This window comes from Oryza sativa, chromosome 9 (genome assembly GCF_034140825.1).
Source record: "Oryza sativa Japonica Group chromosome 9, ASM3414082v1".
Taxonomy (NCBI): Eukaryota; Viridiplantae; Streptophyta; class Magnoliopsida; order Poales; family Poaceae; genus Oryza; species Oryza sativa.
The window spans coordinates 8,718,868-8,781,577 of record NC_089043.1 but is presented as its reverse complement, the minus strand read 5'-3'; the positions used below and the strand labels follow the sequence as shown (position 1 = coordinate 8,781,577).

At 40.0% G+C, this 62,710-nt stretch overlaps 3 protein-coding genes, 4 non-coding genes and 2 pseudogenes across 10 annotated transcripts; 6 read left to right on the top strand and 3 right to left on the bottom strand.

Moving 5' to 3' along the window:
* Positions 1–1,820: 1,820 nt before the first annotated feature.
* Positions 1,821–2,877, bottom strand: LOC107278439 (putative bidirectional sugar transporter SWEET7d; annotated as a pseudogene).
* A 17,530-nt stretch (positions 2,878–20,407) lies between these two features.
* Positions 20,408–28,188, bottom strand: LOC112936402 (uncharacterized). 4 transcript variants are annotated; one of them, XM_066304053.1, is made up of 14 exons: positions 28,117–28,188; positions 26,246–26,298; positions 25,137–25,580; positions 24,922–25,029; positions 24,733–24,828; positions 24,496–24,603; positions 23,303–23,439; positions 22,736–22,834; positions 22,296–22,600; positions 21,614–21,791; positions 21,411–21,524; positions 21,218–21,292; positions 21,008–21,108; positions 20,408–20,877 (listed from the first exon to the last, which is right to left on the bottom strand). In XM_066304053.1, the coding sequence occupies exons 7-14, from the start codon at positions 23,420–23,422 to the stop codon at positions 20,664–20,666; spliced, it is 1,206 nt and encodes a 401-aa protein (XP_066160150.1). In that variant the 5' UTR covers positions 23,423–23,439; positions 24,496–24,603; positions 24,733–24,828; positions 24,922–25,029; positions 25,137–25,580; positions 26,246–26,298; positions 28,117–28,188; the 3' UTR covers positions 20,408–20,663. The 4 variants fall into 4 exon arrangements, with proteins under 4 accessions (XP_066160150.1, XP_066160151.1, XP_066160152.1 ...); XM_066304054.1 differs by lacking the exon at positions 24,496–24,603; XM_066304055.1 differs by lacking the exons at positions 24,496–24,603; positions 24,733–24,828; positions 24,922–25,029; ... (1 more) ...; positions 26,246–26,298; positions 28,117–28,188 and having other exon boundaries at positions 22,296–22,353; positions 22,456–22,600; positions 23,303–23,968.
* A 1,881-nt stretch (positions 28,189–30,069) lies between these two features.
* On the bottom strand, positions 30,070–30,868 carry LOC4346541 (bidirectional sugar transporter SWEET7b-like; annotated as a pseudogene).
* Positions 30,869–38,152: 7,284 nt separating this feature from the next.
* On the top strand, positions 38,153–41,069 carry LOC4346540 (large ribosomal subunit protein uL22). Its single transcript, XM_015756770.3, has 7 exons — positions 38,153–38,289; positions 38,419–38,455; positions 38,545–38,585; positions 40,155–40,385; positions 40,467–40,569; positions 40,650–40,717; positions 40,813–41,069. Exons 1-7 carry the CDS (start codon positions 38,287–38,289, stop codon positions 40,843–40,845), a joined length of 516 nt encoding a protein of 171 aa, XP_015612256.1. The 5' UTR covers positions 38,153–38,286; the 3' UTR covers positions 40,846–41,069.
* LOC112936509 (small nucleolar RNA snoR74) lies at positions 38,934–39,063 on the top strand. Its single transcript, XR_003238814.1, has one exon. It is a non-coding gene; the product is annotated as a small nucleolar RNA snoR74 (small nucleolar RNA).
* On the top strand, positions 39,298–39,401 carry LOC112936512 (small nucleolar RNA snoR74). Its single transcript, XR_003238817.1, has one exon. It is a non-coding gene; the product is annotated as a small nucleolar RNA snoR74 (small nucleolar RNA).
* Positions 39,464–39,597, top strand: LOC112936510 (small nucleolar RNA snoR74). Its single transcript, XR_003238815.1, has one exon. It is a non-coding gene; the product is annotated as a small nucleolar RNA snoR74 (small nucleolar RNA).
* Positions 39,882–40,007, top strand: LOC112936511 (small nucleolar RNA snoR74). Its single transcript, XR_003238816.1, has one exon. It is a non-coding gene; the product is annotated as a small nucleolar RNA snoR74 (small nucleolar RNA).
* A 4,405-nt stretch (positions 41,070–45,474) lies between the features above and the next one.
* Positions 45,475–49,085, top strand: LOC4346539 (serine/threonine-protein kinase D6PK). Its single transcript, XM_015757069.3, has 3 exons — positions 45,475–45,777; positions 45,982–46,925; positions 47,966–49,085. Exons 2-3 carry the CDS (start codon positions 46,081–46,083, stop codon positions 48,822–48,824), a joined length of 1,704 nt encoding a protein of 567 aa, XP_015612555.1. The 5' UTR covers positions 45,475–45,777; positions 45,982–46,080; the 3' UTR covers positions 48,825–49,085.
* The last annotated feature ends 13,625 nt before the right edge of the window (positions 49,086–62,710 follow it).

Below are 62,710 nucleotides of genomic sequence, written 5' to 3'. Positions count from 1 at the left end.
TTATACTATAGAAAATCCTATTTTAAAAAGACCCTCTATTTTTTCCTACTGTAGTACATATATATATTTTTAGGTCTTATAGCTTTTCCTTTTTACTCGTGCATCCGTAAGTGTTTTTTTAAGGTAACAGTATCTAAAGGTTTATTTTGTTTATAGTTTTTTTTTATCGTAGTGCATACTCTGATATATACTTTTTGGGCTTTATAGCTTTATTATCGTATCTATCTATGTGTATTTGTATTTTTTTCAATCAAATATCGGGTAAATAGTTTCTCTTGTATACACAGGAAAGAGGAAGCGGAAGGGGGCTAATCTAATAATTTAAAATAATAGGTCCATTATTTTAAATGAAAGTTGATAGCAAAATTGTAGAGTGCCATGTATGTGGCGGTCTAAAAATACTTGTAAAAAGCCACATAATTTTGTTTTTATAGTATAGAAAATCCAATTTTAGAAACGTCTATTTATTTTTTTCTACCGACATAGATATATATATTTTTTTAAGGTCTTGGAGCTTTTCTTTTTACTCGTGCCTACATAAGTATTTTTTTTCATGTGAACAATATCTATCTTAATAGTTATTTATCGTACATATACATGTACTTCATTTTAAATGAACAGTACTGTACGTACGATCACGATGCCATCGACCATCGTACGTATGCGTATAGGTGTAGGTTAGGTTTAGTTTTTTCTATCGTACGTAAGTACGTAAGTATGTTTTTCCAGTATAAATGGTTTCACTCATATCCACATATTATGTGATCTAATCTAATGGACTAATGGACTAAATTAACAGGTTCATCAATTTAAATAAAAATCGATGGTGAGATTGTAAACTGCCACGTGGCTACCTTGGAGCATACGTAGAAGCGCTATATGGCGGCTTAGAAATATTTATAGGAAGATTAATAGTCCTTTAGTATATAATAGATAGATGAGACGGAAGTAAACGGCAGTGGTAGAGTAGCAGTGAAAATGTTTCAATGGTATTAATGTGCACCCCTCGATGGTGCAAAGCTAAACTTGAAAACTTTCCATGATATGAAATGAATTTTCCCGAAATATAAAGGAGAGGGAGGATTAGAGGAAGGAAGAAACGTATGTACATCGTATGTACGTACGTCCCTGAGGTTTGGGCTGGTGGGACAGAAGGGACGGAGGTGGGTTGTGGTAATTTTTTTTAAAGATAAATTTAAAAAATAAAAATTATGGGTCCACTGATTTATTAGAATGTCAGGAGTGTTTATAGGATTATCACGTGATGGGTTAGGAGTGTTTATAGGAAGTTTAATGATCTTTTAGTATATATAATAATAGATATTATAGAGTATAAAACTAAAAATAGTTTGAAAATAATTGTCTATAAGCAATGATGGCGAAGAAAGTTTTTGGAGAAATCGTACTTTTGAAACATGGCATGTGTTATTAGGTTGATATTAAATCTTTATAAGTTTGTCAAATACAGCCCACAGTGCATACCACACACATTCCTTAAGGTTGCGTTTCTTGTTACTGTTAATAAGATAATGGCAGAGGTGATTATTGATATAATCTTGCAATCTTAGGTCCCACGGATTTAGAGCTTTTTTTTTGTTAAGAATTGCCTTTCTCTGTGTTTCTCTACTGAGATTTTGCACAATGGTATGAACTAGACGGTACGGACTTGGTTGCTGGTGCTGATCAAATATTGATCATATGGTGCTGTACACCGGGACATGTTTGGCTGCTGGTCCTTTTGCATAGTTATTAACAACCCTGAAGAGGATGATAGACAACATTTTTTTAAAAAATATTCATTAGGAAATTATGGAATCCATTTGACAAATCAAAATAATATAATATATATAATAACAACTTAACAAAGAGAAAAAAAACACAATTTATATTGGTTACTGAAAAAGTACTATGACTTGAATGTAAAAGTTGATAACACCTAACTAGCTTAGAGTTAGACACTCAGTATATTCGATCACTAAGCTAGCTTATGGCTCAACCGTGATATTGATGGTGACATGGCTGCCATTGATGTCGTCGTCCTTGCTGACAGGGGCGACGATGCTGGTGCCCTTGGCGACGGGGGCGACGGTTGGTAGCTTGAGGTTCTTATCCTGCTTCTTGGGTGTGGTCCGGTAGTAGATGGCTTCTTGGGTGTGGTCTAGTAGTAGATGGCATAGAGTATGAGTTGCATGAGAGCAAAAAGCACACCAAGACCATTGGGTATGGTGATGAAGATGTCGAAGCGGATGAGCGCGTATGACGTCCAGCAGAGGCCGTTGAGGAAGCTCACCACCGACAATAGCAATGGCATGTACTCCACGCTCTTAGTCTTCACAACTTGACTCATGATGGTGAGTGGTGAGGAGTACATGATGGTGCCAAAAATAACGCAGAGGATGCCGACGATCAAGGAGCGCTTGATCGTCTCTGATGGGTGTGCGCGTCTAAAAGCACGCCGAGCGCCACCGCCGCCATGAAGAGAGCCTCCGTAGCGAGCACCACTCCCATCTTCTTCTTGTTCTTCTTGTCGGAGAAGAGGAAGAAGATGGTGAGGTAGACGGCCTCGATGACGAGGCCAATACCGTTGATGGTGACGACGAGAATGCTGTTGGGGTGAACGATGGGAAGACCATAGAAAACCTAGAGCATGCAATTGAGCAGCGTGGCTAGGTACTGGTCCGCCTTGAAGTCCCGCACGTCCTTATTCTTGATGATCCGCCAGAAGGTGGGCACCGGCGAGAGGAAGAGGCCAAAGGAGATGACATTGCCGACGATGCCCACCACGTTGCGGATCAAGTCCGGGACACCATCTCGCCGGCTGGTGGCGGCGGACGTCGATCGCCTTCCTGTTTGCTTGGTTCGCGCACTGAAAATATTTTAGGCTGAAATTGCTCGCTGGATCGTAGACGTAGCGGTTGGTGTTGGTTTGGTAGCTCGTTGAAGCGGCGGAGGGCTGGATTTATACTCTCCGGAATCTGGATAGAGTCGGTATCAGAGTCTACTAGGATTAGGTTCCGTGTCGGCCACCATTTAATTCCCGAGTCCGAGCAGCGTACGGCCCATGGCCAAACGGACAGACCAAGGCCCCTGGGCTGACTATTGCGTGGGATGGAGGGAGTTCATGTTTCGTTCTTGTTTGTGTACGCCATTTGTTTCAGTAAACAATTAGGGCCTCATTGAATAGCAGGAACGAGAAAACATAGGAATAGGAAAAACGCAGAATTTTGATAGGAATGTAAGTATAAAACAGAGAATTGCAAAACACAGAAAAAACACAGGAATGGTCGTTTGATTGGATCACAGGAAAAACGCAAGAATTAGAGGAGATAAAACTCAAAAGAAAGTTTCCAAGAGATTTTACCTCATGTTAGAATTCCTCCAAAAAATTATATAGCATTAGGCAATCTATAGAAATTTCATAGGATTCCATAAGATCCATTCCTTTGATTCAAAAAAATTCCTATAGAAATAAAATCCTCTAAAATTTATATGAATTTCCTTTGAATCAAAGGAGGACTTAACCTGTGATGCGAGAAGGGTTAGTATTTTTTCGTTCGTCACATTATTTTTTGTCCGTGCGTCCGATCCACCGATGGCCTTCGTCACAGCAAACCTCACGCGCGTGGAAGCCTTTCCTTTCATCCGATTCCTATTTCCAATACTACGGTTGGGAATCACCACCAGTCCACCACCGCTACCCATGCTGCATTCGCCTCCCGCCACCGGCCACCGCCATGCGGCCACGCCACCTCGGCTTCGTCGTCGGCACCTTCTTCCTCCCTTTCCCTCTCGGCATCTCCCAGCGTAGCGAAAAAAAATCCTCCGAGTATTGCCCCAAATGCAAATTAATTCCCATCCCCAAATCACAACTCACAACATACGATCCACAAATCCCAAAATCAAAGTATGTTCATCCAAATCAAAAATCCAAGACACAATTCACAAATCCCCAAATCAAAATCTGTTCATCCAAATCAAAAATCCCCAAATTGCCAAATCACCGCGCATGCGCCTGCAACTCATCCACTTCCCCCACCTTATCAGCTCCGCGCCGAGACAGCCGCGCCCTCGGCCGCATGCTCACGGCAGCTCCCCCGCCACCTCCCGCCCCCTCTCCCCCACCTCCTCCAGCCGCGGCCGCAGCGGCCTCTCCGCCCCACCGTGGAGCCAACGGGTGAAGAAGTTGAGGAGGAAGCCCTCCCGGCCGTCACCGGCCCTGGCGCCGGCAGCGAGGCACCTCCTCGCCTCTCCCGGCCACGGTGGCCGCCTCGAGAGGAGGAGGAGGTGCATGCAGACGGAGAGGAGAGCGAGGAGGAGGACGGATGTAGGGGGAGGAAAGGGAGGGGGAGGGATCGACGGGAGGGGATGGAGACCTGATCGACAAGAGAAGGAAGGTGCGAGAGAGAGCGAGCGCGCGGTGGGGAGAGGATAAGGTAATGCGAGCGCGATGGGGCGATGGCATGGATCGTTATTTTCCTTTAATTTCTCCGTTTGACACCTGCCTACCTACGTGGTTAAAAAAAAATGCCGGGGATGAAACACCAAAAACTAAAATAATACATACATACGTAAATGTATATCTCCAGAGCTGCATATCTACCATTAAAAAATACATAAGGATTCTTGGGATTTCTTTTCATCCGTATCAATTTTTTTGTTCGTCCGTCCGACCGCCCATGAGATCGCATCTCGGGTACACAGATGGTTGAACTAGATATCAAATTCGATTCGATTCATCTGAGCCCAGAAACGAGAAAAACTGGATCACAAAATCACAAATCCACTAAATTATAAAATCACAAATCTAACAACAATGAATCAAAATCATCCCAGAAAATTAAATCACCAAAGTCACTGCTTATTGCAGGCCAAGTACGCCACCATCCCGAGTCTGTGGTGGCTTGGTGGGCGCACTGTTGTGCGCCGCAAGGAGGGTGCTGCTGCCGTGAAGAGGCTGCCACCACTGTGTTGGAGAAGAGGGTGATGCCCCTGAGAGGGCGCCACCCGCTGGGGAAGGGCACCGCTGGCCGGAGAAGGGCGTCGTGCGAGGTCGCCGAAAGAAGGATGTCGTCGCCTAGGGCGAAGGCACTGTACGAAGGGCACCGTGGGCCGTGGCTGACGGGGGGTGAGGGCAATGGGCTCCGCCGGCGGCGGCGGCTGGCGCGGGTTATGGTGGCGGTAGGCGCGGGCTCTGGTGGCAGCAAGGATCCGTCGGCGACAGCGACGGGAGGGGTGGATCCGGCCTCCACGCGTGCGGTGCGCCGACGGTGACGACGGGAAGGGCAGATCCGGACTCCCCATATCCCGCCGCCTCTCCACCTCCCACGCATGCGGAGCCGCCTGCGGCGGCGGCAAACCTTTGTGATTAAAAAAATCATTCAATTAAACTTTATCCAACATTAGCCGGTGCAACGCACGGGCATTTTGCTAGTAGCAAATAAAAAATATACCACTACTATTCGCGTTATCGGCTAGACGCCACTCAAAATTTTTAAAATTGGATCCATGCTACTCCCGTCACTTTTTCCATCCTCCTCGCTCACGTCGCCATCCTAGTACTAATCGCGTTAGCGGCGAGGACGACCCCGCCGACGAGGGCCGCCGCAGCCGCTGCTCCTCCCGATCCCCGTCTCCTCCTCCAGCTCCGGCCCCTCCGACGAGGGCCGCCGTTGTCGCTGCTCCTCCTTCTCCTCCTCTAGCTCCGGCGCCGCCGACCCCGCCGACGAGGGCCGCCGCCGACGCCGCTCCTCCCGATCCCCGTCTCCTCCTCCAGCTCCGATGGCGCCGACCCTGCCGACGAGGGCCGCCACAGCCGCCGCTCCTCCCGATCCCCGTCTCCTCCTCCAGCTCCGGCGGCGCCGACCCTGTCGACGAGGGCCGCCGCAGCCGCCGCTCCTCCCGATCCCCGTCTCCTCCAGCTCTGGCTCCTCTGACCCCGCCGCTCCTCCCGACGACAGCATCCCACGCATGCTCTACTGGATCTAGCCGGTGACCATGCTCACCCGCCATGTACTACCACTACCTCCACGGGTTCGAGGAGCTTGTGATGGAGCACACCGGCGAGCCGGAGTTCACGGTGGCCATGCCGGGCCTCCCGCCGATGGCGATCCGCGACCTCCCTAGCTTCTTCACCGACCTCGACGACACTAGGCTCTCCGCCGCATTCCATGGCGTCCAGACGACGATCGAACAGCTGGACATCGATCGCCAGAGCGGCAGCAGCAGCGGCATCGCCGGAGCGAAGAAGCCTTGGTGCTCGTCAACACCGTCGAGGAACTAGAGCTCGATGTCCTCGCCTCCTCCTTCCCATTGGCCCGGCCGCCACCTCACTCGACGGTAGTGCAGCCGCCAAAGTGTCGCACAACCTGTACAAAGCACGACGAGAAGGGCTACATGAAGTGGCTCGACGCAAAGATTGTTGGGGGGATTTGTTCTTCTTTCTGATTTGGTTTTTGTGGTTTCTTGATCGTTGGGGGTAATGGTGTGTCAGTATCATGGAGGAGGATGGGCGTGTAGACCAGTCATGCGACAAGGAGGAGGATGGCGTACAGGAAGAAGGCGTAAACCAAGAAGGCGTAGCCTTGAAGCAGAAGCGGACACGGAAGCGTAATCCTAAATATGAGGGCGGCGTATGGGCCGCGTGAGTTGTGTGGTGTGTCCGAGAGTTTGGGCCCATTAGCCCGTGTAAAGGCGGGTTGGTAAGAGAGTGAGACGAGAAGGGAATACTCTGTATAAGTGATGTATCGGATACTCTGTTTCGAATTGGCTTGTAACTAATCGGTGGCGAGAGGCGGCGGCGGCTCCGTCCGGTTGGACGTGAGAGGAAGGAGAAGAGTTCCACCTATCCCTTGTTCTGTTCTTGCGTGACTGCTGAGATCGAGTTGAGTTCTAGTTAGGGTTCTAACAAATCTGGTATCAGAGCTTTTGCAACCAATAGCCTCTTGATTCGGCCGTAGAATTACGAGTTTGGGGATTGGAATCTGTTCTTCGGAATAGAGTTCCGCGAAAAGGCAACTTGCCCCAAACGAGGTTGGCTGAATTCGGAGCGGTTGCGAGTTCGTGAAACTGGAAAAGCCACGCTACATCACAAAGCAGGCGGCGCAAATCATGGCGCAAGAGGGCAAGCTCGATCTGCTTCTGAAGACCCTGGAGGAGAATGAGAAGAAGAGGGAGCAAGCGGAGACGAGGGCACGGGCGGATCTGGCGGATTTCAAGAAGGCAATGGAGGCAAGGCTACCGCAAGTGGAGCAGAAGGTTAACGACATCAACTCGGTGGTCGCGACTCTGAGCACCAAGGTGGAACAGCTGGAGGGTTCGATGCTCCGCCAAGGAAGACAGGAAAAGGGAGCGGTCGATGCCAAGGAAGATCCATTCTCTCCATCGCCATCACCAGCATTGATACATGGTATGAGGGAATCTCTCTTTACTGCCGCGAGTCCTTTTGGGGGAGAAGCTGGGGATACAGTGGCGGTCACTGGAGGGGGAAATTTGGGAAGTAGTTTGCCTCCGATGTCCTGTCCGCAGTTTAGTGGCGACAATCCGCAGATGTGGAGAGCTAACTGCGAAGTTTATTTTGATGTGTATGGGATACCCCCTAGCAGCTGGGTGAAGGTGGCCACGCTGAATTTCACTGGGAATGCTGCATTCTGGTTACAATCTGTGCGCAATCAGCTAATAGGAGTCACTTGGTATGATTTCTGTGAGAGGGTTTGCGCTCGCTTCACAAGGGACAGACAACAAACTTTAATTTGGCAGTGGATACATGCGAAACAGACTGCCGTGTAGCAGAGTATGTGGAGCTCTTTGACAGTATAATGCATCAGTTGAATGCCTACGAGAGTACTGCCCCTATTCTTTACTTTGTGACCAAATTTGTGGATGGTCTCAAGGATGAGGTGAGATCTGGAGTTATCATGCAGAGACCTCAGGATTTGGATACTGCTTGCACTCTGGCATTATTACAGGAAGAAGCCTTGGAGGGAGTTAAAACTGCAGGAAGTAAGAAGATGGAAGTTGGGGTGAACTATATTAAACAGCCTCCCAGAATCATGAATCCTATGGTGGGTTCTACACCACAGAGGAACAGTGGAATGGGAACTGAAGAAAGGAGATCGGCAGAAGTATCTAAACCACGGGAAGACAGGTTCTCTGCTCTTAAATCTTATAGGAAAGCTAAGGGACTGTGTTTTACTTGTGGAGAAAGGTGGGGAAGGGATCACAAATGTGCTACAACAGTTCAACTGCATGTAGTACAGGAGTTGTTGGAAACACTGAGTATTGAGACTGATGAGCAACCTGAATCCGAAGCAGTTAGTGCAGAAGAGGAAGTTAAACTAATGGCCATATCTCAACAAGCTTTGAATGGCACTGAGTCCAGTAAATCTATAAGGTTAAGGGGGTGGATTCAAGGCACGGAGTTATTGATGTTGGTTGATTCGGGAAGTTCTCATTCATTTATCGATGAAGAAGTGGGAAGGAAATTAACAGGAGTGGAACCATTACAACAACCTCTGAAGGTGCAGGTGGCAGATGGGGGATAGATCAGTTGCTCTGGAATCTTACCTGAATGTCATTGGTGGATGCAGGGACATTGTTTTAAGAGTAACTTCAGGCTGCTAGCATTGGGGGGATATGACATTATACTTGGGATGGACTGGTTGCAGCAGCATAGCCCCATGAAAATAGATTGGAATCAAAAATGGCTGGAGTTTAATTATAATCAGCAATTGATTAGATTGATGGGGGTCGCTCAGCAGACTAATCACTGTTTTGAGATTTCAGGAGAGCAGTTACTTGGGATGGCTAAAATAGGTGCCATCATGTACATGGTACAGCTGAATGAAAATCGGCAAGGGGAGCCAACAAATATACAGCCTGAAGTGCAAGAATTGATTTAGGAGTTCCAATCAGTATTTGCAGAACCTAAGGGGTTGCCTCCCAAAAGGAGATGTGATCACAAAATTCCATTGGTGGAAGGGGCCCAACCTGTTAATTTGCGACCTTACAGGTATAACCCTGAATTAAAGGATGAAATTGAAAGGCAAATCGCTGAAATGTTGGATTCGGGAGTGATTCAGCATAGCCAAAGTGCTTGGTCATCGCCAGCACTTCTGGTAAGGAAGAAGGACGGTACTTGGCGACTATGTGTGGATTACAGGCAGTTAAACAATGTCACGGTTAAAAGTAAATATCCTGTTCCTATTATTGAAGAGTTACTAGATGAGTTAACTGGTGCCAAGTGGTTCTCTAAGCTGGACTTACGAGCGGGTTATCACCAAATTAGAATGGTACCTGGAGAAGAACATAAAACAGCGTTTCAAACACATTCTGGCCATTATGAGTATAGAGTCATGTCATTTGGTCTGACAGGGGCACCAGCCACCTTCCAGGGAGCAATGAATGCCACATTAGCCCCAGTTCTCAGGAGATGTGCACTGGTATTCTTTGATGACATATTAATATACAGTCCTAATTTGCAGTCTCATCTTCAGCATCTCAGAGAAGTGTTACAATTGTTAAAGCTGGATCAGTGGCAAGTGAAATTGAGCAAATGTTCCTTTGCTCAGCAGGAGGTGTCCTATTTGGGACATGTGATTGGGGTCCATGGGGTGTCAACTGATCCTACAAAAGTTCAGGATGTATTGAACTGGGCAGTTCCCAAAAACATTAAGAAATTAAGGGGCTTCTTGGGTTTAGCTGGATATTATAGAAAGTTTGTTAAGGGGTTTGGAGTCATCAGCAAACCCTTAACTTACTTGCTAAGGAAGGGAGTGACATTCCAGTGGACAGAAGAGACCAATGAGGCATTCAACCAACTCAAACAGTCTCTAGTCTCGGCTCCAGTGCTGGCCTTGCCAGACTTTTCCAAGCAGTTTGTAGTTGAGACAGATGCAAGTGATACTGGAATTGGAGCAGTACTTTCACAGGAGGGTCATCCAGTAGCATTCCTTAGTAAGGCTCTGGGACCCAGATCAAGGGGGCTGTCAACTTATGAGAAAGAATGTATGGCAGTGTTATTGGCAGTAGAACATTGGAGATCCTATTTACAACATCAAGAGTTTCTCATTCTGACTGACCATCATAGCTTGGTACACTTGGCAGATCAGAGGATGCATACTCCTTGGCAGCAAAGGGCATTCACTAAACTGTTGGGTTTGTAGTATAGAATTGGGTATAGAAAGGGAAGTACAAATTCAGCTGCAGATGCACTGTCAAGGAAAGAAAAATCAGACGACTCACAGATAGTGGCCATTTCTGCTTGTACACCAACCTGGCTGCAAGCAGTAACTGAAGGATACATCAAGGACTCTTTTTCTTCCCAGCTTTTGGCTGAACTAGCAGTTAGTCCTTCTGCCAGACCACACTTTTCTCTCCAACAAGGAATTATTAGATACAAGGGAAGAATTTGGATTGGTGATAACCCCAGCTTGCAACAGCAATTGATCAATGAAATGCATAGCAAACCTATTGGTGGTCATTCAGGTTTTCCTGTTACTTATAGGAGAATGAAGCAGTTGTTTGCTTGGAAGGGAATGAAAGAAGCTGTTAAGACTCAATTAAAACAATGTCAGATATGTTTACAGGCTAAACCTGAAAGGGTAAAATATCCAGGTCTGCTGCAACCTCTCCCAGTGCCTGTTGGAGCTTGGCAAGTAATTTCCATGGACTTTATTGAAGGACTTCCCATTTCTGAGAGGTACAGTTGCATCTTGGTAATTGTTGATAAGTTTTCCAAATATGCTCACTTCCTACCTCTCATACATCCTTACACTGCTCAATCAGTTGCTACCACATTCATGAAAAATTTTTATAAACTACATGGTATGCCTAAGGTCATTATCTCAGACAGAGATAGGATATTCACTAGTCTCTTTTGGGAACATCTTTTCACCAAGTCAGGCACAGAGCTGCACATGAGTTCTTCATACCATCCCCAGTCAGATGGCCAGACTGAAAGAGTTAATCAATGCCTAGAAATATTCCTCCGTTGTTTTGTGCATTCTACCCCTTCTAAATGGGCAGCTTGGCTTCATCTAGCAGAATTTTGGTACAACAGCTCTTATCACTCGGCTGTGCAGAGAACTCCATTTGAGATCATTTATGGGTTTCCTCCTAACCACTTTGGCATCAGTAGTGAAGACTGTATCAATCCTGACCTGGATGAATGGCTGGCTGATCGAAAACTAATGCATCAGTTAATTCAACAACACGTTCATAGAGCCCAGCAACAAATGAAGGCGTATGCGGACAAGAATCGCAGCTTCAGGGAATTCAAGGAAGGAGATTGGGTGTATTTGAAACTTCAGCCCTATGTGCAGTCGTCGGTGGCTAGAAGAGCTAATCACAAGCTGTCGTTCAGATATTATGGGCCTTATCAGGTGCTGGAGAAGGTTGGAACTGTAGCATATAAGCTAAAGTTACCTAGCGATTGCCACATTCATCCTGTGGTACATGTTTCACAACTGAGAGCTGCAGTGGGTTTCTGTCCGCCAGTGCAACAACAGCTACCGTCACCTTTGGATACTTTACAAGTGCCGTTGCAATTCCTAGACAGTCGAGTAACCAAGAAAGGTAACAAAGTTCTAACACAGTTGCTTACTCAGTGGTCAGGAATGTCTCCTGCTGATGCTTCTTGGGAGGATAAGGAGGAGCTTCGTGCTCGTTTTCCACTGGCACCGGCTTGGGGGCAAGCCATTTCTCAAGGAAGGGAGAATGTCAGTATCATGGAGGAGGATGGGCGTGTGGACCAGTCATGCGACAAGGAGGAGGATGGCGTACAAGAAGAAGGCGTAAACCAAGAAGGCATAGCCTTGAAGCAGAAGCGGACACGGAAGCGTAATCCTAAATATGAGGGCGGCGTATGGGCCGCGTGAGTTGTGTGGTGTGTCCGAGAGTTTGGGCCCATTAGCCCGTGTAAAGGCGGGTTGGTAAGAGAGTGAGACGAGAAGGGAATACTCTGTATAAGTGCTGTATCGGATACTCTGTTTCGAATTGGCTTGTAACTAATCGGTGGCGAGAGGCGGCGGCGGCTCCGTCCGGTTGGACGTGAGAGGAAGGAGAAGAGTTCCACCTATCCCTTGTTTTGTTCTTGCGTGACTGCTGAGATCGAGTTGAGTTCTAGTTAGGGTTCTAACATGGTGCACCGGGTCGGCCAGTTCTTGGAGGTCGTCGGGGTGCTGGCGGTGGTGTTGGGGGTGGCGGTGCGGCCGGCCTTGGGCCCGTGGCACTATTCACGGACGGGAAAGCACTGTTGTCACTGCTGTCGGCGGCAGCGCCGCCGTCGTGGGACCATAGATGGGAACGGAGATGGCTCGAGAGATTAGATGGAAAAAGTGACGGGAGTAGCATGGTTTCAATTTTAGAAAATTTCAGTGGCATATAGCCGATATAATGAATAGTAGTGGTATTTTTTTAATTTGGCAAAGTTGCAGTGGCATGGATCCAATTAATTCTAACGAAAATGGTATTTTGCGCGTGCGTTGTGGGATAATGCTCCCCAGATCGACCCCAGTCCAGCCCTGCACGAGGTCTTTTTGGCTGTCACCATTCTTGTAGTGCTTATTGTTGCTATTATTTGAATGTGATTCTTAATAATAAGTTGTGCAAAAGATGTATTTGGAAAGTTGTCAAGAATTTGACATTGAAACCATTGGAAGTTCAAATTTTTCTATTGAAAGTTATCAGCAATTCCTGTTGAAAAATATGCAAAAAAAAAGAGGCTAAGGACTTCGCAAGCTTTTGCATTTTCGTGGAAAGAATCAGTCATACTTCCTTCCCTAAAAGAAAATTTAATTTAACGGCTCTTTCTAAAAAGCGTGAATGCAAATAAAAACATCCCTTAGGAAAGCTTCGTGGCTGGGGGGTCTTCTTAATAGAAGGGACATTTGGTGATAAACTTGTGCCTGTTTGGAGAGAGATCATCATAAATTAAAGTATGCCATTCGCGGTACATAAAATACTCAGCCAGGGGTGTTCCCGTATAAGGAGCGAGGTATCGTAATATAGCAGGGGAATCCGCCATTTCAGCTACTATAATAGTGTATTCCATGGTCCCTTCTTCATGGAAAGTAGTTACTACTTGAGCTACGGAGGATTCTCTTTGACCGATAGCTACATAAATACATATTACATCTTTGCCCTTTTTGATTGAGAATTGTATCTGTAGCTACTGCTGTTTTATCGGTTTGTCTGTCCCTAATAATTAACTCTAGCTGACTGTGCCCAATAGGAATCATCGAATAAGCCCCATTTGAAGGGGTTCATATACAGAACGCCTGGAAATTATACCCGGAGCAGGAGATTCAATTAGGCGAGATTTTTAAGCTACAATTTCGCCTCTCCCATCAATAGGTTTAGCCAGAGCATTTATAACACGACCCAAGTAAGCCTCACTCACGGGTATCTGAGCAATTCTTCATGTTGCTTTTACAAAACTGCCCTCTTGTATCATCAACCCATTGCCCATTAATACAATCCCAACATTTTTGGATTCCAAATTCAGAGCAATACCCCTAGTCCCTTCTGCAAATTCGACTAATTCGCCTGACATTATTTCACTAAGATCTATAATACGAGCAATCCCATCCCCCACTTGAACTACACGACTGATATTCTCAATCCCTACTTTTCTATTACATTGTTCAATACGTTCGCGTAGAATTTTATGAATTACGTTGACTCGAAGGGTTGCCATTACTGTTTCTTTACTATTTTTTTCGGAAGCAAGAGGAAAAATAATGCCTAAATTCTAAAGGAAAGAAGAAGTTCAAGGCCTAATTAATTTAACTCTTCCATTCCATGGCCCCGAGAATGCTAATATTAGCACGAATCGTACGGAAATGTAACTCGGTATTCAAACAACTATTCAGAGTTCCTAGAGCTCCTTGTACAGCTTGTTGGAAAACCCGTTGTCGGACTTGATTCATCGCCCTTTGTCTTTCAAAATAAAGGGTTTCGTTTTTAGACTTTTCTAATTGTTCCAAACTAATAGAAGTGGCATTAATCAAATTTGCCTTTTCTCGTTCTATCTCAGAGTATCCATTCATTTGATACTTATTCGCTTCTCGTTTGACTTTCTGCAATCAAATTCGAGCTTTTTCGAGCTGCTCAATGGTTCCTCTACGCAATTCTTCCGAATTTCAAAAAGTACTCAAGATTATATGTTTTCGATTATCTAATAAATCTTTTAATGAAAGTAGATTACCTTGCTATTAAGTTTATAACTTTTATGATCTCTTCCCGAACCAAACATGAATCTTTCGATTCATTTGGCTCTCACGCTCCCTTTTTTTCTTTTTTTTGCTATGGCTACTTCCATATTTTTTTAATGCAATGAGCCTATCCTCTATCCTCTCTTTTCTGTTTATATTTCAATATACCGAAACCCATATAAGACTAGATAAATATTAAGAGGACTCTTCTGCCTAGATAAAAATCTGTCATGGGCAGCAAAGTTGTTTTTTTATTTGTATTTGCCCTTTAGTTAAAATTTTCAATTTCATTAAGAAAAACTAAATAGAAAAATGGAAAATGAAAATGGATAGAATTCCTACTTTTTTTTTCTTCAAATCCAAAAACTCTCTAGTCGATTCGGCATTGGATTAAAAAAGGGCAGGGTGCCCCTTCTAGTAGCGCTTTTCTTTTTCACCGACCAGAGTGCTGGCTCAAGATTAAACCGATTGATCTGAGCTAAGCACACAACATTTTTGTAATCTTTATTTGAAACAACACACAACATTGGAACATAAGGTAAAAAAAAAAGAGATACTCTTCTTTTGCCTATTTATTATTATTGCTAGCTTGTAACAAAATACTACGACAATTAAGCCAACAAAAATTAAAACAATCATACATCAGTCAAAAGAAAACTCGTAGCAAAGGCACACGTGAAAGCACCTTCACGTTGATTCACTCGTCGGCACCGTCCGTCTCCGCGCGCACACACCGGAAGTGCCCGGCCGGCTGGCCGGCGGCGGAGCAGACGCAGCGGCGCCGCCTGGTGTCCGCGGACCCATCGTCCTCGCCGTTCATGACGGTGACGACCACCTTCTTCTCCGTCTCGGGCTCCTTCTCGGCGCGCTTCTCACGCTTCGGCGGCGGCGGGCGTGTCGCCGCCGCCGTGGATCGCACGCCGGCTCGTCCTTGGACGACGGCGGCATCTGCTTCTTCTGCTGGTGAGTTGCCACTGGTTTCATGCTTGTGATGAAACGTCCAATTGGTAATTGCTAGTTGCAATGAAGCTAGGCGTGGGTGTGGCTGAATATCTTTATGTTTACCTATTATAAAAAGGGACCGCCTATTCTGCAGTCGATTGCAATTTTTACGTTTGATCAGTCAACTTTGTGCACCATTAGATATGTATCTAATGGTAAAGCTCAAAAAAATTAAAACGTGACGTGCAAAAAAGATCACAATCTGGTGCAGATGTTTGGGCCCAAAAACTAACAAAAAGCCCAAAGCCCAAAGTTGGTTAAAACACACTTTTGGGTCCAAAAACTTACAAAAGCCCAATATTTGGGCCCCAGTTTTTTGTGCTGTGTTATGGGCCAGCGAAGGTATGGGCCGGAGTCTTTTTGGGTTGTAATTCAGTGAGTCTGGATTTTCAGTTTTTTAGCTGTGATTTGGGCTTTTTTCAACAAAACAATTGGGCTCTCACATGATACCCGTTTTGGGCTTTTTAGCTCCGATTTGGGTTCTGTCACAAAAATGGTCCACTCCCTGGTTCCTTAAAAAAATGTCTTGTGCTCCAAGATAGAAACTCAGATCAAAACTTAGATCCAAAAGAAAAACGAGAGGAGAGATCAAAACTCAGATTGGAAAAGCAAAAAGGAGAAAGGGAGAGAAAGAACACGAAGAAGAAGAAATAACGTGTGCTCGGGGGGGACAGTAAGAACCTGAGAAATTTTTACTTCACGGAGGTTTTTCTCTTTGTTCTTTGTTCCCACCTCCCTCCTTTTCACCTCTTCCTCCCATCTTTTGATTTTTATTTGCTTTCTCTTCCCTTTCCACCACTCCCTTCCTCTGAAGAACAACGTGTGTTGAGGAAAGAACAGGAAGAACTTGGAGGAAATTTACTTGATGGAGGTTTTTTTTTCTGTGTTCCCTCTCTCTAGTTTAACCTCTTCTTCCTTTCTCTCTCTTTTTTTTTTTGCTTTTCTTCCCTTTCCATTGTCCCTGCGTTTTCTGCTGCTTCCCTACGCAAAACTTTATTATATAAAAACTCATAAGCAACACAATATTGATCTGGTCTATTTTTTCATGTGGTTGTAATGCAATACTGCAATCAACTATAGCAAATCTTGTGCAGAGTGTCTGCTTTTCCTTATGCACAATAGGGTGACTGAATTTCTAATAGTGCACAACTCAGAATATCTTGATTCACTAACTGTTAAAACTGCTCTGGTTCAAGTAGTTGTTCTCTTGTGGTCATTCTTTGAATTATGGGAGCTCTCTGTCCATGCAATGCCATTACATTGTACAAAGGATGTAATGTCATTTTTTTTCATCTATCCAAATGTACAGGGCACAGAGACAGAATCAAATGAAGACTATGGGATGTTATTCAGGTTATCACAGGAGGGAGGCATCACCTATACAAATTTATTCCAGCAAGTCTCTGTCTTACCTAATGCAATTCTTCCTGGTGCTCAGGTGGCAGTGAGTAGAAATAAAACACATATTAAATGAAAATGTTTAAACTAAAACTTTATGTGCACAGTCATAACCCCCACTGTATTTTTTTTTGCAAAACAGGGTGGTCTTCCCTTGCTCCAAAACACTTGTGGCAGTTTCATGCAGCTATTGCAAGCTCCTATTGAATCAGAGGTGTGTTCCCTCTTGTTTATTTGATTTGTGCTGTGCCATCCCATTATTTGATTAAAAACATATTCATGATTGATGTGGATATAGCTAATATGGATAAAAGTTCAAATCAAAATAGAATTATAAAAAGGTCTCTTTATTAGAATTTTTTTTTCTTACCATTGCAGACTGCTCTATATTTGACATCCAATAGATTTGAGTATGACAACACCTTTTGGAGTTTCGATTCTCACAATGGTTATCAACAAAATGACCTGCAAAATGCACAAACAGATACCTCTCAGATGTGCAACTCTTTGCCACAAAGTGTAGCTGTGCATCCTCCTGTGGCATCACTGGACATGCTATATGATGAAATGCAGAAATCAAGTGCTGATGTTAATAATCAAGCTGAGATGTGCAGGTCAATAGTACAATTGAAAGCATCATCTGTAGAAGTGATTTATAATGAAATGCAGACTCAAACCATTGAGGCTGATGCCTGTTTTGACCAGCACTTTGAGCAAGCAACAGAAGAGGATTTATTGTCTAATCATGCAATAGTTACATTTCAGCAAGTTGAGGAAATAGAACAAGATAAAAGTGCAGAAAATCCAGATCAAAATTTTAGTGAGGAAGATATAAACATATTTATGGAGAATGAAAGTGTAACAGCTGTTCAGAGAGGTGGTCAGGAAGCTAACAGTGCACATGTGCCGTCAATCAACAAAGTTTTTGCTGATGAGAATGAAGCTTTTGACTTCTACAATGGTTATGTTTATATGGTTGGTTTCTCTACATGCAAAGCTAGCAATTACCATAGCAGGAAAACCGATATTGTGACAAGGCACACATTCAAATGCAACAGGTGGAGGAAACCAAGTGATCCAAAGGAGAAGGACCTGCCTGAGGTTGATGAAGTTGAGAATTGTCTGCAAATAAACACAACAAATCCATTAGGAAAAAAAAAGAAAACAGAACAAAGTGGTTTACACAAATTGCAAAGCTGAGATGGTGATAACATTGAAGAGGGGCTTTTGGTACATTACAAGGCTTAATCTAGAGCACAATCATCCACTATCTCCACCAGAAGAAAGAAAATTCCTAAGGTCTCACAAACATATGACAGATCAGGAGAAACTTTTGATAAGAACTCTGAACAAAATCAATGTGCCCACAAGGATGATTATGTCTGTTTTGTCATATGTTAGGGGTGGCTTGTCTGCAGTTCCTTACACAAAAAAGGCTGTGAGCAATTATAGAGATTGTACTAGAAGAGAAAGTGGGAAAAATGACATGATGCAGTGTTTGGATTTTTTTGAGAAGAAAAGATCAGAGGATCCATTGTTTTATTTCAGATTCAGAACTGATGAGAACAATGTTGTGAAGAGTCTATTTTGGTCCGATGGGAACATCAGAAAATTTTATGAGATGTTTGGTGACATAATTAGTTTTGACACGACGTACAAGACCAATAGGTGTGATTTGCCCTTTGCTCCATTTGTAGGGATAACTAGTCATGGTGACAATTGCCTATTTGGTTATGCATTCCTACAAGACGAAACAAGTGAGACTTTTCAGTGGTTGTTCAATACGTTCCTTGATTGTATGGGTGGCAAGGCTCCTGCTACTATTATAACTGATCAAGACTTGGCAATGAAAGCTGCTATTGCCATAGTTTTTCCAGACACTGTTCATAGGAATTGCCTGTTCCATATGTTATCAAATGCAAGGGACAAAACAGGAAGGACATTCAATTCAGAGGATGAAGAAGTTTACAAGGATTTCCATGATATTGTTACAAAATCCCAGACAGAGGCTGAATTTGAATATTTGTGGAAAGATTTCATAAGAAGAAAGAATCTGTATAATGTTAGGTATTTTTAGCTTGTGGGTCACTAGAAAGAGATGGGCACCAGTTTACTTCAAAAGCAATTGGTGCCCTTTGATTCAGACAACAGCAAGGAGTGAGGGGATGAATTCAAGGTACAAAGCTGACATTTGTTCATCTCATAGTGTTTCTGCATTCCTAGCACAGTATGAAAGGATTGCAGAAACAATTTATGAGTGCTTCAAAGAACAGGAATCGCTGACTAGGAATACTGTTCTAGATACTTGGTCAGAATATCAATTTGAGAAGCAAGCTGCAAAACTGTATACTAGGAAGATATTTTGGGCATTTCAGCGTATCTTGCAAAGCTATACCAAGTATGATGTGACCGTGAAAGTGCGCGATTCTATTTTTGAGGTGTACAAATCAGAGATTCATGCACTGCAGGATTTTAGAAAAAGGAAGTATATTGTGGTTGTTGATACTATAGCTGAAGAATATGAATGTATCTGTTCAAGATTTAAGAAGGATGGTATTTTGTGTGTTCATGTGCTCAAAGTACTCATTCACTTGAACATAACAAAACTACCTGATAAAATAATATTTTATTGAAAGATGGAGGCTGAAAGACAAGAACCAAGAATTATTTGTGCCAAACACATTGATGCCTGCTGCTGTTCTTGAAAGCAACCCTTTACTCAGGTTCAACATCTTGTCACAGAAAATGATTAAGTTGGCTTCAGATGCATCAAAAACAAAAGAAAAGTTTGTATATGTGATGAATGAAAGTGACAAGATTGAAGATGGGTTGAAGGCAATGAGTGACACAGCTCCTAATGATGCTACTGTTCATGTTCAGGATGCGGCGGCGACAACTTGTGGTGTAGCTTCTGTTGGTGCTCAAACTGGTATACCGATGGGTCCTAGTGGTGTTGGTATTGATGCTGAGAGCACAAAGGGTGCGGTTGCTGAAACTGAAACAACAGATATGGTTGGAATTGCTTCTACTTCTGTTTTGCTGGATCCAAAATGCTCTAATAGCAAAGGCAGGTACAAGAGTGAGCCAAGAAAAAAGAGGCTGATAGATGTGATTAGAAGCAAGGGTTCAGTGACATGTAGTGGTTGTGGGTCCCATGACCATAACATTCGGACTTGTCCCAAAAAAAGAGAAGTCAAATGCAACAGAAGTGATGAAGGAGAGGAAATCTAGAGAACTTTAGGGACATAAAACTCTTTGGGTAGCAAAAAAATGACTGGCCTATGTCTTATGAGTAGAAACATCAAGAAAAATGGCATTCCACAGTATGTTTTTACCCCCTTTTGTTTGTGTGTTTTTTGGATGGTGCAAATACAGTTACATGGTTGGCTTTGCAGGCATAACTGATTGTTAAAAAGAAAGAATTGCTTGTGTGAAAAATGGCATACCGTAGTTTGTCTTCACTTCCTTCTGTTGTATTTAACGTATATCTGTCCTCCCCTCACTCCCTACCCCCCCCCCACCCCCCAAAAAAACAATTGAACCTGAACACAGTTAAAAAGAGAAAAAGTATCTCTCATCAGATATCTCTCATCAGTGAGACGATCAGTATCATGTAAAACACATAAAGAAATCCTAAAAAAATACAGGTCCTTTTTTAATATTTGGGTGTTATGATATTGGATTTATCATATCTAGTACAGGAATTAAGCTCCACATAGAAAACACATAGCACAAAATTTTGCTAACACATATCCTAGAGTTTAGAACTCAGCTGTAGCACATAGAACACAAGCAAAGCACAAAGTGTTCGTATATATAAGTGTATCTTGCATTTGTGCACCAAAACAAAACTGAAACTGTATGTTACTAGATAGTATTTTTTTCAACAAGTTGAGGACTCACATAAACCCAAACTGCATGGGCTTGAAAAAACAGAAAATATGACATCTCTCTCTCTTACTACCAGGTAGTGTGTGGCCCCATCTCATGGGCTTTACAGAAAAAACAGGATTGTGTAATCTGTTGGTACACAAACAAAAACAGGAGTTTATTTCACTGTTGCCTTGCGTATTTTCCATGCTTTGTTGGATTGAAGCTTCTAGATAGCATTTTTGCTTCTTCTTGTGAATTGTGTTCTGAGAACAATAGGTCATTTGCAATTTGCTTCCTCATGTTTGGGATATATTCTGGTCTGATCATATCTTTCAAGTGCATCCTTGGGTTCCACCATTCCATACACTTCATAGCGTAGATTCCGCAATCATGGCTTGATGAGACAAAAACAAAAATAATTCATTTAAGAAAAACAAAAATCATGGAAAAAAGGGAGGAGTTTTGGACAAAAAAGAAAATGATATGTAATTTGGGGATGTTTGTTGGGGTTGATAGGCAGCTACCCATTGTTTTGGCAAGTAATTGGTGGGTATTGGATATCAAATTTACTAAAGTTTTTCTCCACATTTGAGAATTCTTCCCACATTGCAATTAATCCTGGTATCTGTGTATAACAAGAGGAGCATGAAAAAAAAATACCAGAAAAAAAAATCAGTGGATGCATCTATAAAAAAATTGTATGGAAAAAAAAGAACAAAATTTGTATAGCTCACCAGTAGCCCTTGAATTTTCTTATGATATTTGTTGTTTTCATCATAAATGGAGTCCAGGAAGACAAAGTGATGCCCCTTGATGTCCACAGTAAACACAAACCAATGATTGTCATACAGGCATGGGAAAATAAGCTACATAACATAAAAACCACAGCCGATCAATTTTATGTTTGAAAAAGAAAAATGTACAAACCAATTCATAGTAGTGCAGAGGTTTCTTGTTCCTAGCAAATGTAAAGGCTTGTCTTGCACAATTTTCATAGTCTTCCTCTTTTCCAGTACCTTCCCAATTCTTCAAGAAATAAACCTGTGGAAAAAATGGTAGAGAATTTTGAAGTGCTACAACTGGAGATGAGAAAAAATGTATGTGGTAGAAAGTATGAAAAAATCACATACACTAGTTCTGTGGAAGAAGTAAAAATTCCTGTATTCATTTTCTTTGTTATTCTGGTCGTTGGCAATCTTCTTGGCATATGCGTTGAGGACATATGTATCCACCACTCCCCTTGGTGATAGAGATTTAGACAATGATGACCATGTGACTTTTACATTGTCCATTAGAACTGCAAATTTGCTGTACTAGAAATAAAGAAGATAAATGCTTTTAGTAATGCTTAGTACTCTTAAGGCAGAAAGAGTACAAAACAAAAAAAGTTTAGATTACTTAAATTCAGAAAATTGAAATAGTCAGCACATGCTCTTTGTTATGCATATTATGAAAAAATGCAAAAATAATTTGTAATGTCATAGATTTTTCACCTTCTTTGCATGCCTTGTTGTGTTAAACAAATAGTGATAAACTTTCATTTGGTTGTTAATGCAAAATTCAGCTGCGCCTACCACTTCAGGATTATCATACAAAATATAAAATCTAAATCAAAAGTGGAAAATTAGTGCGACATGTATCACTTCAGCGGTGCATGTTCTACTCTATGTTATGAACAACATTTGTCAAAAACTACAGAAAACACCCCACCTCCCATTTCTTTTTAAATAAAAAAAGCTTGAAATGATCACAAAATCTAAAAAAAGGAAATGTAAAAAAGCAACCATTATAATGTTGTTTTGTGACACTTACTATTTATATTGTTGCGTCTCACCAATGCTGAGTATGTTGTTGTAGTGATTGAGTTCAGCTGCCGAGATGGTTTGGTGCCGTGTGTAGTTGTCATATGGTGAGCTCTTGTATTTACTTGGATGGACAATTCTTTTAAGGCGATAAAGATTATGTCTGGTACCAGAGCAGTTGCTAGAAGCATTTAGTGAGTCGATGATTCTTATCATTGAATATTGTCTTTCTTCTATTTGAGCATGTTGATTTGGTTCCCTTATTTGTGCTATTCTTGGAGAATTCATACCTATATCAGGTGATGATTGTGAACTCTGCATTAAAAAATAAAACAAGTGAAAAATAGGAAAAAAGAATTTATTGTAATAATGTATAAAGAGTATAAGACATAGTTTTATGTCGTGCTGATTGAAAAAAATTAAGCAAAAAATTGATAGGAAAGTACTTACAATTTGTATTACTTGTTTTGTAGCAGGTGTCCTTGCAGAAGCAATGTTTATGTGCAGTGGTGTTTGAGGGCTACTTTGCTCATTGTTTATTTGTGGTTGCTGCAACGATGAAAAATAAAAGTAAAAGAAAAAGGATATGAACTTCAAAGGATGTGTTTGCTGTTGTGAACTCGAAAGGAAGTGGTGAACTCAAAGAGGTAGTTGCTCTGAACTGAGAAGATGATGCTCTGATCAAAATTGCAATTGTAGACTGACCTTCCAAAAACCAACAAACCTTTTAGGTTGTGCTGTTATATTAAAAGTTTAGGATCCCAAGATACTATTATATGTTTTAAGTGCCAGCTTTTGCTACTAGTTTATTCCTCCAATATATACTTCTATACTACTACCTCCATCTCATAAATATAAAAAGAATTATTTCTTTTTTGCATAAGAATTATTCTCAAAAATACTATAATACCGGTGTTAAAATATCAGTAGTTTAGAAATTGTCCGGTAAGGAGCATACCCCAAAAAGGGTTGATGTTTGAAAAAAAAAGACAAGTAAAAAAAATCAGAGGTTATTACCGCACGTTGTTCAACCATATCGATGTTATCTGATGGTTCCTCTTCATACAAGAATTCTGCAAAGTCATCTTGGTACTCGTTTTCATCACAGTGCTGTCTCTCAAGCCTCCTATTCCCCATGTTTGCAGTGAAGTTTGCTAACAAAATCATCCACATAAAAATAAAAAAGAGTAACAAGAAAAAAAACATCTAACATGATTGTGCAAAATAAATTTGGCTAGTTAATCTCTTTATTCTTCCTAGACATTTTGATTCCCCCCTTGATTGTTAGTACTTACGTCTATAAAATAAATTAATGATAGTACAAAAAAATCATTTTATGTGTACAGAGAAAAAATGTCAAAGTTGTGCCTGATAAATGTTGAACTCCATCTTTATTGTTTATGCATGTTTTTGGTGTGTGCATGTACCTCTCCCCCTGCGTCACCTGCATGCTGCTATGTTCAATTTCCATGATGTTTGTGCCTGATGTTTTTTGGGACAAGAAGTGCCCAAGGCTGGCACTTTTGTTTGTTTTTTATTTATCATCAAAATGATGTAAGCATTCAAATTTAGGTTGCTCTGTGTGAGTTACATGAAAAGAAATGAAAAAGTTACAAATCGGGACAGATCAAAAAAATAAAGTACATTTTTTCTACATTAAAAGTGCAACACAGATATAAAAAAAGTTAGTTTATCAGTCAATCAATGCTGCAAAAATTGAGAGGATTAAAATCAAAACAATAAAACAAATCAGTACACGGTACTAGTAGAAAAATTGTGACAAACCAAATTTTTATGACATGTGGAGTTTAGATTTTGTTCTTGATGTGTATAAGTAAAGATGACACTGTAAATTAAAGATGACCCAAAAAAATAAAAGTGATTTAGAAAACACCTCTATGCTCTAGTTTCATCTGTTTTCTAAAATTTGAACTCTACATAGGCACAGCAGTCTATCGTTTTGTGTATAGAGGTGTTTTCTAAAAAAATGTCTATCTGCTTCTAAAAAATCATCCACACATATATAATATGCACAAAACAAAATTATGGACCAGTGTACAATGCAAACAAACATTATATAAAAAATAGAGGTGTATAATACACAAAAATAAGAGAAAATGAAAAAAAAGCGGTTTGTTGCTCACAAAACAAACAATAAAAAAATACTAAAAAATACTAGTGCTTTAAAATGCATGATATATGTTTGATACATTTGTGCTCTTGTTTGGAATGTTGTCTGATTCATCTTGTGTAGGATCTTGGCTCTTATGTTCTTCTGAAGAGTTTGAATAATTCACAAGAATGAACTTCGTCTTATCCTAAAAATATTAAAAAAGCATAATAAAAAAAGATATAGATCGATTAAAATCATTGAAACAAAAATGGAACAAAAAATTATTTTTTTAAAAAAGTACATTATGTAGTCAAAAAAAATCTTTTTCTATTACCGTTGTGTGACCTGTTATGTCTTCAGCATCATATGGCCCCTCTATATCAATAACAAACTCTGTAGAGTTGCTTTCAAAATTCTTGGTGGGCTGCACCTTTTTTACAAAAAAAAATGACATGTAGTGAAAAGCCAGGGGGAAAAATATAATGGTTTGAAATTTTGACTCTTGCCTAATTTTGAACTTTACCTCCTCCTTTTTGGCTAGTATAGTACATATAGGTTCCACGAAAAGACCATCCTTGTTTGATTCTTCCCTGTCTGGTTGAGTACTGATAAGTTATGTTGCTTTCAAGGACTGAAAAAAATGAACTTATATTATGCAAACTTTTTTGTAATTTTTTAATCCATGAATAATGTATTGTATATAATGATATGACATAAAAAAAGTAATAGTGTTTTTACCTGTTTCCTTACTGCTTTGCGAATCTTTTGGTCAGAAGAATTTTTTTCGATGGGCTAATTGATACAACCGACAAAGGGGATGCTGAATGTAATCTCTTAGCTCTAGTCCTGGATGCCACAGAGTTGTTTGATTGCTGACTACAAACAAAGTCCTTACTGGATGCTTTTTTATCTAGAAAAGGATTGTTTTAGAGTGAAATTATGCTAAACAAGACATTGCTTAAGCATACTAAACAAACGAAATAAATGTTTATGGGAGCATGACACTTTTGTTACATAAAAAAATGAACAAAACAAGATAATGCTATAGTACAAATTGAACAAAAAAACCTGCATGCTGCGTTTCTTTGCAAGCGTTGTCCTTGTTGCTGTTTGACTTTGAGTTTTCTTGTTCAGTTGGTTTTGATGGTGGTATGGTATATAGTTGGGAACATGTAACATTCTCTGAAAAAAAGTTTATTTCAAAAAAAAAAGTATTGCTGTCAAAACAGATATCAAAGAAACAGCTACCAGTGAGACAACATTAAAAAAATGGAGTAGATGGTGTGCAGCGAGATTATATTTTCAGATTGAAAAAATTTCAGCTTGCAAAGCTATGGACTGTGGCATAGCTAAATCTTGGAGCATATTATAGCTTAAAAAATTAGTGATAAAAAATAAAACTAATCAGTGTGATCCATGGGTAGCCTACTGGGACAAAAAAAACAAGATTTATGTGAAAAAATTGAATGAACAACAGATAGTTGTTCGCTTTGAAAAATTTAATTGAGCAATAGACTAATAGGGCTCTGTATGAACATCCTAATATATCTTCTATATTTGTGAAATACAAAACAGATATTTGGGCCTAGTAACTTATGGTTCTGGTAACATTGAGTACTGACGCAGAACTAGGCTATGCTTAGTCCTGTTCCAGATTTTAAAGAAAGTATACATGCCAAGTAAAAAAAATGCTATAGTCCAGAATGAACATTTTTTTTGGACTGGATAGATTGGTGTTGGTGGTAGGGAAATTTTGCTTAGCATTGGCACAATTATTTGATCTGTTGTGTTTGTGTGCTATTTGTCTAAAACGAAAATTTACAAACTAACAGAATAATAACATATACCTGTAGGGGGTGCTCCTTTGCTAGTGCTGGTGTTGTTGATGTTAGACTTTGTACTGCCAAAGGGTGTGCAAATTATAAAAAAAGAAATCAGTACTGCCAAAGGGATTTATGAAAAATGAAGAAAAAGGTAACTAATAACAAGGGAACTAACTTCCAGCCACAAGCTCTACCATCCCACTGTCAAACCACTGCCAATCCTTCTATATCCAATCCATCCTTAGACTACTCCCCAAGTTACAGCCAAAAAATTGCAAAGAGAGTCACTGTTGATTATACTACTACTGTATTAGCATCCGCAGTTTGCTCAGGTTTTTCACCAGATCAGGTTTTTCACCAGAAAAACCTGAGCTCGCCTAACATCCAAAAGAACCACCGATTTGTTGTGGTGTTGATCCCGAGTCCCGCAAAACAAAAATTGAATCTCCTTCCCATCATAATAAAAAGAAAAAGAAAAGGCAATGAAATTACTAAGAAAACAAGTTGTCTACCAAAAGTCCTCACTTGTATGCATGTTTTCCCAAACAACAAACGCTATTTATCAAAGTAAATGGAAATTTGGTTAAAAAAACATTAGTTGCACAAAATTATTACACGACTTGCACGAAAATTCAAAATGGCTACTACAATAGTCAGAGAGTGCAACTAGCGTAGATACATAATTTTCAGAAAAAGAAATAATGAAAATTTAAGGGCATGTGCTGATCGAAAGCATAGGTTTTAGTTTGAGGCCATATTTAAAGCAGTAAATAAGTGAATCATTGATACAACATAACTGTACGTAGCATATGAAGAGATATGCTTTATACTGTCCATTTATACAGTACTATCGCAAATTATATTGTCCATTTATTCTCTGTATTTTAGTTTCAGATTAATCCTACTGTTTCCATTAATCTCACCCTCGTTTGCGTTTGCCACTGTCATTTGCTGAGTTGCTAATGACACAGACCGATGCTTTTGCGAATTGTGATTACTCTCCTCTCTCAGTGATCTACTGGTAATCTCAAAAAGATTAAACATAATTGATAGGAGCAGAGCCTGGAGTTCATTTTCAGGGAGGCTTATCTCAGATTGATCACTGATGGAATGGAAGCAAAAGTGGCTTAGTATGTCACAGTTGAGCAGGAGTATGTCACAGTTGAGCAGGACTACCGTTAAAAAAAATACACAGCACACAAAACAAAAGATAGCTTTTGTCTACAAGCAGAAAACACAACTCCTCCCTGTATACAGTGACACTGTCCCTGTATATAGTAACCTCTGATTAACTCCCTGTATAATCTGACAATACTGAGGGACAAATGTAAGAGCATTTGCTGGGATTTAATGAAATATTGGTTAGTTCTTGAGCTCGAATTGCTACCAAATCCCTAAACCCCTTTCTAAAATGCCACAGCACAGAGGTCATCACTGGCCTACAGGATTAACGACTAAATCTAGAGCAAAACCATGTGCGTTCATTCCATGATATATCAGTTCCAACTAGTGAAACTGAAAAACTCCCTAACAAATGAAGTTAGAGAGAAAATAATTAGTGCCAAGGTTTAGAACCAGGCAGAGGCACGGCCCACCTCCCGCCGACTATATCATACACGATGTGCAGCAAACCCCTAAAAAAATTTCCCAAACTACATCGAACAAAACATCAAAGCACACACACCATGTGGTTTCAGATCCAGGATGCTTTACTCGACATTGGGCAAAATCAACTCAAAACTCAAGCAATGAAACAAACTCCACGGGATCCCCCCCCCCTGAAATGGTAGCTAATCCAGCCCTAATAGCTCACAATCCACAGGATAGAAATCTGGACCAAAGGAAATCAGGCCGCCACGGCGTGAGGATTTGAACAAAAAAGAGAAATGAAAAACCTGCAGTGCATCAACTCCTCTCCCCCGCCTCTCTTCTTCGGCGCCGTCCGCGGCCGCTCGCAGTGCGCAGCCCACCTCTCGCCGCCCCCCTCCCCTTCCCCTCCACTGCCTGTCTTGGAAGAATCTCCGGCACCTTCCGCTCGTAGGACTCCGCCTCCTGCTCGAGAAACAGAAATGTCGAGAAGCAGAAGAGCTCTCTAGAGAGTCACGGGTGTGGTGGATTTTTCCAGAGCTATTTGTAGGCTGTGGGCTGCGGGCTCTGGGTTTATTAGCAAGGAAAAGGTGATGGAAAAGCACGACCCATATAAAAAAGAGCCTTTCCACTAGCCCGATAGCGTGCACAAAAGTTGACTAATCGATTAAAATTTTGCAGGCGACTACAAAATAGCAAATGCGTTATAAAAATTTAAGATGCTTTTGTCAAGAATTTTCGTACGTCGTCAAAATTTGTCTTCGATTTCTTTTCGGCTTGGGCTTGACTTGTCCGTGCCACGTAGAATCCGGACGCGCCATGGAGATCGAAGGCGGATTCTGCGTCTCATATGTCTCACGTTTTTTAGTACGCTCTGTTCTGTCCACGCCTCGTGTGTCGCATGGCTCCGCGGACCGCGCCTTTCCAGATGATTACCGATCGATAATGTTTGCATCGTCCTGCATGAGAATATTTAACCATTTGCCACATTTAGATGTGGCAATTAACTTTTTGCCACTGGACCCATATGTCATAGATACATGTGGACCCACATGTCATTGAGATAGGGGTGGCAAATAGTTATTTGCCAAATCTAAAAGTGACAAATAGTTAAAACCCCCTCTTGCATGCGATGGAATAGCATTGCGTCTCTGATCATGCCGCATTGCTGCTGACTGCCAAGAATTGATTTGTCAGATGGGAGTTTCATGTATGCATGCATGCAGCATGCATTAAAGTTATAGCCATTAGTATGGAACTAGAGTTAGAGCAGGTACAATAGCAGACTATTAGCCAGCTATAAATATATTTTAATAAAATAAAAGATGAGACAGAAGAGCAGCAGGCTACAGATCTGTAGCCAGCTGCAGCGCGGACTCCAAAACACCGTGTGTGTATGACAGGTGGGACCATATATTAATAGTATAGTAAGCAACTATTGTATGAATTAGCTATTACATTGGCTATAAATAAAATTGGAGATAGTAGTGAGCTATACTATTAAACTTGCTCTTATGCAAATGAGTCACACATCCCAAATTAAATTAAAGAAGAAATATTTCGGTCATTACTCCCAAATCTATATTTTCCACTTCCTCGGAGCTAAATTTCATGTATCAAATTTACATTAAGTATCCATCTATCTATATCTAATTAAAAAATTCATAAGACGTCAGGTGAAATTTTCGTCTGCTATCCAACTCTGATCATCTCGTGTCATCCCATATTATGCCGTCAATTGTTACACTACACCCAATTGAAATATCTATTATTATAAAAAATTGAATATATTTTTGCCAGTATTTTGGCACGTCATCTGTACTTGAGTCGGTTTTTAAGTTTGTTCGCTTTTGGAAATACAGATCCGTGTATGAGTTGGATTTTAAGTTCATCTGCTTTTGAAAATACAGAAGAAGTCGTACAAGAAATTTCTTTAAAAAAACTTGCATGCTAACTTGAGATGGAAGTCGGGCTCCTAATTGCAGCTCATGATTTTCTAAAAAAATATATACAAGTAAACTCCCGCAATGAATTTTATCCTAGCTAAACTGTATAACAATAATAAGATTAAAATAACATTACCCGTTGTAACGCACGGGTATTTTTTCTAGTGATGTATATAATTGCAACTTCACAATGAGATAAAAGAAACAGAAATTACATTGGTTACTAAACAGTACTATTACTTGAATGTAGAAGTTGGTAACACCTAACTAGCTTAGAGTGTTAGACACTCAGTTATGTTCGATCACTAAGCTAGCTTATAGCTCAATTGTGATATTGATGGTGACATGGCTGGCATTGCCGCCATCGACGTCGTCGTCCTTGCTGACAGGGGTGACGATGCTGGTGTCCTTAGCGACAGGGGCGACGGTTGGTAGCTCGAGGTTCTTATCCTGCTTCTTGGGTATGGTTCGGTAGTAGATGGCATAGAGGATGAGTTGCATGAGAGCAAAGAGCACGCCAAGACCATTGGGTATGGTGATGAAGATGTCTAAGCGGATGAGCGCGTATGATGGTCCAGCAGAGGCCGTTGAGGAAGCTCACCACCGACAACAGCAATGGCATGTACTCCACGCTCTTAGTCTTCACAACCTGACTCATGATGGTGAGTGGTGAGGAGTACATGATGGTGCCAAAGATGACGCAGAGGATGCCGACGATCAAGGAGCGTCTCTGATGGGTGTGCGCGCCCAAAAGCACGCCGAGCACCACCGCCGCCATGAAGAGAGCCTCTGTAGCGAGCACCACTCCCATCTTCTTTTTGTTCTTCTTGTCGGAGAAGAGGAAGAAGATGGTAAGGTAGACAGCCTCGATGACAAGGCCAATGCCGTTGATGGTGACGACAAGAATGCTGTTGGGGTGGACGATAGGGAGACCATAGAAAACCCAGAGCATGCAGTTGAGCAGCGTGGCCAGGTACGGGTCCGCCTTGAAGTCCTGCACGTCCTTATTCTTGATGATCCGGTAGAAGGTGGGCACCGGCGAGAGGAAGAGGCCAAAGGAGATGATGTTACCGACTATGCCCACCATGTTGCGGATCAAGTCTGGGGACACCATCTCGCCGGCTAGTGGCGGCGGGCGTCGATCGCTTTCCTGTTTGCTTGGTTCGCGCGCTGAAAATATTTCAAGCTGAAATTGCTCTCTGGATCGTAGACGTAGCGGTTGGTGTTGGTTTGGTAGCTCGTTGAAGCGGCGGAGGGCTGGATTTATACTCTCCGGAATCTGGATAGAGTCGGTGTCGGAGTTTACTAGGATTAGGAAAGCTCGTTCCGTGTCGGCCACCATTCCGAGTCCGAGCAGCGTACGGGCGTACGGCCCATGGCCTGATCTGATGGCCGAACGGACAGATCACCAGGAGCCCGCTGGGCTGACTATGCGTGGGATGGAGGGAGTTTATGTTTCGTTCTTGTTTGTGTACGCCATTTGTTTCGGTAAACAATCTGTGATTTAACGGAAATGCTATTTTGCGCACGCGTTGAGGGAAAATACTCCCCAGTCCAGCCCTGCACGATGCCTTTTTGGCTGTCACCATTCTTGTAGTGTTTATTATTACTGTTATTTGAAGTAGAAGGTTGCCCGCGCGAATGCGCGGGCATCCTATTATTTTAGTTTGAAAATTTTTTCTATGTATAAATTCAAGTTCAAATTAAAAGTAAGATATTTTTCCCTTTTTTAATTGAGCGTTCATCGGCGCTCTCTTTTCCTAAGAAATTTGCAGAAACTTTGATTCCTAATGAATGTATTTTAGTTGTAATGCTCCCTCTGATTGTTCTAATTGGTTCAGTTGCATGCAGTTTATAGAAACGGAGGAAATAGACATATCTTACGTCATATGTGTAACATTAGGCTACACTCATGGCAACATAGCACGCTCGGTGCCCTCCAAGGAAAAAAAAAGAGAGAATGTACGTGATGAAAGTATTTTTCCAATAAAAAATAGTTTTTTTAAGTTTTGTATAGACTATAGATGGCCATGTGGGCCACCCGGCACGGCGCGGCCCAGGCCTGGCCGTGCCTGGGCCGAGGCTTGTCGGCCGGCACGGCCCGACCGACGCACCAGGCCGTGCCGTGCCAGCCCACGTGCCGCACTCACGGCCCAGGCACAGCCCAACACGCCTCGGGCCGTGCTGTGCTGGCCTGAAGGCACGATGGGCCATGGTGCGTTTCCTCAGAATAAGTCTAATTTTCCTCCCTCCTATTGGGCTGTGACATATATATAGCTACAAAATGTCTATTTTACCTCCATCTTTTTTGGGCTGTGGTATATAAATAGCTAAATAAGTCTATGTAAGGTCCCTATGCTTTGGACAATTACATTTATATGTCTATTTTTAGTCCCTATACTTTGTGTGCCGGGCCTGGCCTGCCGGCCCATCGCGCCGGGCCGGCCCGACCGTGCCAGGCCAGCCTAGCATGCCGGCAGGGAGGCCCAGGCATAGTGGAAAATTTTCTAAAAATATATAAAATGGATCCATAATGTTGACATAAGATGGTGAACAAACTTGCATGAAAAAAAGGGGGCAGATTCATGACGCTGACATAAAATTGTGTCTAAGGGCCTGTTTGGTACAGCTCCAACTTCTAAATTTAACTCCAGGAGTTGGGTCTGGAGTGGAGTTGTGGAGCTGCCTAAACCCAGCTCCACAACTCTAGTTCATTTTGTAAGATAGCTCTACCCAGCTCCACTCCCAGTTTTGGTGGAGCTGAAACTGTTTGGCTGAGCTCCAGCTTGGAGCTGGAGCTGGAGCTGTGCCAAACAGGCCCTAAATGTCCATTTTTCATTTCAATGTGTATCGAACATATGCGATTCAATGAGCAAAGCAACCCAGCTATATTCCCAAACTGACTTGTGTTTTATTGTACTGAGATACTACTGGATGGCTGCGAAGATGTATGCAAAATGTTCTGATGACTAAAAACATCGAGAACCATGATTTAGTCTTGAGACAATATCACGTCACGCAGAATGGGTTCAGGTGCGACAATCAGCAGGTGCCTTGCACTGTCTCACATTCTTTGTAGGGGAGTTGATCAAGCCTGATTTATTTCTATTAGCATCGGAGGTTAGTTGATCTAATGGTTTAGCATCAAAGACACGTTGATCTAATGGCTGAGATGATTCTGATGACGAGGCTAGCTGAGACCGCCGGGCCGGCACGGGCCCGACCCAAGTCAGGCCGGGCCAAAAAGTCGTGCCATGGGCCGGGCCTTCGGGCCTCGGGCCTTATGGCCATCTATAGTATAGACACAATCATTTATGGTGTTAATCAGTTCTTCTTAATTTTTTTATGGTATAGATACAGTAATCTTTTTGAAATAGGTGAGTTTGATCATTTAAAAAATTATAGCTAAACGGACATGCGATCATGACAATCTTCGGAGTACTATATCATTTTTATATTTTGATAAAGATCTATAGATTAGCGCCTACTTTGTTGTTTTATTAAACTGTAATTTCCTCTCTGCATACGTGCTCTTCTAGAAGCATATATAATTGTTTTCGTTCATGTATTGGTTATAATTGCATGAGACATCTTTACTAATCCTAAGAATATATTTATTTTTCCCAAAATTATTTAAAGTAACTAATTCATTGGAGTGCATTTATAATCACTTCAATGGGGTGTATGGCATACATCATCAGTTACGTTCGTCGTATTAGAATTTCTAAACTATAAGGAAATATATGATACATAGTTTAATGCAAAGATTGTTGATTTGTTGCCAAATCTATTTGGCAAAGAAAAAACATATATGACCATAATTCACGTGATGGATTAAGGGATTGTATTATAGCAAGATCATTGCCTGGAAATTTCACCCAAATAGTTCTGAAAAATTATAAAAAAATTGAGAATCTTAATCTCATACAAATTAAAATTAAATCAAATCTAATTGAAAAACCACTTTCACTCTCCCTGCATGTAGATTTGAATTAGTGTTATATATTTATCAAGTGATATTTTGATCCTTTTTATCATGTGAAATTATTTAAAAAGTTATCGTGACATTAATTATTACTTCCAACATTTCATATTATAAGATTTTCTAGCATTATCCACATATATGTCATATATGTGTTAATAAATCTAGACATATATGTGTGCCTAGATTCATTAATATCTATATGAATATGGGCAATGCTAGAAAGTCTTATAACCTGAAACGGAGGTAGTATATGTTGGCTAAATTATTTAAAAATAATTATGACATTAAGTATTATATGTCGGCACCATGTATTTAGCAATACAATATAACTATTATATGTGATCAATATTTTATTTAATTAAAGGAATACAACAGATTATAAGTTAGATATATATTTCATAAATAATTTAATAGATGAACATTTAAAGACAACTGATTCGATACTTTATATTAATCTAGTTTAAATCGTTCATACACGTGGATATATGTGGAGTAATAAATTTTATTTTATAATATAGAAAACCCTACTTTGAAACTGTCGTGCTATCATCATACAACGTAAGTATGTTTCTTTCTGCTGTATAGTTGTGCGTACTAATGTTGGTTTGGTTTTTTTTTAAGTGAACAGTACATAAGGGTATATCCGATTGTAATGTAAGTCAATTTTTCTTGTGAATAAGAAGCTAGCAGTGATTTTTTAAATAGATAATGGGCTTACCAGGACAATAAGATGAAGCAGGGATTTTTTAAATAGATCTAATCTAATGGTGTAAAATAACGGACCTACCAGTTTGAGTGAAAATCAACGATTAGATTTAGAAAGCGCCACGTGATGATTTAGAAGCGTTTGTAGGAGCACCACGTGGCAACTTAGGAGCGTTTGTAGGGAGTTTAATAGACTTTTAGTATATAATAGAGTGTTATATATTTGTCAAGCGATATTTGACACCAAGTTGATCCTTTTTATCATGTGAAATTATTTTAAAAAATATCATGACATTAATTATTACATGTTGGCTAAATTATTTAAAAATAATTATGACATTAAGTATTATATGTCGGCACTATGTATTTAGCACTATAATATAACTATTATATGTGATCAATATTTTATTTAATTAAAGGAATACAACATATTATAAGTTAGATATATATTTCATAAATAATTTAAAAGATGAACATTTAAAGACAATTTAAAGACAGTTGATTTGATACATTATATTAATCTAGCTTAAACCGTGCATATACGTGAATATATGTGGAGTAATAAATTTTATTTTAAATATAGAAAATCCTACTTTAAAACCGTCGTTCTATCAGCATACAGCGTAGTATGTTTTTTCTACTTTATAGCTGTGCGTACTAATGTTTGTTTGGTTTTTTTAAGTGAACAGTACATAAGGGTATATCAGATTGTAATGTACGTCATTTTTTCTCGTGAATAAGCAGTGATTTTTTTTAAATAGATAACGGGCCTACCGGGACATTAAGATGAAGAAGGGATTTTTTAAATAGATCTAATCTAATGGTGTAAAATAACGGGCTTACCAATTTAAGTGAAAATCGACAGTTAGATTAGAAAGTGCCACGTGGCGGTTTAGAAGCGTTTGTAGGAGCGTCACGTGGTGGCTTAGGAGCGTTTATAGGAAGTTTGATGGACTTTTAATTTAATATATAATAATAATAGATAGATAGATACTAGATAGATCTCAACAGTACCTTGGTTCTGAGTATTCTTAAAACACTGTGGAGTAGTTTTAGTGTGCACCTTGATCTTCTTTTTTTCATTACCGGCAAAAGTTCAAGAAGGGAAAATGAATGGAAGAACTCTTCTTGTTCCATATTTCCATCGTGACTGGAGTAGAATTTTGTTTGCAAACTGATCGCGATTATTTCTTTCTTGGAAACTGTTCTGACAGTGTATGTATTTCTTCTTATTCAGGACGCTGTCTTTTTGGGAGGAGGTATCTTTTTGGCTGATGTTATCTCTGGTACTTTAGTTTAATTCAGCGCACTGTAACCTCTAAGTATGCTTCCATTTGAGTGCAAGAATGTAAAGGTGGAATCTTTTAAGTTAGGTAAACAAACCTCGGTTAGAACGAAAATCAGTAGACAGTAGGATGTGATGTAATGTGCTTCACAAGGATAGCATTCTGGAAACTGTAGTCTGACAAATTGACATTATGCTGCTATTATCAACCTTGCTCTGCAACTGTAATTGCCAGAAGATGCTATAGAGAACTTAATTGATGGGAGAACAGATTATCCCTTTATAATCTAATATCTCTCTGTTCTATAAGCCGGAGATGTAAACCATTTCCATTATCTAAAAAATATCTCTCTGTCCTACCCTGTTTATTTGTGTGCTACATGATGGTTGGCTGGTTGCATTGTCTTTTTGTATGGTGAATCTTGAGCAGTAGTAACAGGCATCCTTCGTGAAGAAATACAGGTGGAGGAGCAAAAGCTTGAGGTTCATGTGCTTCCGGAACAGTGCTCAGTACTTCAATGTTCAGGTTGAATCCTGAATACCTGTAGCAGGTTTCTGAAAGTGCAGCTGGATGCAGCATGCCCTTTGAACATGCTAACTGGGTTAGTTTGTCTTCTGAGCATGCCATTTACCCTAGTTCTCATGTTAGCCACAGCCTGAAGATTGATATACGGCCTGACACGGCTGAAGCAGGGGGCGACAACCAACACGGATGCTGCTGTAGCAAGTTCGACAAATGAGATGGGTGTAGGCCAGGTTGCATGAATTAGGTCATTAGGGCTGGGAGCCTGGGAGCAGGATTATAGGAATAAGGTTTAAGAACCAAATGAAATCAACTTTCCCCATCTCTTCTCTTCCTCCCAAGAACCTTTTTTTTCTTTTAGCTAGATTATACCACCAAATTGTTATCGGTTTCAATTCACTCACATTGAAGTAAATCAAATCAATAACTTTTTTTAACGTAATGAAAACATTACTTCTGGGCTCTACACCAACTAAGAATGCACTCTATGTGGTTAATGGTATTTGAATTTGTGAGTGGAGTTATGCATCTTCAACTTCACCACCACACCAAAGGGTGTTGTACTCTCTTACTCTGCACCTTTTAAAATACTCTTACTCCGCACCTTTCAAAATACATGCCCATATCTTCTCTTTGCAAAATTTCAGCTTTTCTGTAGTTAAATGATTTAACCAATAAAATGTGGTTGTATCATACAAAGAAATTAATGGTGTAAAATGAATTTGGACGTATTCTAGTCATGTTACTTACATAATCGAGCTTATGAGGTATTTGAGCTTAAGAAAGATTATGAGTTGGGACATAGGCTATGGTCAAAAGTGACAAGTAATCTGAACATCAAGTATGTGATTTCAACTCTTGGCAATTGACATTTGACAACTACTTCTATACAGCATGTAAAGCTATGTTGTCCATCTGTAGTACTATTAGTTGGCAGATCAAGTTGCTAGGAGCCCGTTGTTCGTTGATGATTAAGATTGTGATCGCACGGTCATCTAGCCTAAAAGGACGGTTGAACACATATGATTTTATCCAGGTTCAGGTCTTCCAGAAGATAATAGGTCTACTCACTAACTAGAGATATTATCTTGATGGGATTGCTTGGGTACCCCTGTTCGCTCAAGGTGGCTAAGCTCTACACTCCTATAGCTTCTCTGTGTTGTAATGAACCAAACCTCTGGTGTAGACCAGACTGGTCCTCATAATCGCTCAAGGTGGCTAACCCTTGCAATCTTATATATCCCCAGGTCTACCTAACCACCATAGAGACACTGAGCTACTGTCACGCTGCTTGTCCTGGTCATTCTTCTTTGCCATGTTGGCATGTTGCACGGTACCACCTTGAGCTTCCATTTTGATGGAAAGGGGAGCTTGAGAGATATATTATTTTCCGTGAGGAATTTAGTTTTATTTATGTATATGAAATTTAAAATTAGTTATTAGCAAGATGCAGTTACACGGACTTTTTCTCCTAAACTATCATTATACAATTAGAAAATAAACCAATATATTTATCAATCATAAGATTAATATTTTAATATTTAATATATTTATCATATGACTAAAATTTTAATATTTTATCAATAATAATTGCCCGTGCAAAGCATGAGTTGATGGCATAAATAATTATTCAAAATAAATAGTATTTATATATATAGTAGTGGGTGGCAATAACCAGGAGGGGAAATTTGAACGCCATAGTTTTCTCTCATCTACACATTTTTCAATACAATGAAAAAAATACAGTAACATAAATTGGCAATCCCTTAAAAATGATTTACAGAAATTACCTCACATTGTTTTTGAAAAGAAAGAATGTACAGCATCGGTTTGGGCTGAGGGAGTCGTTGCCATCTTGGGCCGCGCGCAAACAGCCCATACCTTGGCCCATTAGGGTTTTGCTCCCTAGGTTTCGTCTCCCCCCTATATAAATGCTTCTCCTGCGCCGTCGTTTCCCTCTTCCATCCTTCGCTCGCTCCGCCGCCGCCGCCGCCGCCTCCTCCTCCTCGGCGCCTCTCCGCCGCCGCCTCAGCCATGGTGAGCCTCCCTCTCCCTCTCTCATCTCGCCGCGACATCTCTCTCTCTCCGCCGCCTTCTCACCGATGCTTCTCTCGGTATGGCTCTCTTCTGACTCGCGATTCCGTTGTTGTTCTTGGTGGTTCGCAGGTGAAGTACTCGAGGGAGGCGAACAACCCCACCAAGTGTAAGCTTCCCTTTCCCCGTCTTCTATGGTGAACCGTGTGGATCTGAGGGTTTTTGCTGACCTGTGGGTTTCTCTTTGATTCGCTGCAGCCTCCAAGGCCATGGGCCGGGACTTGCGTGTGCACTTCAAGGTGAGCTTCCCGAGTTCCAAGAATGCATTTCGAGAGATCTCGCCACTGTTTTTAATTGGTTGATTCATTGTAATGCATTTCTGTTTTTAATTGCTTGTTTCGTTGTAATACTTGAGTTGAACCCTAGGTTTTAGAAGATACGCAGCCATTTAGTTAGATGTGTTTTATCATGTTGAGCTTTATTTCCACGGTAGTTCTTGCTTGTAGGTAGCACTATGTTATGAATTATTATGTTTATCTGAAGTTCGATGTATTATGCAGTTTGGTTACAATTAGAAGATTCGGATATCCAAAATTTAGCTGATTGGTAGTTTTGAAGTTTAACGTTAGAGGACTCGTTGCCTAAAGAAAAAAGCAGGATGCTGTTCTCTCTATAAGCAGTATCTTCGTAACCTTTAGGAACATCATGTTCATCGTTATTGGGTGAACCGGTGGACACAGCTCAATGTTGACTGGTTCAGTAAATGATGGCACATTTTTACTATGCTTTTATTTTGCTTACAAAATGGCATACACTGGCAAACTTTTTTAATGAAATTGTAGGCATGGCACACTTGTTTGGAAATTTAGTTAGTACTTTGTTTAAGTTAAAGCTGTTATGTTTAGCATATATCAAAATTTTGTGTGTCCATGTTTTATTGAACATTTCATTAACAGAAATTGCAAGTGTCTGCCACACCTACTGTTTTGTTAGGTGATATTCACCTAATGAAAAAAAGCAGGATGTTCTCTATGTAAGCATTGTCATTCTTATTGGGTGAACCTGTGGACTTAAACTTGACGTCTATTATTGGTTCAGTAAATGGTGGCTTATTTATGTTCAACATTCAATTATCTGGTAATTTATACTTTGTTATCTTTGTCTAATATGAACCTAAAGAAAAGCAGGATGTTGTTCTCTATATAAGCATTGTCCTCGTAAACTTTAGGAATATCAGAGTGAGTCATTGTTCTTGGGTGAATCAATTGACACAGCTTGATGTTAATTGGTTCAGTAAATGATGACACAATTGTAATACCATGTACATTTTGATTCCTCTCTTTCTGTTGTAGTCTGTTTCAACGTTGTAAGTAAATTACTATGGCATAATACGCACATAATTTTCTTGTGTTGTGACTTTCGATCTTGTAATGTAACTGGTTCAGTTTTGCATTCAACCTGTAATATTCAATTGTAATGTTGCACAGTTTTTCTTTACTACCCTAAATAAAAAAGCAGGATGCTGTGCTCTCTATAAGCAGTGTCCTCGTAAATTTTGGGAACATGTTTCATCGTTTTTCTTTACTACCCTAAATAAAAAAGCAGGATGCTGTGCTCTCTATAAGCAGTGTCCTCGTAAATTTTAGGAACATGTTTCATCGTTATTGGGTGAACCGTTGGGCTATTCAATGTCCATTGGTTCAGTAAATGATGGCACATTTTTGTGAATACTCCAGTTAACAGCTGTTGTTGAAATGTGTTTTTATGTGGTTGGTAGTTATCCCTTCTATGTTAATGCTATAGCATTTCTTAGCTGCTGCATTTGTTATTCTTTTGTTGTCTAATGTTCTTTTTTCATACAATTGCAGAACACCCGTGAGACAGCTTTTGCTATCAGGAAGTTGCCTCTGGGCAAGGCCAAGAGGTACCTTGAGGATGTGATTGCCCACAAGCAAGCTATCCCCTTCCGTAGGTACTGCGGTGGTGTTGGCCGCACTGCTCAAGCTAAGTCACGCCATTCAAACGGTCAGGGACGCTGGCCTGCCAAGTCTGCTAGATTCATTCTGGATCTTCTTAAGAATGCAGAGAGCAATGCTGAGGTTTGCAATGTAGATTGTGAGATTTCATAGCTTGTCATTAACTGTTTTGTGATGCTTACTTTCTTCATTGCTTCACCATAGGTGAAAGGTCTGGATGTTGATACTCTTTATGTGTCCCACATTCAAGTTAACCAGGCCCAGAAGCAGAGGCGCCGTACCTACCGTGCTCATGGACGCATCAACCGTAAGTTTGTCAATACCTTTTTGTATGCTCTTTGTAGAGTTCGGTGATGCTTTGTCTCATGAGCAAATGATACTTTGCAGCTTACATGTCCTCCCCGTGCCACATTGAGCTTATCCTGTCAGAGAAGGAAGAACCAGTGAAGAAAGAGGTATGTGCATCTGTACCTTGAGAAGTCCATTGTATAAGCTAACTGCTGGTTGATGTTTTTTTTTATTACCATCTGATTGTGAATGTGTTATGCAGCCTGAGTCTCAGATCGCAGCCAGGAAGGCCTAGAGAAGGAAGCTTTGCCCCCCTTCTGCCTGTTTGTTAGATCAGATTATTATATAGCCTGTGGCTTTTGGCTGAGTGAAAATTTTGGCTGGTTGTCCGCTTGTTTGGCCTATCGGAAATTCGGAATACTACTAGCTCATACTTCGTCAAAACCGTTATCTCTGTGTACTGAATCTATTACTATGTTCTCAAAACGCAAATCTTGGAGGTGTTTGGATTTTCTTTAACCTGATTCGGTCGTGAACTGATGGTTTTTCTTGTCGTAAGTATGCTGTTGCACCTGGTGTTGAACAACTAATCTCTGTTTTTGAAATGGTTTTCGGAAAACAGCATTATGGCTCGATGCAGGATTACAGTCACTTTGTTAATTGCAACTGAATACGCTTAGTCCTCGGCCTATTTCTTGCCTTGTATTCCGTATTTTGGTTTGTAACTTGGGCTCAAACGGTTTTAACGAAGTATGAATCTCGCAACGCATGCATCTTGTAACTGGCAGTCATTAAAAACGTTTTCGGCCTTAAAGATGCCAATTTTAATTTGTGCTTCTTTTATTTGCTTCATTTAGAATTTTTGCTTTCGAAACAGAAGATGTTTTATATGGTGAACTTTCGAATGTTGCTGACTTAGCTTGGTTCATTACAACAATATTTTTTAGATGAGTGAACTACAATTTGGGTTTTTGTTCTGAGGGCTGCTACAGCCCGGGATTCCGTCAAAACGGGATATCATGACTTCATATTCCGACTTCCTCCCACACTATTCCGACTTCCTCCCACACTACGTACATGCATGAGTCGCGAGCTAGATCGCGTCGGGTGCGCATCGTGCCACTATACGAGCAGCACATTGAGTCGCGAGCTAGATCGCGTCGGGTGCGCATAGTGCAGCAGCACATCGAGGACGTCGAGTCTGCTACGCCGCTGCGCATGCGCCGTGAACAACCAATTAATCCCTGTCTCTCTTGGTGCTGGCGGCGCGCTTGGTGCTAGCAGTTCCATGGGCGCTGCCGCCGGCCAGCGTAGTCTTGACGACGGGAAATCTATACGCATCCATCATCTCTACTAGTGGGTGTGCTGCTAAGTGCATACATGCATGTGACGTGAGTAGCTAACCTTGCTGAGTGCAACACTAAATGAGGATCTAATCCTTGCTAGTATATATATCCATGGACACTTTATGATATGGTTGTGTTTATATATATGTGCTAATAGCTGATATTGACATATACCAGATCTGGTATCTATATATATTGGGACTGATAATTAGGTACCAGGTATCGGATATCACACATGATACCTATAGATATCAGGTCTAATCATTGTTAGTACCAGGTACCATACATAATACCTATTGTTAATACTAGGTACCATACATAATACCAATCAATCAAGTTAGATACCTATCGATATCGGGCCTAATCAATGTTAGTATCAGGTACCATACATGATACCTATCAATCAAGTCTGATACATGTCAGTATCATACCTGATCATTGTTGGTACTAGGTACTAAACATGATACCTTTGCCTGATACTTATCAGTATCAGATCTAATATGTATAAGACATGATACCTACCAATCTTAATACTTATCGGTATCGGGTCTGATACTATCGGTAATAAGCCTGATTATTGTTGATACATGATACATGACCTGATACTATTGGTATCGGACCTGATACGTATTGGTACCGAGTACCAGATTGATTTGATACCTACTGATACTGGGTCTCATCAATCCTTATTAGTATCAGGTACTACATAATCTGATATTTATGGGCCAGGGACACGGATCAAGTCTAACATATCACCCTTCACTAGTTTATATGCCATCCACGGCAACCACGATCGAACTTGTCAAAATCCTAATTATTAATACATTGCAGCTGCAAGCCATTTCTATTTTATTGGGACTTGGGATGCGTCCAGATCTGAGTAGAAACAACTAGCTGAGGTTTGATACGCAGCTATTCTACTGACACATTCTGGATAAAAATCCGTAGCTCCCCTAAACCAAATGGATCATCAATGAAAACATTTACTTTCCCGAAACTAAACAAAATGAAGCGAACACTGGATCAATTAAAACCACCTCTTGCATAAAAAAAAGTTCCTTAATCCAAAGACGTAGCAACACACCGCATGAATCAACCTCCCCGTGGAGCAGCCACTAGCTGACAGCTGCTGCGCACGGCCTCTGCAAGAAGCTGGATCACGAGCTGTATGAGAGAAGAAAGAGGAGGCAAGACAAAGGAGGGACCGAGGGAGAGCTGCCAGGCCACCACGCGAGGAGGAGAGAGCCGATCCGGTACGACGGAATCCCGTTGTATAGTTTTTCTGTTTTGTTGTTACCCAAGTTGCATATTTGACCAGACATTTGAATTGGGTCTTGCGTTAAAACATTGCACACTGAAGTACTCTAGTGAATTAGTGGCCTGCACGTAAGTGACAAATACAGTTCCCCTATGGTCGATGAGCCAACTCCATATCCACGGAGTGTTCCTCTCAAAAGTGTAACAAGTCGCAAGTCCAAGGGCATACCTGGATTTCGGTGCTGGACTGCAGCACGCTGCCCCGCCCAGTCGGTCGGAGGTTTCTTACGACCGTCTCAGAAACTAAAATTTTCACTCTATCACATCAAATTGAATATTTGGACACATGCATAAAGTATTATATGTAAAAAAAAATCAATTACACATATTGCGTGTAAATTACAAGATAAATCTTTTAAGCCTAATTGTGCTATGATTTGACATTGTTGTGCGCGTGTAAATTATAAGACGAATCTTTTAAGTCTAATTACGCCATGATTTGACAATGTTGTGCTACAGTAAACATTTGTTAATGATGGATTAATTAGGCTTAATAAATTCATCTCACAGTTTCATGGCGAAATCTGTCGTTTAATAATTCAAATGTTCTTATATCCGATGTGACAACCAAACCTAAAAATTTTCCCCCACTAAACAAGGCCTTATAAAACACCTCATGAGTGCCTCCCGAAGGGTGTCTTGCCAATTCGGCATCTAAGACCGGTCCCAACCATACGAAAGTGGTTTTTCTTAAGTAGTAATTACATCTTATTTTTCTGTTATAGATTTAAACCTAAATAATAAATATAAAATATATCTCATTAAAATATGAAACATAATAAAAGAACTAGTATCTCTTAAAGGAAAACGTTCAGTTTACATCCCTTAACTATTTGAAGAGTTTCATTCATGCCAATCAAACTCAAAAGCGGGTATAATATGTGTAACAACCCGTCCTTAATGGGCGAGTCCACTAACCTGTTCTTAATGGACGAGTCCAGTTACCTTAAAAGGGTTAATCCGGAAGTGACATAGTTAGAGGGATAAACCCTTACAAGTTGGTTCCACCTTTGCTAATTTAGCGATATTCTCAAAGGACCCGACGTCTCCATCGGTCCCACATAGCTAAACATGCGTATACAGCTCTCATGAGACACACATGCAATATTCTAATTGGGTTAGGATGTCATACAACATCCTCAAAGGACCCGACGTCTCTATCGGTCCCACATAACCAAATATCTAGGAACATGCCTCGTCTTAGGGCACGTCTGTACATCCAATGCATGTACATCCAATGCAGCGTCATATGCCATGCCATGTGTCTCACACATAGCTCACATACGCCATATGCCCACATACTGACCCATGGAAAACAGGCTTAGGCAATTGCGCGTGCAATAAGGGGCGCGTGAAAAAGTGTGGTTCCAATTAATTCGTGCGCGTCTCGGATATAAGAGGGACACTTGCGTCTCGGATATAAGAGGGACACTTAAAAAAAGGAAATGATTTAACAAAAACATAAATTAAAACCAATTCAAACACGGATAACGTACCAAAATTCTAATGAAAATATCTTCAATTTTTATAAATAGTAGAGATGTATGAAATTGCATGAATGTTGTGCATTTTGGGCTGGTAAGCGGTAACAAGTGGTTTCCGAATGAGTATTTCGGGGTGTTTGGTTAGTTTGCTGACTTTGTCACATCACACACCACTTTAGTCAAAGTTATGTCAGTTTCTTTGGGACGTAGAAAAAAGAAAATTCAAGAATTATCAATAATATCATTGATAAGTACCTAATTTTAAAAATACTATCGACAAGTGTGAATTCTATGAAATATCATTGTACAAACGACTTTGTCCTAGAAATGCCATCACCATTAATGTTCCGTCCATCCTATCTCATTAAATGCGTCGTTAATCCTATAGAATTTTTTTAACTGAATCCTATATAATTTAAAGGAGGGCTGCTAACAAAACCCTAACGTCAATGATATTTCTGTGACAAAATCACTAGTATAATAATATTTCATGAAACTTGCACTTATCGATAATATTTTTGAAATTGGACGATTGTCAATAGTATTTTTTAGATTTTTCACTAATGAAAACCTATAATAAAAAAACTGAGCTAACATAAAACCGTTGATGGATTGGCCCCTGTTCCAACGCATGGTACTACTCACTAAAAGATGAGTAATTTTGGGCCGAAAAACCAGCACGGCCCATATTTTGTTTCTCTCTTCAGTCTTCAACAACAACAAATAAATAAATAAAATTCGGTCCACTAAAACTGCAGGAAAACTAAATAAAAAAACAACAGAAAAAAAAGAAAACGACGGCGTCTTCACTCCTCTCCAGTCTGCGCCACCACGTCCGCGTCCATCCGCCACTGCCGCACCTCCATCCGCGCGCCGCCCCTCCTCCCTCCCGGGACGGCCTCTACCCTCGCCGCCGCCGCCGCCCCCTCCCCACCCCACCCCCGCCGCCCGGGAGGAGCCACCTCCCACCCGTGACGAGACGGCTTCAACCCCTCGCCCGCCGCTTCTTCCCCCGGGAAGGGCGGTGCCCGCGTCGCCGGCGGCGAGCTTCTCCGACTCCGGCGACTGATTCGTCAGAACGTGAGTAGCCTCCTCCTCCTCTTCCTCCTGATACTGCTACTGCCTATCCTCCCGCCAGATTTCCTTTTGTGGAATGGGGGAGCCTCTCGATCTCAGATCCATTCGGCGTGGGCAATTCTTGATTCTTGATTTGATCGGGTGTTCATGGATCAATCTTTCTCGCTTCCCCCCCGCAGCCTAATTTCTCTGCAATCTTTCTGATAGGTTCCGGTTCCTGATTGATTGATTGATTGATGGATTGATTGGCCGGGATATGCTGATACCATTGAGAGGAATTGTTGACTGATTGATTCCTACCTGGTGATGGCTTCCAAGGCTGTTCCTGATGTAGTCACCGACAAGAAATGCGATAAAACCATGGCGGCATCCTCTGAAATGTCGCAATCCCAAGAAGTTATTTCGAGAGGGGGTAAACTTGGGACTGCTTCATCCAGAGAGACTCTGCTGGGGGATGTAGCCACGTCCAGTGGGGTGAAAGAACAAGATAAGGATAGCTGTTCTGTTGATGAATCTGTGAAGCTGGATGGCAATGAAGATGCTGAGAAAAGCTCGTTGCGCGGCAGCGTTAAGGATAGCTCGGCTTCTGCCAAAGGCAGCGACAGGGCAAGCAGCCTGACAAAGGTGAGTGGCAGCACGAAGGTGAGCGACCATGCTGCTGACATTGTTGGGAGCAGCAAGAGCAGTGTTTATCGAGCCAGTGCTGGCAGTGATGTGAGTGATGAGAGCACCTGCAGCAGTATATGCAGCAGCGCGAGCAAACCTCACAAGTCGAATGATTCAAGGTGGGAAGCGATACAGATGGTCCGAACCAAAGAAGGTTCGCTGGGGTTAGGCCATTTCAGGCTACTTAAGAGGCTTGGTTGTGGTGACATTGGCAGTGTTTATTTGTCGGAGCTTAGTGGAACAAAGTGCTACTTCGCTATGAAGATTATGGACAAGGCGTCTCTAGCGAGCCGCAAAAAGCTACTGAGAGCCCAGACTGAAAGGGAGATATTGCAGTGCCTGGACCATCCTTTTTTGCCAACATTGTACACTCATTTTGAGACTGATAAGTTCTCATGCCTAGTAATGGAGTTTTGCCCTGGAGGAGACCTGCACACCCTAAGGCAAAAGCAACCGGGGAAGTTTTTTCCGGAACAAGCTGCCAAGTAAGTGTCTAATCACATTCACAATCAACCAACCCTTTGATAAATCATTGAGATGGGATTTAGTAAAGCATCTTAAATCTATAAGATTATAAGTACTTGTGATCATCTCAATCAATTGGCCTTATACTTTTTATCTTCTCATATTAACCAATAGGTGTCTAATCAGCTTCCTTTTCATGCACTTGTGCCTGCAATTTAATTATCACAGTTTGCCCTTGATTTATATATTATCAGATTGAAATGCTGAACAATTGGCAAAAGATACTCAAATGTATGCTTTTTGGTTGGCGCGGACTGTAGGATCCTCCTGGATTTTATTACTTGTTTGGAATCTTTTATAGTAACACTTGTTAAGATCTGATAAGCACTTTTATGTTTGCGGCTCAGGCCAGCTTCTTTTTGGTGGTGCTAAAGAACCATTGAACATATGGTTTGATGAAAAATTAAGCTCTGTAAGACGTGTCATTGGAATTAGAAGGACAAATCCACCGTGCTCTTAATTTCTGAGAACCATGCATCTGCATACCATTCAATTCAAATATGGCTATTAATAATTCCTTTTTTTTTCATAGACATGTATCATTTTTCCTCCTCATGCCATGCTTTCTGACTCATCCTTCTTAGGAACTGTGTATTGAACCTACATGAAAATTAAAAAAAAAAATAAACTACTACATCTTTTTCTTGCATTTCCCCCTTGGTACATATGGTTGTTTAAGTTTTATGGTTTTTATTAATGTGTTGCTTCAGTTCTTTTTGTTATTGTCTGCTAATGGAAAAAGAGATTGATGGATGTGAAAGACATTTATTTTCTACATCTTACATGTGGTTGTCCTGACAATTTTGTAGTTTTTGATGTTCTAGTATATTGAAGAGTTATGATCTCTTCATCATGTCCTTACATGTTTATATTGTTTTTGTTTTGCTGTTGTTACTTGGGGTGTCTGCCCTGGTTTTCTGGTATCATGGAGTGATAGTACTAAACCTTGCTCAAGTCTAAGAGAGTCATGTTGATGTTTGGTTGATTAATTCTTTTGCAGGTTTTATGTGGCTGAGGTGCTTCTTGCTCTAGAATACCTGCATATGCTTGGCATCATATATCGGGACCTTAAGCCAGAAAATGTTCTTGTGAGAGAAGATGGCCACATCATGCTGTCTGATTTTGATTTGTCCCTAAGATGTGCTGTGAGCCCTACCCTTCTGAAATCCTCAAACCCTGGGGTAGATCCAAACCAAAAGGGTAATCCATCTTATTGTGTACAGCCAGTGTGCATCGAGCCAGCTTGTATCCAACCCTCTTGTGTTACAACGACCACATGCTTCGCTCCACGCTTTTTCTCCTCCAAATCCAAAAAGGAGAAGAAGGCAAAAACAGACATTGCAAGTCAGGTCAGACCACTTCCTGAGCTTGTTGCAGAACCTACAGATGCAAGATCGATGTCATTTGTTGGCACCCATGAGTACTTGGCACCTGAGATTATAAAGGGTGAGGGGCATGGAAGTGCTGTCGACTGGTGGACTTTTGGCATATTCTTGTATGAACTTCTTTTTGGCAAGACACCTTTCAAAGGTTCAGGGAATAGAGCAACATTGTTCAATGTTGTCGGACAGTCCCTAAGGTTCCCAGAATCACCTGTTGTGAGTTTTGCTGCAAAGGACCTTATTCGGGGTTTGCTTATTAAGGAACCACAACATCGTTTGGCTTATAAGCGTGGAGCGACAGAAATAAAGCAACATCCCTTTTTTGAAGGTGTTAACTGGGCCTTGATAAGGTGTGCAACTCCTCCAGATATTCCCAAGCCAGTTGAGATCCCTAGGTCAGTAGCCTCAACCAGTCAAAAGGCTACAACAACTGCTGAGAAAGGTTCAGACAATTATCTTGAATTCGATTTCTTTTAGTGGAGTCTTATAAAATCATTTATGTGCAAGTTGTAAAGTTCTTTTCTTTTTCCTAGACCTTTTCTGGATTCTTATAACTTGATATTCAGTTGGCCTATGCTCCCATTTCTGTTCTTAAGTTCCTTTTGCATTTCGTGGACCTCCATCAATCGCATTAGATTAGATGGGAGACCTTTCTGTTTAGAACCTGTAATCCTCCTTTTTTTTTTTCACTGAGCATTAGGTTTCCTTGAACAACAAATAAATAATTTCTTTTCAATCTGCGATTGCGGTTTTCCGAACTGTATGCTGTGATGGAAGTTTATCACAGCTTGTAGTGGTAAATAGCAGGATTTGTTGCATACATATGCCCTTGAAAGCCATGAATTCGTCGGTTTATTTTTATCGCAACTTCTGTGGCAGTAGCAGGCAAGGAACCCATGTTGCCATGGTGTCTTGAACTAAAGGTTCTGAATACTCTCTATTTTTTCTCATTTGGTAATCACAATGCAAAACGGTAGGGTGTTGAATAATCATCGTAGTGTATATTATCAAGAGGAGCAGCAGCTCCATCCTGGTGATTCTTCACTTAATTTGGATCTGACATTGTGGGTTATCTGGTAGACGTTTATCAATCACAAGTCTAGAAGTTAATAGAAGTTACAAAGAAAGGAAAACATTTGTGGAGGGTACATTATACCACCTCCATTCTTGAATAATTGATATTTGCACTGTTCAATTTCAAACTTTGACCACTTTTATTTCTAGCAACTAGCAAAGGAAATATAAATTTGAAAACTATGGGTGTAGCTTCACATTTAGGGGTGGACAAAAGGCTCGACGCTCGTGGCTCGTAGCTTGGCTTGATTGGATAACTCGTAGTTTTAATGAGTCTAGCTAAGCTAGGCGTTTAGCTTGTGAATTTAACAAGCTAGCTCGCGAGCTATCCGGATCATCTACAATACTGCAGAGAAGTACTGTTCATGTAGGAACAATGGACTTATGCAATGAACAGTGACACTTCACTGTAGTTACAAGATTGAAAACACTATCGCGCACTGCTGAGTACTGTAGCAAGCGCACGTTCTGATTCTTGCTAATGCCTTTGCATTAATATCTCTAATGTAGAGGATATGAATTCCTAACGTACTAGCTCGCGAGCTGAGCTGAGCTGGCTCATTAAGATAGTGAGCTCAAATGAGCTGAGTTGGCTCGTTATCCACTGCTATTCACATTATAACCACACATCTTTATTTCATCACAATCTAATCATTTTAAACATTCGTGATTAAATTGAGAAGTCAATAGTCAACGGTGAGAATGGAGGGAGTATATTTATGCAAATCCGCCACTGGAGCGGCATAAGGAACGTATGCACTATGGTTTAGAAATTTTTCATTGCTGTTCGACAAATTATCTTATAATGAAACGATCTCTCCCTTTTGGATTATTCTTTCCATGGACCTTTTCCACCTATACGTTATGGAAACCCAAAACGCCTCCTATGGTGGTGGTAGTTCATCCTCTTTTGCAACTAGAAACCCAAACTGAACCTCACCAATGTTTGAGCTAAGGGTAAAAAAAATTGCAAGTTTGAGCTGAAAGTTCCACTAGCACAGCAGCTGTATCATAGAAGGTAAAAGGCAGCAAAACTGTATATATACTATATTCTATATAAAGGTTTGTGCAACTGAAGAAAACAAAATATAGAGGAATGTGGGATGTTCTTAGTATGGTAGTTCAAGAATAATCTGGTTTATAGCTACTTCTGATTTTAAACCTTCAGTAAAACCTCTGATTTCGAAGATTTATCTAGTATAGCTCGCCCTAGCTTGAAGATCAAAATCACCATGTGGTGGCCAAAATCGCATTTGGTACCATAATTAATAATTGAGTATGATAAAAATTGGCTTGGAATTTTTGGTCTAATGATACTTTGTTAAAACATGAGCGGTATAATACTGAACTGAATTTTTTTATCAAATATAATGCTAATTTGGTTTTACATTATAATGCTCGTGCATTATAACGGGTTCTAGAAAAAGATTGATGAATGATTTTACAGGGTCCAGATTTTTTTTATCCGGATTTTTTATAGGTGGTGTTTTAGGAATGTTTTGTTTTGTTTTGTTTTTTTTTACGTGGGGAAGGTCTCATGGTTGGGGAAGAGGGCAACTCCATTTTAACAGTAGCAAGAGATATGTCTCACATTTTCTTCTCTCAAACTCTTAGTTGTTGATCCACTTTCAGGTTATGCAGTAGCTTTTTATGGGCTAGCCAATGTTACCACATGGATAGATGTTGTGTTGGGAAGATTCAGCACATGGGCTGCATTATTGGAGTTGGGTTAACAATAATTAGTTGAGGGCAACAGATGTAGGCCAACAAACTTATCTTGTTGATCTGCACATCATTAGGACAGACATTGCTTTCATTTGTATAATATATACATTACAACGAGAAATTATGAAATTTATGGTAAATATTTATTGAATTTATGGTGCTATTGCGACTTCGGCCCATGAGACCATGAGCAGGATGTTAGGCATTTTGTTGCTTAGATATTTTTTTCAGAAAAATTAGGCTCTTACCACTAAGTTTTGCACAGATTACGGACCAGTAACATAAGGCCGTGAATACATTTGATGATAGAGCAAGAAAAAAAACTGAAAATCATTAAACTTTGTATTGACAGTAGTATAACTAGTTTCATGTTAATTTTGATCCTCGTGCATTGCATTTCTCCTCAGAGCTACCACCAAATCCAACAGCAGGCCCAGCCAAACAACAAAATTTAGCCCAATACACATTGGATTTCTCGAGAAATTATCAGCAACATAATTGATTCCATACCCTAGGCATGTCACACTACTTATTATAATTGTTAAGGTCACCAACTATTGTTTAATAGTTCAATTTACTGTTTGTTCATCTCACAAGCTTTTAGTCTCATCGCCATTTGCATGCATCTAATGGCACAATAATGTTTGGAATGAACACACTACCAAAGTGGTTGCTGATATGACACATCTAATATGTCTAGAAGGCGACATATCATGGCGAACTGGATCTAGAGGTATCTTGCATCTGCTGATGAAAGTGAAACTAATTTAAGATCTATAGCTACGTCGTTGGCCGGTAATAGAAAAGGACACCCTTCAGAGAAGAACTAAACTAGGTTTGTTTTGTTGCAAATTAAAAAATTATAACCAATTGACACTCATGTATTATGGCTATACTTAATACAGTTAAGAGTACTATAGGTCAAGAGGTGCATAATATTTGTGCATTAACTACTTTTGAGTGTCTTGACCAACTACACCAAAAAAGCATTAGTGTAAAGAAAACAGAGAAGAAGTAAATGGTCCATAAGAGCGTAGCAGCAGCAATCCGAAACTAAATCCAATCCAATGAAAATCTTGCACTGAACATGACAGGACAACTAAGTTTGGTGGCAAGCATTGCCTGAGATGATGACATTTCGAGTTGGGGTTTGCAATTCGGTAAATTTCCAACATTACACTTGAAAAAAAATACGGTCTTTACTGATAGACAAAAAAAACATGAATTTATTCGAGGATACTCTGAAAATATGGTAATTTACCACAGAAAACCGGACGTATTGAAATACACTATCCACCCAATTAATGAGATCGAAACTACGTAAAATATCAGTTTTAACCTTATCTTCTTCTCCCTTCTCTTGATCTTCCTCGGGCATTGAGTTTGCCACGCCGCACCATACGCCTGTGTGCCCCTGCTGCGCATGAGCACAGGCCACGCATGCATGTCCTACTATGAGGTTCATCACCATGTAGTCCTCACCGCTACGCCGCCGCTCCTTGCGTCCCTATTACGCGTGAGTTTGCAGGATTCACTTGCGGGGCCTGCTGCGAGGTCGCTGCTCTACCGTGTCATCCTCACTATGCACCACCCCACCGCAAGGTCGCCATCCTCACCACGAGCGTGCTCACCGCTGCATCGTGTTGGACGAGTTCACCACTACTGCATCCTGCAGTCACGTTGCTACTCCTTGTGTGCGCACCCCTGCTGCGCTTAGGTCGCAAGCCACTCACACGCGCCCCACCGCACGATCGCCTCCGCCATGCCGCCCCATTGCGCAATCCTCACCGCTGCACCTCTAGCCGTCCCCGTTGCAAGGTCATCGCCACCACTCTATGCAGTCAACATCACCACATCACATAGTCGTTCCGTCACTTCTCGCTTCGTGCACCCTCGATGTACGTGAAAGGAATGGGTGGAGGAAGAACACAGGGGCAACAAAGTCATTCTAGTTAAAAATTCTCCCTCCACTTTTAATGAAAATAATATTTTTAATGACTTTTAAGGTGTAATCGGACAAATTCACGCGTTTAGTGTCTACTGGCAAATATCACAGTTTTAAGTGTCTTGTAGCAAATTTTAAATTTTTCTTTGTAATTTTTGCAGGCAAACTGATTAACGATAACTACAGTCCTATCACATTATCTCAGCCAGGGAGATCGAGTTAATTAATTAAAGATTTCGTAATTAATTCACACTATCACATCACCCTAAAAATACTAAATATTAGAAGGGAATGCCATGCTTCCACAACTAATTAAAATAACGATAATAAAAAAACCATGTAAGAGAATGTAGAAACTGAATATCCACTGAAATATTTCCCAATTATAATCTTCTTAAAATGAACATTAAACATTAATCAGGAATAAAGTGCTTATAATCTTAGCGAGCAGATTATATTCGTGAGTGCATTATTGGATACACACACGCCGACCTGTTTATATTCTCCCAGCAGAATGAACCCTTTCCGACGTTAATTCACTTCAGTGCAGGAATGGTTTCTATCCCAGTTTGACAAAGTTAATTAGATAATTTACCCTGCTCACTTTTGCTGTTCACACATGAGGAAATGGCGCCGGACAGCAGAACTAAAGATGATGATCAGATTGTCATATTTTGCTATTGGGCATTAACAATTATTTTTTTGGTTTTCTGCTATCTTTTCCTAAAGGTAATTTTCAGATCACATAAAAGACTTGTATACGCCGACCAATATAGACCAGCATAAGTCCATAAATTAATCGTAACAGAGATTATCTCTGTTTAATGAAGCATGCATCCACGGGTATTTCTACAACCACCGGATTTTGAACCATTACCATATAATAAAGAAATTTCTCCATTTATCTTTTGGCTTTGATGAAGGCTTAGCTCCTTACAAGTTAATTATTGAAACAAATTATTTGCTCCACGTTTTGAAAAATACATTTTCTTAAAAACTTTTCATCTACTGTATTATTTAGACACTTGTATATGCTATTTGTTAAAAGGAATTGTGTGTTTCATAGTTGCTACTGATAATTGACAACACACAGGTCTCAAGTAAAAAAAAAGAGAAGTTTTTTTTCCTCTTGGCTCGTTTCAGCTATGGCTAAAATGAAACTATGTTTCAACTAAAATGAAACATACTACGATAAAAAACTTAAAATCAAATTCAAAATCATGTTTCAAAATTTAAATTTTAATTGTAGCTATATAGCTGATAGCAAACAAGTAGACGATGAGAGTCTTCATAAATCATAGTTAGGGGTTTAATCATACAGTGGCCACATGTGCAGTGTGACACATGTAGGGAAGAAACTTAAAGAAGTAAAGATGCAACTTTAGTGGAGGATATATAATTAATTTTCCCTTTCGGTAACATTATTCTATGGCTCTAATATAATATGATTTTCGTTTCCATTTCTTTGTTCTGAAAATATAAAAACATCCTAGCTCTACTTTTCTCCTTCTCTAGAATCGGATCTACTTTACATACTCTAAATTCCCTTTTGTTCTTTTAAATGCCCTTTTTCTTTAGTATATTGATTCTATTCTGTTAGGAGCACCCACCAGCGTGTTAGATCGATCTGAGCCACACAGATCAGATAACAGAACACCCCATATATATAACTAAGGACATTTAAAATAAAGGGAATTAAACTATCGAGATCACAATTTAGTGATAACATGCTCTTATTATTCTGGAGTTTTAAACATGAGCACATAGGGTATCCACATTAATCCACCCTAACGTAACTATATATATTTTCACTTTAGATAATGGAATAGTGCTTTACACCAACGGAAGCTAGTGTAACTAAATGAACTAAACATTTGCACTTTCTAACTAAAATTGTATATTTAATTAATTTAGTTGGACTATGAGTGTGTCAACGGGTGCCTTATATATGAGAATTGATTCTAAACTCTCAAAGAGATGCTTCCTTGTTTCTTACATGTTATTAAAATAGTTATAAAAAATTAAAAATATTTAACAAAATAGATTAGTATGTGATAAATCACTTCGTAAACGTAGCATTTCAAACTTAACTTTGTACAAGTTAAAAAATTATATGATTGCAAATATACGCATATTAGTTGGAACTTAATTTGTTATTTTTGTTACAACTTGTAGAAGTTGAATTTAAACTACATATTATGGAGTGATATATCACATATTAATATATCTTGTTAAATTATTTTTATATCTATTTAGATAACTTCTCAGAAACAAGAGGACATCTACTCATTTTTCTATATATACATAATTCCAAGAAAATATTTCTAATCGTTAGATATTGATAGTTAGCAACTTGTGTTTTTTGGTTAGGCTGGAAAATTCGGAGCCCTAAAATTGATTATCGAAAGCACCTCCAACAAATAAACTAAGTAATAATTATACCTCGAAAAAATTTGGATTACTTATATATTTAGGAACAATATATAATAGTTTGTGAAAAAGAGAACAATTATTTTCTTTCATAATACTCTCTCTCTATATATATACATATAGATGAAATCCACAACACCTATATGGTGAAGCACTTATATCCATGTATAAAACTTGTGTTTTACAGCACAACCGGAAGCAGGCCATGCCTGGTGTGAGGTCTGCCTGTGAGACATAAGGCCTCTGTTTGAGATGATAGAGATTGTGCCAGATTTTCTGTGGTGCCTAAAAATCAAGAGCGCTATGAGATGCATATATCTCTTTATTAGGCACATCGTGTGGTGTTTCTAAATACACTAATAATCACAAATTGGCTAGAGGAACTGTGACACAAGGGTGGGTTGTCTTAGGGCTTTTACAGTGCACCTAAGTATCGTTCGACCTGAACCTATCACGCCATAGATTTCACGTCATATCCACCGGAAGCGTTACCCCTGAAGAACAAATGAGATACTCATTCTTTGGGCTAATCGAGGTTGTTCGACCATGGGAGGAGAATGGTATGGCCATGATGTGGTCCCACAAAAGGTAGTTTTAGATTAAATGGAACCAATCTGAGATCACATGGCACTGTGGAGGTTGTTTACTTTGAGTGTTTTGATCTAGCTAGCAAATGAGGTTCAACAAGTATGTGTCCTGCATTGCTACTCTCTTTAGAGCTCCGGTAACCTAGGTGAAACCTCATGTCTATCTTCATAGGTTGGATCTGTCGGCGATGTTGACATGAGTGGCAACAAGCTAAGTAATATTGTGCAGAATTGATAGACAGGGATTTTATAATGAATACCCTCATACCCTATCAATCTAACATTTACTTTGATGAATCTTATGATGAGATGGTAATGTAAGCCATATACCTTTTCTTGAAATGTCTCTAACAAGAATGAAACTTTAATATAAAATGTCTTTGTTGTGGAATTGTCATTCTTGTGTGAACAATCAACTGGTTAGTCGGCTACAGGGTTTGTTCTTTTTTATCTTCTTTGTAGATAGACTTTCTATAGTAAATTGTTTGGCTATATATTAATTTTTATGTCAACCTCCTAGGTTAACTTTTTTTTCTTGACGATTTGTCTGTCGTATTGTTTAGCCGTTCTCCATTAATTCTTGTAATAAGTGTTTATTAGCTTGATGATGTTTTGTTAAAGAAAGAACTTGTATTGCATAGCTAGTTTTGCAGACTTGCACACCAGTTCACATCACACGCTTAATTTATTCTATTATTTCCACACAACTATTATATTATATCTTCTTTCTAAAATATAAGAAGTTTTAGGATTATAAATTGATACTAAGAAAGCTGATAATTGAATGGTGGAAAGTTTTGATTGGTTAAGAAGGGAAAGTATGTGGAAAATTATGATTGGTTAAGAAGAAAATATAGGTAGAGTTATTATATTTTGAGTAAATTATATATTTTAGTACTGTTTTACGATGGAGAGGTAGTATTTAAACATGCATGCACAAAGAAAAGTCTACCCATCATGCAAGCCTATTATACGTGCGGTCCATGCATGGAGATGTAAACCCTCTATACCTATCTTAAAAATCTTGATACTGAGCTACCAGCAGCAAGAGATCAAAACAACGTACAGCGTAAGGCATATATAAATTCTTTTGCAATTTTTTTAAGAGCTAGCTCTCTATTATATATTTCATTTTGGTCTATTTTATGTCTGTCTAAAATATATTCAGAAGTCACCAAAACTACACTTTTCTAAAGTTGGAATAATTAATATTTTTATGTTCACCCACCAAGCTAAATATAAACTGCTGGATATCCATATATCTTAGTATCTGAAAAAAAGTGACCGGTAGATAATTAATCTTCTAATTAACATAGATACGTATGTTCCTTTATGGACACACGTAGCACCATGCCCCATAAAAGGCAAAACCAAAAATAACAATAGATACGGCCCCCACTATCTGACCAAGAACAACTGGTTGGTTTCTATTGCATTTGAGCTTTTGCAATCAACTTTTTATTGGGATAAACTGCTGAAGATATATTCTGGCCCCAAAAGTCTACTCCTATCATCGGCCACTTTACAATAGCATCCTGGAGAGTTGAGCACCCACTATAATTATTTCATTTCATGCTATCAGGCGCCGCACATAGTGTATTATTCTCTTCACTCACGAAATGAGTCATTTGTCGACCTTTTAAAGTCAACGACGCATTTCCTAGTTAGTTTGTTCGCATAATAATAAAGTTACAATGATTGTGTATATCCGCTTATAGATATAGAGTCTGGATTTCTATTTATCAGTAAAGAAATATAAAATTACATACACACGTATAATATCATAAAAGTTTTTATTACGAAAATTAATAGAATACATCATTCTCATATACCAAAATATTATTTCTTTTGAGTACGTGCCTTAAATATTCGAAACAATAATTATCATGAAAATTGAGCATGTTGAACCCCCCCCACCCCCACACACACACTCACTTAAGCACAAAGTTTCGGTTACACTCCAACTAATAAATGTCAACAAAAATTATAGATATACTTATGATATATTACACCTATGTATAAAGTATCAAGTTTAAATTCATTATACAAAGAAAGAGAAGAAAGATAAAAATTTTGACAGCTTCATAATCTTAAAACTTAGAGCTATAAGATTTTCTACAACTAAAATATAATAAATTTAAAGTTAAGACTTTATAAATATGTATAATACTTCACATGTATAATTTTCTTTTTAAAAAATTATGGTGATATTTGTAAAACAAATGCTAAACCCAAAATAATCTATTGATTTATATATAATTGGTGATACTTTGTAATTTATTGTTAGATTTACCAACGCTCATAAAAATTTCAGATTCGCAGCTTCTCGGAAAGAGTAGCACATGATCGATTCTCCACCGAAATAATATATCCGCGTGTGACACATGATTCTTGCTTACTCTCGTCCGTCGATCCATGGCCATCGATCGGTCGAGCAGAACACACACAAAAAAAAGGTGAGGATCGGAGCAAAGCTGTCGCCATCCAGGTGCGTCAAACCTTCACCGTTGCTGGTGACGCAGCAGACTACCAAAAAGCTGATTAACAACTGTCGCGTGTGCTCTAATTATTCCTGCATGTTTTTTTTCCATTCGATCGTCATTTGTCTAGTCAGTTCTCAGTTTGTGTGTCGTCCTTTGGAATCTGTAGGGCTTAGCATTAGGCAGGTCATCGATCGATTTGTTTGTTCCCTCGCAACCAAAAAGATGTGTAAAGAGATGTAATGTTAGGCTGTCGACTGCAGAGGTGCCGGCCCGGCCGGGCAATCTTGACCTATGATCTCTCTGGTCGTTAATATATATTTTTAAGTTTAAAGCGCAGCGCTCATAATAGACGTACACTTGTCCCTATTAACATTTACATACGCCATATCTCTGTAAACACTTTTAAAAGATTAAACCTGCATATCTTAAAATTGATAAAGTCATCACGAGCATATCACTAAATAACTAGTCGTCAATACGAGCACATACATCAAGTCAAGTCTTAGGATTTAAACATGGATAGACATATATATTCTACCACCAGGAACCTAATTACCCAGTTGAGCTATACACTTTGCAATAAATGTTTATGTGCAAACATAATAAGATATAAACCTGATTTTTCGTGAATGATGCACTGCATAAATATACCATTTTCTTTGTCTAACAACGTTGTAAGATCTTACGCGGCTGAAATAACAAGTATTTCAGTTCATTTCTTCCCCCAAAATTAAAAATATTTGGTAACTACAATAATAAAAATAATCCTGTTGTGCACGTGTTTAAGTAATTATATGCATGATCAATACCACCATCAATCCAAAACTGTTCAAAAATAAACTGTCAGAGGTAAAATTAAATATAAACTTTATAATGCTGATGTATGTGATCCGAATTTTTTTATGCTAATATGGATTGTGCCATTATCTGTTGATTTATTTTTCCATATAGGAAAATAAACTCAGATGCACAACCAGGCAGCCTCACCACCTTAATTAAAATGGTCGCCTATTTGGATCATCATATAATTTGACCGAAATTAAGGAAATTAATAAAGTAGAATATTTAGGTGTATGTCTTGGTCAATATATAGTCATATCTTGGAAAAAAATATTATAAATCACATCTGCCTTTTCCCTTTGTGTCATTTTCATGTGTGTAATCATGATAAGCGAAGGCGTCTTGATGCGGACCCTCAGGAAAGCAAAGATCAAACAATCTAGAGTCACGAAAGAAACAGCCTATAAAATAAACATGTATGCCAATATGCCCTATGATTATATATAAGATGGTACTCATCAGACCAGATGCATCTTATCAACTGAAATCTGTAGAGTTGTTCCTAATTCTGCATATAGAGGGAAAAAGTGTATCCATGACATTCCTCCGTTGTGGCTGGAAAGCTCGAATACAATAATTTGGGCATCATTAAATTAGCAAATAAAGCATTTGAATGGTTTTGCATCTCAAACGCAACAACATATATCATGATATAGGAGAAATTCACTTTTAAGTTTTAACCCAACATAAAAGAAACTTTACACTAAAGGGGTGTTCTTTTAAATTTTTCAACCAAAAAAGCACTTTGAAATCAAAATACATTGCTTTTATACTGGGTACTTTTAATTTTTGAATTTAATTTCATTATTAAATAAACCATTTACATATGAAAATAACCAATTTTTATCTTCTTTTTGTGGGACAATTTTTATCTACTTCATCAGAAAATTTCAATATTTGGGCAATAACTCACCGCACACAAAATAGAGCAGTCCATTGGCGTATCATTAATTAAGAATTAGCTTTTTTTTAAAAAAGATCAATATGATTTTTTAAAACAACTTTCGTATATAATTTTTTTTTACAAAGAACACACCGTTTAGCAGTTTAAAAAGCATGTGCAAAAAACGAGAGAGAATAGTTGAAAAAGCAGGGGGACGAACTCAGCTGGTCTTGTCTCCGTTTCAGCATGGGAAAATATGCCGATCAAAGGCATGCCTGGGTGTATATATTTGTGACCAATGTATTGAATTGAATAGTGGTGGTACGCACTAGAGGTAGCGTATACTACTGCAACTAATAAGATGCAAGCAGCGCTGCAAATTGGCCAATTAGAACATAGTGGCGGCAATCAACTGATTGGATTTACCGCATGCATGTGTGAAAACCCTACGTATATACTAGGAGAGAGAGGACAGGAAAATGGTCTTTGTTTTTTTTTTCCTCTGGGAGACATGGGAGTTGTTTGGCATGGAGCGTCCAAGCGTCCAATTTGCTATGCCAGATTTGCAAGGGATTCAATAGAATGCCCACCTGAACAAACTTCAGTTCAGACATGTTATATTTAGGCTCAGGCTAGACTTCTAGCTCAAGGTAGCAACCATATAGACCATTAGTAGTAAATAATATATTAATTCTGAGAGAAGACGTTAACGGTTCCAGTTCTCATCCAGTTTCTCCTGATTTGGAACAAGGTTCAGTCTGTCCAGCTGCAACCGAGAATGGAGGACAGACTCCCTTGGCGGTGGTCCAGCAACACCGCCTTCTCATCCTCATCGGGTTATTAGTCCTTCTTGGTAGGCTAGCACTTCGCTTCGCCTGTGCCCACCTTCTCTGGTATGTGCAAGCGCCACTGAAGTGCTGGTTTTTTCTTTGGTTGGCGGTTCAGAAGCACTGCTGGACTACTGATGTAATGCTGCGCCAAATCATGAATAGACATTCCTTCTCTCCCTTCAACACACAAGAACAAGAGACGACGAACCACGTTATCATTGTGTGCATCTTTGCCCACTAGGTTTGGCTCCAGGCTCTCTCCAGTGTGGGGTGGGGGGCTGTTGCCCGAAACCGCCACCACATGCTCCAGGATTGGTAGTTACTTGTGAGATGGAGCCTTGCACCTGACCATTATTGTCCTTTTGACTCGCTCGTGTTGTTAGTCTCTTGGCAGCTTTGGAAGAAGCACAATGCCCGCATCTTCAACGACATGCTGTCCTCAGTTCCGCTTGTTGTAGTGAGAATCATCCAAGAGAGCTAGCGTTTTCATGTTAGGCGGCTTCCTGGGAGGATAGCACTTCTACTGTTTTCTTCCTTCCTACCTTTTTCTTTAGGGATCAGTCTTGCATGAGCATCTTTTGGTGTTAATCCTTCATGCATTTTCCTGATCCTTGGTAGGTTCTCTTGACGTTTCTGCAATGTGTAAACGCTTACTTTTTCTTCATGGAATGATGTATAATACTTTTGCGCGTTCGAAAAATAAAATTATGAAAGAGCATGGTGAGAATAAGCCCCATTCATCGATCTAGTTTTTTGGGTTGTACAAAGGTAGGACGTTGGTCCTGCTTTCGAGATACATAGAAAGAAACCAACTGATTATGTCACTATTTGAAGAATCAAAGCTGCAGATTGTTGTTTCGGCATTTCAACCAAATGGTCATACATTGTTTGGTTTTAATGGCATTTTGATTAGACGGTTCATTTTGATTTTGATCCTTACAAATCCCTCAGTTATCATTTTGATCCTTTCTATACCATTCTATTAGTTGACCTTAAGTTGATAGGTATTTTTTTTCGAAGTAACTACATTGTCCCTCTTTCGTACTTATGTGAGTTTAGTGATAAACATTTAACAAACAAATTGTTCAGTTTTTTTTTCAAATTTAATGATAATTTTGTCCCATTTGATTATATTATAAATTAAAAAATTTCACATTGAAATTTATGAAGTAGATAGCAAATAAGTATGAGAAATTGACGATATAATCATTGTAGAAATATCTCACAGTCAGCCAATGGAATAGGGATAGAGGAGACCGAATGAAAATTCAGGGGCATCGTGAAGATGAGGCAAAATTCAGAGGCGCGCAAGGGATTGAGAAGTTCTCCGGAGTATATAGCGAATTTTATCAATGTCATCCTGAGATAAGACGATTTCATCTTGGTTTATAATTTCTCTTCAATTGTCATTGTTCCTGTTTTTTTTCATATGTGTTATATGGTTTATCAATGCCTTAAACACATTTCTTTCTAAAAACACAGCGTCATACCGATATCATATTTCTCATCTTAAATCTGCAAAGAAAAAAACGGCTAGCATCAAACCGCAAAAAGCAAACGCAACAG

Coding starts and splice junctions, on each gene's coding strand:
- LOC112936402 (XM_066304052.1), bottom strand. CDS start 23,491: ATGTTTTTTTTCTTGTTACTCTTTTTTATTTTTATGTGGATGATTTTG. Junction 22,601..22,735: donor CAAAACAAGTAATACAAATT/GTAAGTACTTTC, acceptor TTTTTAATGCAG/AGTTCACAATCATCACCTGA. Junction 21,109..21,217: donor AGAAAATTCAAGGGCTACTG/GTGAGCTATACA, acceptor TGTTATACACAG/ATACCAGGATTAATTGCAAT.
- LOC4346539 (XM_015757069.3), top strand. CDS start 46,081: ATGGCTTCCAAGGCTGTTCCTGATGTAGTCACCGACAAGAAATGCGAT. Junction 46,926..47,965: donor TTTCCGGAACAAGCTGCCAA/GTAAGTGTCTAA, acceptor ATTCTTTTGCAG/GTTTTATGTGGCTGAGGTGC.
- LOC4346540 (XM_015756770.3), top strand. Junction 38,586..40,154: donor ACTTGCGTGTGCACTTCAAG/GTGAGCTTCCCG, acceptor ATACAATTGCAG/AACACCCGTGAGACAGCTTT. Junction 40,570..40,649: donor TGCTCATGGACGCATCAACC/GTAAGTTTGTCA, acceptor GATACTTTGCAG/CTTACATGTCCTCCCCGTGC.